At 33.7% G+C, this 72089-nt stretch overlaps 5 protein-coding genes across 6 annotated transcripts; 4 read left to right on the top strand and 1 right to left on the bottom strand.

Moving 5' to 3' along the window:
- Window positions 1–10382: 10382 nt before the first annotated feature.
- On the top strand, window positions 10383–16405 carry LOC142627250 (protein GAMETOPHYTE DEFECTIVE 1). 2 transcript variants are annotated; one of them, XM_075801066.1, is made up of 6 exons: window positions 10383–10860; window positions 10947–11024; window positions 11125–11205; window positions 13882–14036; window positions 14126–15246; window positions 16142–16405. In XM_075801066.1, the coding sequence occupies exons 1-6, from the start codon at window positions 10447–10449 to the stop codon at window positions 16264–16266; spliced, it is 1974 nt and encodes a 657-aa protein (XP_075657181.1). In that variant the 5' UTR covers window positions 10383–10446; the 3' UTR covers window positions 16267–16405. The 2 variants fall into 2 exon arrangements, with proteins under 2 accessions (XP_075657181.1, XP_075657182.1); XM_075801067.1 differs by having other exon boundaries at window positions 10383–10864; window positions 10951–11024.
- A 12332-nt stretch (window positions 16406–28737) lies between these two features.
- Window positions 28738–36190, top strand: LOC142628015 (putative protein S-acyltransferase 22). The gene is made up of 9 exons (XM_075801945.1): window positions 28738–29268; window positions 29383–29496; window positions 31753–32154; window positions 32482–32550; window positions 32636–32707; window positions 33395–33523; window positions 33714–33794; window positions 34129–34317; window positions 35022–36190. The coding sequence occupies exons 1-9, from the start codon at window positions 29227–29229 to the stop codon at window positions 35811–35813; spliced, it is 1890 nt and encodes a 629-aa protein (XP_075658060.1). The 5' UTR covers window positions 28738–29226; the 3' UTR covers window positions 35814–36190.
- A 7062-nt stretch (window positions 36191–43252) lies between these two features.
- LOC142629376 (uncharacterized) lies at window positions 43253–44608 on the bottom strand. The gene has a single exon (XM_075803355.1). The coding sequence runs from the start codon at window positions 44415–44417 to the stop codon at window positions 43434–43436; it is 984 nt and encodes a 327-aa protein (XP_075659470.1). The 5' UTR covers window positions 44418–44608; the 3' UTR covers window positions 43253–43433.
- An 8400-nt stretch (window positions 44609–53008) lies between these two features.
- Window positions 53009–54617, top strand: LOC142627116 (uncharacterized). The gene is made up of 2 exons (XM_075800916.1): window positions 53009–53240; window positions 53359–54617. Exon 2 carries the CDS (start codon window positions 53450–53452, stop codon window positions 54539–54541), a length of 1092 nt encoding a protein of 363 aa, XP_075657031.1. The 5' UTR covers window positions 53009–53240; window positions 53359–53449; the 3' UTR covers window positions 54542–54617.
- Window positions 54618–59812: 5195 nt separating this feature from the next.
- On the top strand, window positions 59813–63745 carry LOC142627381 (uncharacterized). Its single transcript, XM_075801226.1, has 7 exons — window positions 59813–59951; window positions 60558–60656; window positions 61054–61083; window positions 61433–61534; window positions 62261–62368; window positions 62993–63047; window positions 63557–63745. The coding sequence occupies exons 2-7, from the start codon at window positions 60565–60567 to the stop codon at window positions 63623–63625; spliced, it is 456 nt and encodes a 151-aa protein (XP_075657341.1). The 5' UTR covers window positions 59813–59951; window positions 60558–60564; the 3' UTR covers window positions 63626–63745.
- Window positions 63746–72089: the final 8344 nt, after the last annotated feature.

Raw genomic sequence — 72089 nt, 5'->3', positions numbered from 1 at the left:
CACCTCGTTCCCTATCCTTTTTTTTTCTTTTTCTTTTTTCTGGGTTCATTTGGTCTCAATCATGTGAGTTGTTTGTGATTGTGTTAGGATTTGTGTTTGTGTTTGTGATTTTGAATGGAAAAATTATAAATCTGAATTTGTGTTTGTGTTTGTGATTTTGAATGGGAAAATTATAAATTTGAATTTTTTTTTTGTTTGTGTTTGTGTTAGGATTTATGTTTGTTTTTATGATTTTGAAAGGGAAAATCATAAATCTTTGGTCATTGTTCATCCATGATTTCCTGGTGGTTCTTTTTATTGTTCAATTTCATTCTTTGAGTTTCTCTGCTGATCCTTAAATCTTTATTATTTTTCAAAAAATTTTGTATGTCAGTATTTCATTCTTTGATTTCTTTGATTTTCTCTACCTAAGTATACTCCTGCTAGTATTAAATTAAAAAAAAAATGTTTGCCCAGATTCAAGCCTTGAATCTGGGCAAACACATTCTCAAAAATAATGAATCTAGGCAAACATTTTTTTTTTTAAAATTATTGGGCCACGGTATGGGCTTCAGGCAATTTTTTTTTTTTTTGGGATTAGGCCACAGTTTGGGCCTAAATTGTGGCATAGCTAGCGGGGCTTGCGAGTGCCCGACGGGCTTGATTTGGGGTTAAGAAAAAAAAAATCTGTTTAATAAATAGGTCGAGTCCGGGTTTTCGGGGTAGATCTGCAGGTTGGGTCCGGGTATGAAAAAACCTAGCTCGTTGCCATTCCTACCCTTCAAAGCTTCCTGCACCTTCTCCAACTTCACAGCTATCTCCATCTTTTCCTTGAATGCCCTCACAAACTCCTTCCCCATAGTCCTACTCATCCAAAGTTTCAAACCTCAATCTCTTGGCTTAAAAATGCAATCATTTTCTATTTTATCAATAGGCTAACCATGGGTGGAGGAATTTCTTTATGATGTGCACTAGAAAGCTACCTTGCTAAGGTGTGTATATAGGCTAGCTTGAATCCACAAAGTGATAATTTCTAGTGCACATTGATAAAATAAAGCACACATGATGGTTAATTAGTCTAGCTAGTGAATTTCTAGTATCAAAAAGAAAGCATACACGGTGCTCTATGTGGTGGAATACAAACTAAATTTTTAGTTTTTAGTAGTAAACCTCGAATCCACAAGGTAATCTAGAATCCATTGGCAAAAGAATTAGAAAAAGTTTGAATTTTTATTAATAATAATCTCTATTGTCATTGGAGGCTACAATGCGTTTATATAGTAAAAGTAAAACCTACAGCGGTTAGGAAAACCTTCAAAACCCTAATTTGACTACACAACATTAAAAACAAGAAAATAATAACCTAAACCTAAAATAACGAAAATTACATAAAAATCTAAAATTAATATGTTGCAAAAATTAAATAGTAGATTTTGTCCAACATCATTTAATTGCTAATTAAGACTAGAGGATGGAAAGGACGGTCAATTCTGTTTAGCATTTATCAATATCAGTTGCTCAGTTTGACCTCAATCCGACCTCAAAAACCTTAAACTTCTTCCTTTTACATTTTTTTATCAGTCTGGTCCGAGTTTGATAACCATAATGAAGTGGTTGACAATAACTGATATTGCTAAATGCTAAACAGAACCGACAACCATAGTAGTAGCATCCAACTTCGTCGGCCGCAGTTTAAAACCGACTACATTGTCGATACCCTCAACAACAACAACAACAACAACAACAACATGAAACGAGGTCGTTTAGACCCAACAAAACAAATGTAAAAATACCTCAACAACATCAACAACAACATGAAACGAGGTCGTTTATGTTAGCATAACCAATAAAGATAAAATCAAGTTTGTTAGAGATGATAATTAGGCTACGATTGTGGCCAACACCATATTGCGGTCCATACCAATAGATTAGTATTACACTAGATAGGTGTAATCATGATTGTAAAGTGTATCTTTATCTTTTCCTTTTACTTGTAATTATCACATTCTTTAATGATATTTATCACTTGTATGTTGATACTTCTATAAATACAAGCATGGACAGCTAATATGTTCAAGCTGCCATTTTCCACAAACATAGTTTCTTTCATGGTATCAGAGCTACGACTCAGTAGCACTATTGATCCTTCAATGGCCTCATCATCATCCTCTATTTCATTTCAATCATTCAATGCACCCAACCTTACTCCACTTGTTTCAATCAAACTTGACAGCTTGAATAATCTGTTATGGATATCTCTGTTCCTTCCAATCCTTCAAAGTCATGATCTCATGGGAATTGAAGATGGCACAGACCCATGTCCACCAAAGTTTCACCTAGATGAAAAAGGAAAAGAGACTACAACAATCAACCCAGATTTTGTTATCTGGCAAAAGAAAGACCATTATTTGTTGAGCTGGTTAAATGCCACCTTGACTGAGAATGTATTATCTTTTGTCTATGGACTCAAAACCTCTCAAAAAGTGTGGAATTTTTTTGCTTCTCGGTTTGCATCCCATTCGAGATCACCAGTAGCACATCTGAAGAAACAACTTCAGTCCTTACATCAAGGGACCAAAACCTGTGTATAGTTCGTGCAATCTACCAAATCTTGGTCTGATCAATTGGCCATGGCTGGTAAACAAGCTGATGACGATGACTTAATATCTTATATAAATAGTGGTTTAAATCCTGATTTTCATCCATTTATTACTTCATATTCCTTTGAAATGAGGGATAAGCCACTAACATTTGATGAATTTCAGACTAAATTATTAAACTATGAGATGCTGATAAAATCTAACCAAACTTCAACTGATACAAATGTTGGAAGCTTTGCTTTGTATTCTCAGAAACCTAAGAACAACTCCAACAAGAAAACAAGTACAATGGCTCAAACAAGAACAATCATTAGTTCTCACAATAGTAGAACAACTTGCAGTCTAATCAACAGAAAAATTCCTTTCAATCCAATCAACAAGGGTCTTTACCTGGTGGGTTCTCATCCAACAATAGACCTTCATGTCAAACTTGTGGCAAGCATGGACATCAAGCCTTGGATTGCTTCCACAAGATGAACTTCTCCTATCAAGGTTATCATCCACTAGCCCAGTTAGTAGCAATGGCTGCAAGGAGTCATGCAAATGGTGATCAAACCTGGTATGTTGACAGTGGAGCTAACAACCACATAACTAGTGATCTCAGCAACCTCAAAGTCAGTGAACCTTACCAAGGTGACAATGATGTAACAGTAGGCAATGGCACAGGTCTGTATATCTCACACGTTGGTTTCTCTACGTTTCAAACAACTTCAAACTCAAATTTTAAATTATTCAACATTCTTCATTGCCCAAAGGCTGCCACTAATCTTTTATCCATCCAAAGATTTTGTAAGGATAATAACTGCTGGTTTAAGCTAATAGCTGATAATTTTGTGGTGAAGGACAATCTCAAGGGGCAGACGCTTTTGCAAGGTTCAAGTAGAGATAGGTTGTATCCAATTCAACTTCTTCCACTCTCCAAAAATAAGGCTCAAAGGCTCACTGCTTTCATCAATGTTTTTGCAGACTCCTCAATGTGGCATCATCGCTTGGGTCATCCATCTTCTCAAGTTCTTCAGCTTTTAAAATCTAAATATCAACTTCCTATTAGAGGAAATGTTGATCATAGGTCAGTTTGTAAGTCCTGTCAGTTAGGCAAATGCAAAAGTCTTCCATTTTCATTGTCATTTAGAGTCTCAACTAGTCCTCTTGAAATAATCCACTCTGACTTGTAGTGTTTACCTGTACCTTCAGTTGGAGGTTGCAAATTTTATTTGATTCTAAAAGATGATTATTCTCTATTTTCTTGGATATATCCATTGCAATTCAAATCTGAAGTTTACAATTACTTTGTGCAATTCAAATGCCTAGCTGAAAATAGGTTTACTTGTAAAATCAAATGCTTGCAATCTGACAATGGTGGAGAATACTTATCCAATCAGTTCAAACACTTCCTTGCCACTAATGGTATTCAACATAGGCTAACATGTCCATATACCTCTCAACAAAATGGAGTAGCCGAGAGGAAACATAGACATGTTGTTGAAACAGGGCTTTCTTTGCTTGCAAAATCTCATCTTCCAAATACTTGTTGGGTTGAAGCCTTTAGCACTACAATTTATCTTACAAACCGACTACCTACAAGTGTCTTGGATAGCAAATCTCCTTATCAAGTCCTCTTGAATAAAGAACTAGATTTCTGTTCTCTTAAAGTCTTTGGATGGGCTTGCTACCCCTTACTTAGACCTTATAATGATCATAAGTTAATGTTTAGGTCAAAAAGATGCATATTCTTAGGATATAGTTCTAATCATCGAGGGTATAGATGCTTAGATTTAGTTGCTAATCGTGTTTACATAAGTCGAAATGTTGTATTTGATGAGTTCAAATTTCCAACACTTGGTACTACATATTCTCTATTTGAGCCATTTGTAAAGAAGTCTACACCAAAGAGCCATGATCCTTCTCTCACAATAGCAACTGTGGCTGCACCAAGGTTTACTTCCTCTACTCTCTCTTTATCTCATGCTCTTGTTAATAATGTTGCATTTATAGATCATTTACTATCACACTCACACAACACTTTACCAACATATGAATCTCCTTCAATCCCACTGCATCATAATCAACCAGAAATCTCAGAATCTCCATCTTCAGACATTCTGCCAGAAAATCAATTACCAGTATTCCCTTCCACTTCAATTAATAATCAACCTGAACCTCCAATTCCTCTACCTATTCTACAGCCCTTTCATTCAATGGTTACCAGATCCAAAACCAACTCTCTCAAGCCAAAGACATTTCCAGATTACAAAATCTATTACTTAACCAAGCATCCATTGTGTGCCTTATACAGCCAAGCTATACCTATTGAACCATCATCATTTTCCCAAGCTGTAAAGTTCACCGAGTGGCAGCAAGCAATGCAAGATAAGTTCACAGCACTCAAGCTTAATGATACTTGGCATCTATGTCCAAGACCACATAATCGAAATGTGATAAAAAGAAAAACAAGTGGGTTTACAAAGTAAATGAGAAAGCTGATGGGTTTGTTGATAGATTTAAGGCAAGATTGGTTGCAAAGGGGTTTCAACAACAAGATGGTTTAGATTACTCTGAGACTTTTAGTCCAGTAATCAAACCAACAACTATAAGGATTATTATAGCACTTGATGTTCACTTTGGTTGGCCACTTAGGCAATTAGACGTATCAAATGCATTTCTACATGGAACTTTGGAGGAAGAAGTCTTTATGGAGCAACCACTTGGCTTCATTGACTCGCATCATCCTACTCATGTTTGCAAGCTTAAGAAAGCCATATATGGTCTAAAGCAAGCACCTAAGGCCTAGTTCCATAGATTGTCACAATCTTTAGTTGCACTTGGTTTCACAAAGTCTCGAGAGGACTATTCTCTATTTACCTTTCATACCTCTCATGCTCATACATTTGTTTTAATATATGTGGATGACATTATTGTGACAGGGACACATCCTACATTAATTCTTAAGCTTATCTCCTATTTGAAGAGAGACTTTGCTATGAAAGACTTAGGGCCACTGCATTATCTTTGGGTATCAAACTAAGACGAGATGATCAAGGAGTCTACTTGTCCCAAGCTAAGTACATTGCAGATGTACTTCACAAGGCAAAAATGGTTGGGGGCTAAGCCTTGTTCCACACCTCTCTCTTCAAGCACAAAACTGTCTCAATTTTATGGAGACCCTCTAGACGATATTACAGACAAATTGTGGGATCTTTGCAATATTGTGTGCTCACCAGACCAGAGATTGTGTTTACAGTAAATCAATTATGTCAAGATCTACACTCCCCAGCTATAGCTCATTGGTCGGCAGTCAAAAGGGTTCTTGGGTATCTTAAGGGTACTCTCCATCATGGTTTATACTATGGGAAGATCTCACTTCAACTACATGATTTTAGCGATTCAGATTGGGCTGAGAGTGTTGATGATTATCGATCAACAACGGGATATGTTTTTTTTGTTAGACCTTGTCTTATTTCTTAGTGTGCCAAAAAGCAACCTGTTGTGTCCAAGTCAAGCACTAAATCCTAGTATTAGGCTACAGCCTTTGCAACTTCAGAACTTTATTGGATTTGCACGCTTCTTCGTGAGCTTCATATATTACTTTCTGCTGCGTCTACTTTATGGTGTGACAATTTAGGTGCCTTGTCTTTGGCAGCAAATCCGGTGTTCCATGCTAGAATTAAGCATATTGAAGTTGATTATCACTTCATTAGAGAGAAGGTGCTTAATAAGGATATTCAGCTTCGATTCATTTCAATACATGCACAGCTTGCAGACATCTTTACAAAAAGCTTAACATCTGATAGATTTGAATTTCTTTGATCCAAGCTTCGGTTCTCAACACTTCCCTTCAGCTTGAGGGGGGATGTTAGCATAACCAGTAAAGATAAAATCAAGTTTGTTAAAGATGATAATCAGGTTAAGATTGTAGCCAACACCAGATTATGGTCCATTCTAGCAGATTAGTATTATACTAGATAGGTGTAATCATGATTGTAAAGTTTATCTTTATCTTTTCCTTTTACTTGTAATTATCACATTATTTAGTGATATTTATCACTTGTATATTGATACTTCTATAAATACAAGCATGGACAACTAATATGTTCAAGCTACTATTTTCCACAAACATAGTTTCTTTCAGTTTAGACCCAACAGAACAAGTGTACAACCACCTCAACAACATCAACAACAACAACATTTAGACACAACTTAACAAGTGTAAAACCACCTCAATTTATTCGTAAAGCCCTAAACCCTCCGTGTCTGTGTCTCTTCACAATCTCAATTTCTGTGACCTTGGGTTTCTTCGACCTGAACATACCATACCACGACTCTTCACAATCCAACAAAACCACACACACAAAGCTTGTAGTCAAAGCCATGGAGCTATGCTACACTGGGATCGTTTACAACCATACGATCAAAGGCGTAATGTCCGATCGCTTACATGTTGACTGCTTTTAAAGCTTTGTTTCTCACCAAAAATTAAAATTAAATTGAGTGCTTGTAGTGATATTTGAAGATGATGAGTGTTTTTAGTACTTAAAGTTTAAAAAATAAACAGTATTGGGCCTTCTATCTACTTTCGTTAATTTTCTAGTGTTTGTGTCTAACGAAACAATAATGTGACATTTTTTTAATGATGTATAATTTTTTTTAGTATTAAAATAAACAACTTAAGCATTCACCTCATCCAAATCCTCCATAGCACATTAGCACCCTTCAAAGCCTCTTGCACCTTCTCCAACTTCACAGCTATCTCCATCTCCTCCTTGAATGCCCTCACAAACTCCTTCCCCACAGTCTTACTCATCCAAACCTCAATCTCTTAGCTTAAAAATGCAATCATTTTATATTTTATCACTAGGCTAACCAGGGGTGGTGGAATTTGAATTTCTTTATGATGTTCACAAGAAAAGCTACCTTGCTAAGGTGTGTATGTAGGCTAGCTTGAATCCACAAAGTGATAATTTCTAGTGCACATTGATAAATGAAAGCACAGACGATGGTTAATTAGTCTAGCTAGTGAATTTCTAGTACCAAAAGAAAGCACACATGATGCTCTATTTGATGGAATAGAAACTAAATTGTTAGTTTCTAGTAGTAAACCTTGAATTCACAAGAGATTCATTGAATCCACAAGGTAATCTAGAATCCACTAGAAAAAGAAATAGAAAGAGTCTGAATTTTTTTTAATAATAATATCTATTGCTATTGGAGGCTACAATGCGTTTAAATGGTAAAAATAAAACCTATAGTAGTAAGGAAAACCTTCAAAATCCTAATTTGACTAAACAACCTTAAAAACAAGGAAATAATAACCCTAATTCTAAAGTAACAAAAATTACAAAAGAATATTAAAATTAATAAATTACAAAAATTATATAATAGATTTTGTCCTATATCATTTAATTGCTAATTAAGATGAGGATAGAGAGGATGATCAGTTCTATTTAGCCTTTAGTAATATAAGTTCCTCGGTTTGACTCCAATCTGACCTCAAAAATCCTAAACTCCTCCCTTTTATAGTTCTCTGATCAGTTTGGTTTGAGTTTGATAACCATAATAGAGAGGTCAACAATTAAAATCAACCACATTGTTGGTACCTTTATTCGAAAATTGGTATTAATAGTTCATGATTTATTTACACTCTATTGTTTCACTGGAAAATCTTTTGTACAGATAGTTTTCCACATTTTCCAGTGTTTGGTAGCACAACAAAAAACTGGCCAATGGAAAATAATTTTTAGTCAACGGAAAACCTTAACAAAAATAAGGCTTATTTTCTATAGATTTTTTTCCCAAAAAAAAAATTGAAAAACAATCTCCCTCTCACTGATTGCATCTCCTATAAATATTATATTCTTTTGTAGCTGCGGAAAACATAATTTTTTGGCGCCTTCTCTCTCTCACAGTAAGCTCGCTCACTTTCTCTCTCTTCTCTTTGCTTATTTCTCTAATCATATATTCTTTGCTTTGAATTTCAAGCTTTATTTTTTTTTCTCTAAGAAATTTTCGATTTGATGGATTCTAGGTAGAAATTACTTCTTTTAACACATAAAAATGAAAAATAATTAAATAAATAAATAAGGATGAGACCCATTGCTTTTTATACGCTATGTATGCAAGGGTAGCTTAATGTATTTGGGGGCCTAAAGTGAAAACTAAAATTGAGGCCACTTATATATTTAAATATGATTTTTTTATAAAAACATTAAATATTACTTAAACCTTAGGTTATGTTTTGTAACAATTTTTGTTTTCTATTTTCAAGTTTTTGTTTTCTATTTTCAAAAACTTGTTTTTTGAAATATAAAAAAAAAAAACAATTTTCTTGTATTTTTGAAATAAAAAACATGTTTGGTTAGTTGAAATTTAAAAAATAGTTTTTTGAAAAAAAAATAAAAAATACTAAAAGATGTTGTTATTAAGATTTAAACTTTAATGCTAACTCATTAAATGAGATAGATTCATTAAATTAAATGCGTATTTTCATTAACTTTTGAAAATTAGAAACTGAAAACAATCTTTCGCATATTTTTAGTTTCCTTCATAAATTGAGATTTGAAAACAGTTTTTGTTTTCTATTCATTTTAGGTTGCCAAATAAGTTTATTAGTTTCAGAAATAGAAATTTATTTTTGAAAACAGAAAATAAGGAGAAAAAAAAGTGATCAAACATACCCTTATTGTCTTATTTTAGATGCAAAAATTACTACTAATTAATATGAACGTCGCAGATTTTCTTTTACAAAGTCTATACACAAAAAAATTGAAAAAACTTTTTACACTTATTGATGTGGTGGATTGACAATGGGAAGTAAAAAAATGATGTTAGTAATGGATTTAGATAAGAACTAGTAAAAATTTGTCAACTCAACCTGTGAAAAATGTTGTGAATTTTTTTGTGTATTGTTTTTTTTTTTTTAATTATTTGAGAAGTGCTATATTCACAGTATTTTCATAACAAATCCTAGGTGTTAAGTTGTTGCTGATTCTAATTTGAATTCATCATTGAAATTGAGTAACATCACTGTTAGTTTTAAAAAAAACTTTTTACACTTACTGATGTGGTGGATTGACAATGGTAAGTAAAAAAATGATGTTAGTAATGGATTTAGATAAGAACTAGTAAAAATTTGTCAACTCAACCTGTGAAAAATGTTGTGAATTTTTTTGTGTATTGTTTTTTTTATATTAATTATTTGAGAAGTGCTATATTCACAATATTTTCACAACAAATCTTAGGTGTTAAGTTGTTGCTGATTCTAATTTGAATTCATCATTGAAATTAAGAAACATCACTGTTAATTTCTTCAAAATCTTCTCTCCTCCCCCGTTATGTGTTTTAAATACTTAGTATTCTCAAAAAATAAATAAATAAAAGTAACATGAATGATGAAAGAGAAACCCAAACAAATGTAATTGTGTAACCCAGGCGAAAGTGGCCCCTGCCACTATTTAGCAAAATAATTAACAACTTACCACTGTTCTGGACATATGTAAGAATCTACCACTTTTTTGAAACTCGAATTTGCCGTGAAACTCGTTCTAAAATATTGAATTCTTTGAAAAAATATACTCTGAAGATTTTTTAAAATTTTTTATGATGCTTGAGTTTATAGAACTTTGAGTACAACAAAAAAAATTTCAAAATTTTTTCATGATGCTTGAGTTCCATAAAATCGATTACTATCAAAAACTCGATTTTGCCAAATTCAAATACCCAAAAAGTAGCGGTAGATTGCAACATAACTTAAAAAAGTAAAAAAAGCTATAGGGCTATTTTCACCGTTTATCATTTACAAACCTCAATCTATTCGTAAAACCCTAAACCCTCTCTGTCTGTGACACTGTCTCCGAGTCTCAGTTCTGTAACCATGGGTTTCTTCGACCTGAATATACCGTACCTCGATTCTTCACAATCCAACAAAACCACGCGCACAAAGCTCGTAGTCAAAGCCATGGAGCTAGGCTACACTGGGATCGCTTACAACCGTACGATCAAAGGCGTGATGTCCGATCACGACCGTTGCTCCATCTCTCCCCTCACTCTCTCCTCTCTCCTCAACCTCGTACCTTCTCTCTCTCTCTCCGTCAACCTCCACCGCGACCTCCTCGGCGTCCCACGCGCCACCCCTTTCCGCCAGTACACGCGCCTCACCATTGTCGCCGAAAACCACTCCCAGAGCCTAGCTCTCAACTCCGGTAACCCTGTTTTGAAAACCTACGACTTGGTCGCTGTCAAGCCCTTGGACCAGACCGTGTTCGATGATGCTTGTGATAAATCCGAGGCGAGTGAGTTCGTGGTTTCCCTAAAGTTTTGATCTTTGTGTTTTGTTTTGAGGTTTGGTTTTTAATGTTTGTGTTGTTTTTTTAGGTAGATATAATTGCGATTGATTTTTCGGAGAGGTTGCCTTTTCGATTGAAGCAGGCTAAGGTTAAAGCTGCCATTGAGGTTTGTTTGTTTGTTTGTTCTTCAATGATTTGAATTTTTGTTTTCTCTGTTTATTGGTTTTGTTCATAAGAAATTTTTTGTGGGCTTTTTGGGTTTCCAGCGTGGAGTTTATTTTGAGATCACGTATTCGAATCTTATCGCGGATGTACAAACAAGGAGGCAAATGATATCCAATGCTAAGGTGAGAATTGCTAAATTTCTCTGTTGATAATTTGGTGGGACATTTTGTTTGGGCTTGAATGTGGGGTTGGTTCCTAATGTTTAGTGCATGACCGAGTTTAGTCTCTGAAGTTCAAAGCTTTAAACTTCAGTCCCGATACTAAAAACTCACATGTCATCACTATGTAGGGGCCAAAAGTGATCACTTTAAGCTTATTAGAGGCTAAAATTGATCACTTTAAGTTTATTGGGACTAAAATCGATTACTTTAAGTTTTGTAAGTGCTAAAAGTGATTACTTTAAGTTTTGTAGGGACTAAAAGCAATCACTTTAAGTATGTTAGGGACTTGAAGCAATCACTTTAAGTATGTTAGCGATTTGAAGCAATCACTTTAAGTCTTTAAGTTTGTTAGGACTAGAAACGATCACCGTAAACTTTAAGAACTAAAATCAATCATAAGTTGAAGTTTAAGGACAATGGTGTATTTTTGCCTTTTGTATATCTCATTGTTATTTGATGCATAATAACTTTTTCATCATTGAAGAGGAAATAAGAGAGAGAGAGAGAGAGAGAATTGCCATACATTGAAATTCATTTTGTATGTCTCCTTCTTACGACAATACTTGATTTCTGCAAAGGACCACCCCATACGTTCTTCCTAAATTTTGTGTTTCATATTTGATCGCCTTTGAGGAAACTTGATGGCCCCTCACATTGTTATGGCACTCATTTTCCATTGTGGGAACATAGAAATCCTAATTGCTTTCTTCACTCTTTGCAAGTAGACCTTGTTTTCATCTCTTTCAATAATAAGAGAGGTCTTATATTAGTTTAGTTTTGTATTTCCAGAATTTTTTCTGTTAGTTTTCATATTTATTTTACATGAAAATGTTAGTAAGCATCTGTCTCAAAAAAGAGAAGGGTTTTTTTTGGGGAAAGGGTGGGGTGTAATTAAATGGATATAAGGTTGAAACAATACTTTCTTGATATATTTGTTATTGAACTAGTTTGGCATGTTTCTGATTAGGGGCCATAGTGTGTGTTTTACGATAAAATTTGAGTTAGTTATATGTGGGTGCACAGTAGCTTTGAATAAAAACATTATAGTTGAACACATATAGACAAATTCACAGCTAGGCACGATATGTTATATTATAAAGAGTGTGATTTGCGAAGCGCAAAGAAATATTTTTTTGCAAAGAAACATACAATTCTTGCTGAGATTTAGAATAGTAATAGCATGAGGCTGAAGGTCCTCAAATATAAATTCATTTCTATAAGTCCGTGTCGTGCAAAGGGTGGCTACACAAGTGTTTTTGATTTGGATAATGTCTTATTTGGCCCTAGAAATTTTGTTTAATTAGCTGGTGATCCAAGAGCAGATCAAAGGACTTTCAAGGAACTCAAGCTATTCTTTTTGATATCAATAAAACTTATTGATTTCAAATACAGATATTGAGAGATCTATTCCGGACCTCAAGCTATTCTTTTTTAGAACTTTATTGGATTGGTTGTTTGCTTTGCAAAAACAATCATTCCCCACTTTTATTGATTTCCTAGATTCTTGCAATTTCTGTATTTGATTTGTTGACCCCTTGTACACTCCCTATGTACTAGGGTATTCCTTTTTTATATCAATAAAACTTATTACTTAAAAAAAAAAAGGTACTTTCAAGGAACTCAGCAGGCAGAGTGAAATCTGAGCCGAACCATGCTGCCCTGGCCACTTCACAGCCAAGGAAAAGATGATCAATGAACTCTTCATCTTTCAAGCATATGGATATAACTATATACCTCTTTGCCAATTCACGTAACTGGAAGGCTATTAATTAAAACTTATAGTTTCCTAATGAAAATAATTAATTTGAAGGGAAGTTTGAGTTTCCAGAGCAAGTGCCAAATACAGTTACGTGCTCCATTCATAAGCTGGTTTGTAGCAGCAGATGAATTACAGCTGTTATGACATTGCCAATGTGCTTTCTTCACTTGAAAAGATCCTGACTTGGAGTGCGGCCCAAATTAATCTATCAGGATTTCCAATTTTAGAAATGGTTTAACTAAGAATCTTTTTAGCCACCGCCTGACCTGAGGTGCATTAAACCTCCTGATCAAAGCTGAATTACACCTGGCCAAATATTGGTCTATCAGATTGCTTGCTCTTGAAATATTGATTGGGTCAGATCTAGTAGCTTGTGGCTTCAACTTTGGCCAATAATGGTTATTTGGAATAGGTTTCTCATATCCAATTTTTCATATCGCATCTAGTTCCTAAATGACAGAATTCTCCTCCATGCCCACAAGGCATTATAAAGCAGCTTGCAATTGAAGGGAGAAGAGTGTTTTATATATTTTTGTGCCAAGATATAGCAAGCAGAGAGGGTAGGATTTTGAACCACGGGACAGATCTAGTAGCTTAAGGCTTTGTCTCTCCTGTTATATGCAGTTAAGACATGTCTGGTATTTTAGTAGACTTTTATGTTTTGTAGTAAATGATGCAATAGCTTCCAAAGTCAATACCTTGTAAATTAATCATGTTGGAAAATTCTTCATGATTTAATGGTTCCAAGACCTGTGGATGAATTTCTAACATCTAAATGTACCTTTTTCTTATAAACATTATGTGTTGATTTATTCTTGTATCTAAGTTATTTATGGATCTGCCAATTAATTAAGTTGGACTACTGGTCATATTTTCAGATGCTGGTGGATTGGACTCGAGGAAAAAATCTCATTTTCTCAAGTGCTGCCCCTTCTGTAAATGAACTTAGAGGGCCGTATGATGTTGCAAATTTGTCATCATTGCTTGGGCTCTCTATGGAACGAGCTAAAGCAGCTATTTCCAAAAATTGTAGGTATGAACACTTTTTGAAACCTCACAGCATCCAGTGACTCTTGGATGATGTTTATAAATGTCAGAAAATCTTTTCACCAATGTTTGCAGGACTCTTATAGCCAATGCTTTAAGGAAAAAACAATTTTTCAAGGATGCAATCAGAGTTGAAGCAATACCTTCAGGTGTACAATTAGATTTCAACAAACCTTTGGATAGCGAATGGTTTAAATGGGATCCCATCTCTAGCGGTGAAGGTGATTTGCTATTAGAGGACATGGTGAAGTCTTTTTCTGCCTCCAGTAAAGTATCAAAAACCGTTAAAGCCATTGATTTTGCTTCAGTTATTGACAGCATGCCATCACATGGTTTTCAAGTGAAGCCTTTGATATCTCAAACTGAGGCTGTACCCCAACCTCCAGATAATGGAAAAATCTCTTTGTCTGCTCCTGAAATAGTTGATGTACCTGCCACAGGTTGTGGACTACCTGAACAGCTTGGCAGTCTTGATCTTTCAAAATCAGATCAAAATTTAGCGTATGATACTCCATTAATATATCAAGCCTCTGGCTGTGAAAATTCTCAAAACTTATACCCACCAGGTGATACTGCAGAAGCTTTGACAAACTCTGAGGAAGTTAAAACTCCTACAACCTCCAACAAAGTAGAAAAGCATAATTCAAATGGGTCAGATGTTAATCTTCCCTTGGATGTAGCAGAAAAGCATGATTTGAAATTACAAAAATGTTTCTCTAGTTGTGAATCACAGATTGCTCTACCAAATGAAAATGTAATATTTCATGTATTGACTCGTGACTTGGAGTTAGATGTTCCTTGTAATGTTGATGCTAAACGAGAAACTTTGACACTGTCCGAGGATATTGGTCTTCCTGCTACTACAAATGAAGAGCCCAAGAGTACAAAAAGTTTGGATGAAGTATTAGGTATTTCAATGGAGGTAGATATGACAAATCAGGAAAATACATGTTTGGCCTTAAATGATCTGCCTTTGCCAGAGCATTTTTCGGAGGGAGAACAATTTAGGGAGCCAGGGAATGACGTGGCTATACTTGCTGATCCCATTCCAATTCCAGAGTCTCAAATTGAGATGACAATTGTAGATGATTCCTCAGTTGCAAATCATGTGTCAACAGAGGTCACAATGGAAGAGCAAACACATGGAGAAGCGGATACCAGTGTTCATGATCCAATTAGCAGTCAATCTATATCAGGTAACACTTTTAATTAGCGTTTAGTATTGACCACATACCACCCATATTTATACTTAGTTTTGCATTATGGTAATTTTATGAATAGAAAACATATTTAAACGATGCTGTTCTTAGATTTAATCCATTCTGAACTATTTTCTTTCATTCTTTTTCTTTTAAACAAAACTCTAGAGGCATCTAGTCTTTGGGAGATTTACTAATCTGCTAGCGTAGCCATGGACAGTGATGATATTGTGCACTAGTATGTATATTGTGCACTAGTATGTAAAACTTTCTTGTATATTGTGACAGCTGTGAATTTTGGCGTTAACTTTTTGAAAGAATTTTACTGAAGACTGTCATGGGCCATCATTGCTGTTCTTAGATTTATTTCATTCTGCCTTATAATTAAACTTTTAATTCTACCAACTTTGAAGCTTGTATTAGGCTTTTTAAGTAACAGGTAGTAGATCCGTTTTTTAAGAATGAGACCTGTGTGCACAGCTTCAATTTGGCATGAATTGAGCTTGTATTGTAAGCTGTACTGGTTTTTGTTTCTTTAGGTTTTTCAGGTCTTTTAATTTAATTATTTTTTTGCTCGTAGGATGTCATTGCCAAGAGGCTTATAGCTTAGTGGCATTGCCTAGTCTCCTTTGTAAGGAGAATCAGGATTTGAATATCCACTTCCCCCACTTGTTGTAATAATTGAATTATCAAATTTTTTTTAGATTGTCATGGTCCTTGTTTGACTGAGTCTCATTATTGGGGTGGTTTCTTGATGCTTGTATAAAATGCATAATCTAGCTCTCTTTTGGTTTTTTTTTTTTTTGGTTTTGGGGTGGTGGGGAGAGCGGAAGGGTTTGTAAATCTAGCCATATCAATAATTAATTTACTGATGAACTCTTACTGAGTGCAGGAAAATCAAGACCAAAACCGAGAATATCTCACCAAGCAGCTTTATTTCCTTTCAAGCGTTTGTTGACTCCTGTAACTTTCAAGAAAAGAACTAAGAGAATGAAAAGCAGGGCTCAGATGCCATAACTGTGCAATGTTTTTTTTTTTTCTCTAGTTATAATTGTTGATCGGCAGGCATATGTAAAATAGTTGAGTGTTGTTTGGTACCAACGTTTTCTAGCCATCATTGTTAACCATTCATGCTAATGTTGGTAAATTTTGTCAACAACCTTTTATCGATATCCAATTTTTGATACTGGAAACAGTTTTGGGCATCATTTCATTAGAAAGCAGATGAAAGTAGTGAAATTTCTCCAAAATCTGCCATTGTTCTGGATTCGGTCAAGACTCAAAGTTGGTTTGTGTATCACTCTGCACTCTATCGTTAGTTGGGCTGTTAACTTGAATGAAAAGCATGTCACGTGTGACTCACATGACCTCTACACATGTGACACCACATGAAAAGACCAAATTACTTGGAATGCCACGTAACTTGTTTAGTTAATTCTCCTAAAAAAGAAGAAATTTTACAATGATCTATGCTGCTGCTTCTTCTTCTTCTTTTAAAATTTAAATGGCATAAGAAGCATGTGTGGGAGTCTTGGCAGTTTTTTTTTATTCATTTTAAATGTCATTTGGGAAATACCTGGGCTTGCAGTTTCAATACACTTTGAAGCAATGTTTTTTCTGTTGCACTTTGTGACTTAATTTTGGGACAAAATTTATATACAGTACCTTAAGTATTGTTCTTTAAGTTTTCCTTTTAAGATTCTGTCATGTGGTTATTTAACTAAAAAATACACTTTCATCCCATGAAAAAAAAATCACATTGCAAAATCTTAAAAGATAACTCTAAGAAACAGCACATAAGTACTGTACTCAAGTCTTGCCCTTAATTTAATTGATTGAGATTACATGCATGGGAATCAAATATTCTTGGGCCTAAAAAGCTGCTTTTTTGTTGGGCCATTTGGGAGGTATTGTTCCTTTCAATACAAAAGTCACTTTTTTCCTGACCAAAAAAAGTGTTTCTAAATTTTGTTGTCTACAAGAAGCAAGAATGATCTGCTTTAGCCCATGCCTGTGATATAAGTGAGGTTTCAGATTGGTCTGCCCATTCTTCTATGATCTTTAGGCTTTTGAAATGAGTAATTGGCATTAGAAAAAATCACTTGCAAATGCTGAGGAATTCACAAATGTTTTTGAGGTGACTGAGTTTGGCTCCAAAATCATCTATATGTATTTGTATTCTTTACTCATTTGAACCCACCGAAAAAAGAAATACAGTGTAAACTTCCATATTGCTAAAAAAAATGAAACAGAAAAATAAATTAGGTATTAAATGCAGCATGAGGCACTGTGTAAGCAAAGCTATAAGAAATGCTGGGGACCGTGGGGCACTTGAGAGTTTTAGGTATAATTAAATGCATCACATGTTTGTGTAAAGCAACATAATGAATGGCACCCACCCATTCCTTCTTTTATATTTCCCATCATGTAAAAAAGTAAAGAGTGACCCAGGGCTTTTAATTTCTGATGACCCCACTGCACTACTTAATTAATGAGTGAGACTCTGTAGGAGAGAGAGAGAGAGAGAGAGAAACACAGAGCAATTACAAATGGTAATGAAACAGTACAATTGTACAATTCTAAATCGTAACATGTTTTCTACGTTGTAGTAAATATGTGCATGATTATGGTTTGAACTATATACACCTAATTGATTTGCTCTTTTACTCAATGTTTATAGTGGGTCAATCAAACTACAAAATTATATAGTGTTATAAGCCCCTCCAAACACATCCTGTGCATGCTCAGAAAAATGGAAAAGAAAATTGAAGATAATCATTTGATTCATTGCAAGTTAGCAAAGATTTAGAGTTATTTGTGGGAAGTTAATTAATAAATAAATAAAATCTAGCAAGTGTAAGAGATTAATATATTATTTTGCTTTCTGAATTTTAGAATTGTATTATTTTACTATTTTAGCATTATTGTTTAACTTCTTGTGATCTTGAAAAAAATATTCATTTTGGGTAGCATATTTTACTTAGAAATAATTTTTCAAAAAATACGATGCTAAAAAGTTATACATAAGCAAATCAATATTCAATATTATATATATAAAAGGAGAGATTTTATGTTGGAGAGTATGAGATTGTGTCATGATGCATCCCTTAAAATTGCTTTATTTAGGATTTTTATTTCAACAAAGTTTGTATTTATATCAAAGTATTAGTTCATTGAATTAGACAATATTGTAAATGCATATATTAATTATCTATAGTTGTGCATTAATTATTTATATTAAATGAATTTATAAGATTATTTGTATAAACTCTATATATATTCAATAATTTTTAGTTGGAATAATAATAATAATAATAATAATAATAATAATAATAATAATAATATGACATTCTTCGTTATGTTTAATTGCTTTAACAACAATTGACACAAAATTCATAAAAAATTAAATATTTGTAAATTCATCAAAATTAATCTTAACTATTAAATTTTCCTAATTCCTTTCAGTGACATGTGATATATATTATATATTCTATGTAATTAGAAAAATTACTAATAGAATAAATATTTTATTTTATTATAATAATTATTTTACATAATAAAATTTTAATATTGCTATCCTAAATTTATATGAGAAACAATTGGTTTTTCTTTTAATGTGAGAAACAATTTATTTGAAATATAGTATTCTTGCTCAAATTTAGTTGCTTTTGCAACAATTGAAGCAAATTCCAAGAAAAAATAGAAAAATAAATAAATTCAGTAACACACAATCATGAATGTAAAAAAAGAAAAGAAAAGAATGATATTTGCATTTTTGAGTAGGTTCGAAACATGTCTATCAACATTAGTCACTATATCATACAATTTTCAATTTGTAAATACACACACACATATATATATATAGTATGATCATATCACTACACTACTAAATCTTTTTATTTTGTTTACAAAATAACTAAAGATTACAATTTTTTATAAGAAAAATTATTGATTTTTATTTCATATATTAATAGTTGAGAGTGGGGAATTTGAACATAGATGTTTCCATTGAAAACACTATGATGTGCCAATTAGTTAAACTACAAGATTAACTACAAAATTCTTTGCAAAAATGATTAAAATATTGGAGAAAATTAATAACAAGTTGCACTATACATCGACAAGAACTCAGCTAGTAAGAAAAATAGGCCAAGAATCTTGGCAAAATTAGGTGAATTTCAAATAGAACAAAATATGTGTTATATAAGTATTATAGAGATTTTTTTTTCTTAGAGAACTACATTTTATGAAAAAAATTTTATGGCTTAGTCAATATATGGCCCTTCGACCTCCATCATTGTTGGTGAAAAATGTATGGAATTCTATCACTTAACCTTCATTTTGCAACCAAATAAAAAAATCTGACTGGTTTTTAATTTTACCTAGTTATAACTTATATGAACTAAACGATAAAGGAGTTTATATATATATATATATATTAAATATTCGTTTTTTAGTATGACTAAGATTTTATTTTATAATTTAATAATTATAATAGGGAATGAGGATTTAAGTAGTAGATGTCAAGAAAATCCTAAAAGGTGTCACTAAAACGAACTACAAGCCTCTTGGCGAAATTCAATCTCATGTGTCTTGTATCTTTCTTTGATAAAATATCTATATGATCAGTTGTATAAAATAATATATGACTAATCTTGAAACTAACCAATATTTTGAAACTAGTTATTGATTATTATGTCTGTGATGTAACTTTATTGATCAAGTTCAATGTATTAACTATACTTGATTGACTGCTATTTGCATTCGTACATCCTTGACTCATGTGTTTATGTTTTGTTATGAAAAAAACTAAACCCAACCCAATCTACCTAGCTATAGTCAACACCAAACCAAAACCTAGTGGGAGCAGCTAAACCCCCAAAATGCAACATAGCACGCAACACAACTTGACTAAAAAACTCTAAAAGTTTGCGGTCAAGTCTCCAACACATGCATTATTTGCATTGTTGTTACTAAGCAAGGGAATTCTTAGACCACATTCCTCTTGAAAATTGAAAGTGATTCCCATTTGAGAAAAACTCACAAAGACTTGTTTGGTAAAAGCCGGTAACAACTCGGTTTAGCTTCCGTCTAGTGCACGACATAGACACAACGCGTGTATCATCACGTATCAAAATCGTATTTTGTCTAGTGCATAAAGTCTTGCATATAGAATAAAGATTCTAAAGTGGGAAAAAAAAAAATCTTTTTCGTTTTCCTATTACTCCTATTGACATATACTGCATGTTTTTCACTTTTAGATCAACCAATTGTCAGTTACGAAATTAATCGAAAATAGACGTAAAAGTTTAAAAGTTGTAATCTCACTTTCGGTTTCACTTTCACATCCAAGAACTAATAACATTAATTTTGTATGTTAAATGTTGTACTAGAAATTGGATAGACTCAATGATTTGTGGCTTCCTTGTTCTTCAGTCTTTCTTTTTTTTCTTTCTTTTCTCCCAATTAAAGCAACTTGTTTAAATTATGAGCCTTTTGGTCATGTTGACTTTTGCGTTAGAATCATATCCTCCTCTTTTTCTAACTCTGGGTCCACCTTATCAGATTATATGGGTGTGATCCAAATTTAGATTAGGTATAAATGAAAAAAAAAAAAGAAAGTAAAAATATAAAGCAAATTATCAATAGAAACAATTTTAGAAATCAATCAATCAAGTTTTTGATCCCTCAAGTTTGACACGAAGAAGAAAAAAGAGCCCAAACTATATATATGGACATGTTAACAATGATCACAAAAAGGACTTCTTACAATACAGCAAAATGTGTAAGAATTTAATGAATACAGACAAACAGTAAAAGTAAAATGTTGGGTTTTGAGTATGTCCTTTAGACATCACGAGCAAAATTGAACATTATTTACAACCCATAGTCCAGGCAATTCTTTCATCCGTTTAGGAAGAAGGGTCAAACCAGAGTGTCGGTGTATGCAGTCCATCCGTCTTATATGCACTAAGTCTAAGTTATTATAGTGAGAAATTTTATGAGAGTGGTCTCATGATGCTAGTAAGAGATTTCAAACTCAGAATTTTATAAATATTATGAGACTTTAGGAACCACTAAATCAACCTCTTGAAATTAGAATTTAGGGTTCTAAATTTCTAATGTAACATTTGGTGCTGACAAAAACTTAATTAGTCTTAAACTTCGAGTTTATGGTAAACATTTACTCATCATGGTTTAGGCTTAAAACTCTTTATTTTCTATCTCACATCATATTGGGGCACAAGCTCAACAAAAGCAATATGTATCAGGGTTCACTATTGAATATCACCACAACATATTATTGAGATATCAAAATATTAACTGAATCACATTCAACTTATTTTAAAAAGTCAAGAGTTTTATAATTTAATGACATTAACTTATCTCATTTATAAGAAGTACTATTATTCAAATTCTCTCTCTCTCCACTAGTTGTAAGAATTTTACTTAAAAAATATACATAAAAACAGTCTTGAGAAAACAGAAGTCTAGTTAAAGGAGGCTCAATTCTTACACTTTATTCAAAGTTCTTCGGGTACATACTACAACCCAAAATAGATATATGTATACTTGTAGGTCCATTTTTTAGTTTAATACGTGGTGTGTTTCCTAGAGCACAAATGTAGCATTAGGATTTAAGAATATATAGTTTATGGCATGTTCGGATTAAGGGATGGGAAAGAAAGTAAAGGAAAGTATAGAAGAGTTGGTCAAACCTTCTCTTTGTTCCCCTTAATCCAGATAGACCATTAGCGAATTTGTTCGATCTTATTTACGAGAACAAACTTAAAATTGGAATCCCCATACATTGGAATAAGAAAATTAACACAGCATTAGATAGAAAAATTGGTGTTTATATAAAACAATATTTTCTAAGAAGAAGCAATGTGTCATTGGGTGAATGTGTCACTGGCGGACAAGGGTATTGAGTATAGGTCACGGGTATCAATATTGTGCCGCCAAAGAGTCATAAAAGCAAAGGGAAAAGAAAGAGGGTGTTCACGGGTCTAATCTCTTTTCTCTAATGTTTGGTGCGAAAGTGATATATTATAAACTAACCTTTATAACAAGACAGCCCAAAAAACAAAACATTAAAACTATATAATATAGCTTTACAATTTCTAGCTTCATTTTTAAGACACTAAACAAATATATATATATATATATATCAAATTTTAAGTTTTTTTTTTTTTTTTTTTTTGTGTGTGTGATAAAACTAAAATTTTCTTTCTGGTCCCGAATCTCGGTTGTTCAAAGTTCAAAACCTAACGCAAATCAAAGAATTGGTTATTGTTGAAATTTGATACTACTTCTTCAACCACCCATATTTTATTCATCCCAATGTGTTTTCTTCTCTTCTGTTCCATTATGCAAACGTAATATTCCTCCTCTACTTATTTATTTAATTTGCAAAAGTAACAATTTTTTAAGCAATACGGATTGATTGTGACTTTATCCTTAATACTATAGCATTCATATTTCAAATGGTGCTTATTGTTTATGAGAACAAACTTTAGTTTCAAACACTTATCTGACCGCCATAGAGAAATTTGAACCTTGAAGTGTACACTGAGTTACAAGGCTCACAGCGTTTGTTAGGTTATTTAATTTAGTTTTGCACTAACGCCTTAGTTGTGCTTGAGTTTAAATCAATCCTCCCAGACCTTCCATCTAGCTCATTTTTAATGTTTTCAATATATAAAGTTAGAGTGAAGGGATTTGAACTCTGATATATATTTATGTTAAAAACAGTAAGAAGTATCAAGTAATTGAACTACGTACAATACTCTTAGTAGTTTAGTTTTTTCAATTAAACTCAATTTTCAGGATCTAAGTCTTTTAATGAGCATAAGTGAAACTTGTTTTGTTTATTTTGTAATGGATAATCCATGTTTATAGGTAATTTGTTGGGTTTTGTAGAGCCTAGTTTATGTTTGATCCAGTTGATGACCCGACCCAAATAATGTTGCGTGGTTTTTAATGGGAAATTTTCTAAATGTTTTAATGAGCATAAGTGAATTCTGTGGGTAGGATGTAGAAAATGCAGTTTTTGTGACTAGGGTTTTTTTTTTTTTTTGTAGTCGGTTTTGAGAGAGAAAAAGGAATTGTAGCCGCACTATGTATTTTTTCCCTGATAATAGTGAAATCTCTGCAACTCCGTGGACGTAGGCAAATTGCCGAACCACGTAAATACTGTCTTGTGCATATGATTATTTTCTTTGGCGTGTGATTTCTCTATTTTTTGTTTCTCACAGGTTTAGAAATTCGTGGAAATTTCCTACATAACTTACTATAATAGTTATTTAATTACTGTATATTAAGTTTTTCAATTAAATTCAAACACTTAATAATAATATTAATGAATTATAGACAGTACAGAGAACTTAATGTATTCTTCATAAAATTTTACATTATTTTATGTAAAATGATACAAAATGTATTTGTTTGAAGTGCTGTCTTATGTAATGTATGCACTTAACTCGCATGCTGGCAAACACATGGGCATAGGTCCTATAGGAAAGTGACATTGCAATTTCTACGTAAAATCATGAAGTTTATTTGAAATTTGAGGCATCGATCCTCTAAACTATTAGCTTCCAATGTGAACTCCATTACTTTCTCAATTTTGTCTCTTAATTTCCACGAGCCCATGGATTGAGATCGTAGAAAAAATAAATAAATAAAAGAATAAAAATGTAACAGTGTGAAAAATTAGAGACAATGATTCTTGTTGTCTATTCACATTATGTCTATGGAAATATGCAAAGTGAAAAAAAATTTCACCTTTTTTTTTTTTTTTTCATTTTCTTAAATCATGAGACTATTACTTGCATTTGAAGATAACAAACGTGTGTTTTGGAGAGAGTGATTTGAAATTTTTTAACAGTAAGAGAAAGACATAATCAATATAATTGACTCAATAGATTTATGAGCCGATTGCTCAATTTTTAAATTTAATGAGTTATTAGTCATTACAATAACCTAATAGTCTATGACTATGATAGGAAGAAAAAAAATACAGTCTATATCATAGCAAAAAGTGGGTTAGGGAGTTAGGGTTTTTCTTCTCTCTAACTTGTCAATAAATAAATTTAAAGAATCTTTATGTGGGGCTTCCTCATTTAATGTATCTTGAAAAATTAAAGGTAAGAGATTCGATTGGATAATTCTAACTTTTATTTATATAATAAAGGTAAAATGAAATTGTATGACTTTTTGTTAATTCATTGTCACATAAATACACACATGTATAATAGGTTTTGAAACACTTGATGTTTATGCCAGAATTATTACTCTTTTATCATCATGCAAAAATATCATTGTGTTTCTTTTTTAGTGTAGTGTAGTGTACATGGGATTAAATAAGCTTATTTAATGACCATAAATGCCACATTGGTATGTAGTTTTTGAAATTTCACATTTTTGAAAATTATAATTATAATATGTATTAATTAGGTTTTTTAATTTTGAAAAGCTTTAAAATTACTAAATTATTAAATATCAGTTAAAAATAATTAGGACTTTGTTGTGCTATTAGTCTAAAACAACTCAATATTAAACAAATTATATTTAAATTATGTTTAGCATTCTCTAAATAAGCATATATTTTTGTATCCCATAATTTTCAGTAACTTATTTGCATATTGTTATCCAAAAATATAGTTATTATGCTAAATGTGTGACAAAAAACTAAAAATAGTTGAGTTAAAATTAATAATAAAAACTAAGACAAAAATTAAAAAGTTCTGGCAAATGGACATTAAAATATGATGAAATGCGCTTTCATCATTTAAGTTTATAATTGCTTTTAAATAATATGATAACTATGCAATTTTGCAATTTATATCTCCGAGTATTACAATAATTTGATGTGCCACTTTTGTTAACATCCATTATAATCTTACCATTAATTTACCTGTGGATGACATTGTTTTAAGGCAAATTAATGACGAATATAACCAAAGTGCATTCACATTTTTGTAAATAATGTAGATTACAAGTTTTGAAAGTCAATGGACCGATTTAGAAGTGATAGTAGACATAGATAGTGGAAAGTTCATTTACTTTTAATTTTTTTTTTATTATTTGATTTGAATGTTTAAGAGATTGCAAGTTTATATATTACACTGCTTAAATAATAAATACCCATTCTTAGTTAATTTATTTGGCTATTAGACAAGATAGTTAAGTAGCACAAGATTTAAATAAAAAATAAACTATCATAATTATACATAAACAGAGTCAAAAGCTTAATTAAAAAAAATTAGAGAGATAGTTATTTGTTCATGAAGTGAAATCCCTTGTAGGAACATGTACCGCAAATACACTTTGGGGTTAGAAACCCCTAAAAGCAAATCTTGTAAATTTTTGTTATGGTACAATTAATTCCTACTCATATGGCATTATCATACATGTTGACACTCTATTGTACATAAGCTTCGTGCTCTTGCTAAGAATCGCAGACTCCTGCATTGTTCTTTCTATGTAATTCGTTTCTCAAATGATCACCACTTCAAAACCAACCCATTGGTCACTTTAATAGTTTCTTGTCAGTATGCATAATTGAAAGACGTCTTTATGTTTTCAATGATACTCATACGTGAGAGTTCATGTTGTTTGACTCGAAGACATTTTAAGGACATTCAATGGAGAGGTTTGGAAAAACAATAGAATTTTCTTTTAATAGTTCTCTCCATTATTGTAATGTCCTTCATTTATGGAAGTAGGTTAAAGACTTAAAGTTATGTTTTTATATGGGAGGGGATTACGGTTGCAGTGGTTACAATATTTCCCTTACAAGATAAAATCATAACCTTCTAAAAATGGTTTCACTCGGGTGATAAAACTGACAAAACTTTATGTATGATTTTCAATTTTGCTTGAGGGAGCTATTCAAATCTTGCACAATGAACAAGATAAAGAGGCTACATTTCTCCTTTTTAAGGATAAAGATGATTTAGAGATGCTTAAATTTAATTATTTATTGAGGTGACATTAACAAATTAATCCTTATTTTTTTTAATAAAATAATTAATCATTGCAAAAATATATTATGAGATATGTTCTGAGTTGTGACACTTGGATTTATTCAATTAAAAAAATATACATGTAGATAATCATAATCCTCATGCACATGGCAAGAAAGGTAGCTGCCACGTGTAAAAAGAAACTATCTACTACAGCAAACAAAGTTGTACACCAACATGATTTGGATAAGTTCTAACCTTGTGATCCTATCATCAATCACACAAACAAGTGTACTTTCCTCCAAGATCAACGGTTGTACGAATATATAGGGTCAACGTGACTAGAAAAAAGAGTAGTAGTAGGGTTGGAATGCGTGAGATAATAGGAGCATATATACTGAAAGGCTTTTGAGGAACAAGACACTGAGAGATCCAAAGTTATTTAATGCAGTTTATCTACTCTGTCAGACCCTCTACGTAATCTGTACTATAGTGTGTGTATATATATATATATATATATATATATATATATATTTTTTTTTTACTTTTACTTTATATATAAAAAAATACTCTTACTTCAATAAGTTATTTACTTGTTTTTTGCTGAAGAAAAAGTACCCAAATGGCCAAATCCCACATGTTTTTCTGTCAAATAGTATTCTGTTGAAGTGTTAAATTATGTGTAAATTATTAAATTTTTTCTAAAATAATAATAAGCTGTTAATGTGAGATATATGTCAAATTGGAAGCAAATTTTCATATAAAATAGCACCATGCAAAAGCTTGTATACAATAATAATATTAACACAGATAATACTACTAATGGGATTTTTGTGTATTTTTTTTCTTAGTTATTTTAAAAGCGAGAAAGTCTGTGGATCTCGAAGAGAATCTCAGTAGGGTGAATTCAGACAAAAGGTACACTTTTGGCTCAAGATATATGAAATCAAATGGTTGAAATGTGCGAGTCATTTTTTATTTTCACTGTCTCATCAAGTCCAATATCTGACAAGAAAATGCCAAATGCAATTTCACAATGTTTAAGAAACGAATTCTTGCTTGGAATGGTCCCTACTACACACCATTCTTATAAATTTGTACCCAATCTATTCTCTCTGTTGTGTCACTCTCCCTCAATAATTTGTTGGGAGGGAATCCACATTGTCGTAGATTAAACTCTCATAATCTTTGGCACATTTGTTTGATCATTCTCTTTCTGTTCACCTAATTGGTTTACTTCAAAAAGTTTCTTCTACAAAGTAGCTAATCTAATCAGAAGTATTGGTGAGATTTACTTTCCCCATTTCCAGTAAGCTGTCACCCCATGTATAGTAACTCTTGTAATAATTTAAATGAAAGTGGTACTATTACTCTATTAGACATTAAATATTAAAGTGAAAATAATATTATTTCTATTATAACTCGCCACATTAACAATTGTGGTAAATTTTGTGATTTTGTTAGTCTTCTTTGTTAATGACCTCTATGTCAAATGATTTTTCTTTTAGTATTTTTAATAGAAATATTTAAAGTTTAAATTCAAATTCATCTTTTTTTTTTTTTGGCTTAGAATTATGTTATTAACTAGAATTGATTTCTCATTAATGCAGTTACCAATTCAAATACAAGACTACATAATGTGCAATAATAGAAGAAGATGTGTCTATAAGCACCCAAAAAAAGAAAAGGAGAAGAAGAAGAAGAGGAAGACCCATTAGGCATATAATTGGCCAAACAATTTTGCAAGTTTGGTTAAAGAGTCACCCTTAAAATAGTTGCCCTTTTAAGCAATTGATCAAAAAGCCAATAGCTCTTTGCCCTTGTAAAACAATCAGGGTGCAACCAAGCATTTATCCATACAAAGGAGAGATAAAAAGTTGTGACTAAAAACCTGTATCAACCTATGCAAATGGTCACATATAGGCATGGATTCAGAGACCATCTAAAAATTTCAGCTTCTTCTAGGTATCAACTACCCATTTAGATATTTTAACATTTAATATAGTAGGTATTTGTCCAATACTTCCAAAGGAGGTTTTGGCTCAAAAAGCATGCTTCATCAAGTGATGATAGCTACTGGAGCTTAAAAGGAGAAATGGCACTGGTGTGAGGGGTCATAAATTCACAATTGCCTCCAATTGTTCCTCACTCACTCACTCACTGTGTTATTCCTTTCCACATAAGAAAAGAGAGTATTCAATTGCAAAGCTTATAAACAAACCGCACTAGTAGCCTAGGCTTGTCATTTCTTGTGTTAATACTTTCCCCCCATATACAAATACAAAGGATAAGAAGCAAGCAAAGCAAAGAGAGACAGAGAGAGAGAGAGCAATTTCAAAAAGGTTTTAAAGAAGGGTTGTTGGCAATTAACAAAAGCAGGACCAAACAACTGTCTGTTACACTGGCCTGTGACACATGATTTGCCAAGGGAAAAAGGTATCGCTAGAAACAAGAAAAAAGTAAAAGGAGGTTTGCCCAAGTAATTATAGGCATGAAAAGAAAACCAGACCAATATCTCTCTCTTCCCTCCTCTCTTCTCTCTCTATTACATTCACAGATCTCTGCCCAAGTGAAAAGTTTGTAAGAAACAAGAAAAACCAAAACCCAGTTCCAATCTTTCTTTGTTTTATATTTTTCACCTTCCATGTCGTGAGGCTATGATTGAGTGAACCAGACAAAGTTTCCTTACTGTCCCATTTCTCACTTACACCCACTAGCTACCCCTCCATTTAGTCATATCTATCTCCAAGCTCCAAGCTTTTTCTCTCTTTTGATGCCTTTTCTCCCACATTTTCCTCTTGCTTTAATTAGTGATTAGACCCCAAGGAAAATGCCCTTGTAAACCATTCCTTGGTTGGTTTCTTCAGTGACTCCTCTTTCCTGGAAACATGAGGGAAAGTGTCAGAAAATAAGTACAACCAAACCAGAAAAAAGAGATACCCACCAAGTTACCATCTTTATTGCATTCATTTCTGGTTTCTTCAGCCTTCAGACTTCAGAGAGTAAAATGAGGAAGAATGGATGGCAACTTCCTTACCACCCTCTTCAGGTTCAGTTTAAAAATTGTTCCTTTGTTTCTTTCTAAGTGGTGAGCATTTTGTTGTTGTTGTTGTTGTTATTGTTCAAAGTTTCATTTTTTGAGTGTTTTTTACTCTTTGTGAAGGTGGTGGCTGTTGCTGTATTTTTGGCATTGGGGTTTGCTTTCTATGTGTTCTTTGCTCCTTTTGTTGGGAAGAAACTGTTTCAGTATATTGTGATGGGACTCTACACTCCTCTTGTAAGCCCTCTCTCTTTCTATGAGTACTTTTTTTTTGGGGTCGGTTGAAGAACTGAGATCTATTCTTTCTCTGCTGTTGGTTTTCCATTCATGTTTGGTTGTAAGATTTATTTTTTGTTTTCCCAAGTGGGTTCCTTTTACTTTCTGGGGTTTGTTATTATCAAAATATATTCTTTGTTGTTGGTCCCTTAAAAGTGTAAATTATTAGCTCTCACTTAGTTGGTAATAGCAAATGCCTTGCTTTGTCTATGAGTTTCTTTCCGTACCTTTTAAGAGCTTATTGAAGTCCATCACTCAAACAACTCTTGAATTCTTGATTGTATTGATTGTGGATTTGGAAATTTAGGTACCAATCAACTGTTCTGATTACTTTTTTCTTTGCTTGAGATGGCACTCTGTTTTTCATGTGCTTGAGAATCCTGACTAACATGTTAATTTAGTGTTACTGTTGTAATCTGAGTGGTAAACTATTTAGAATGAACCATATATTGCACAGTCAAAGCTATAAGGAAGTTAATAAGTTTTTATTATTGGATCATTGGATAAGATGATAATAGGCCCTTGAATACAGACTTTCATAATTTGATATGCAATCCAGTGGTTCCAAATGGTATTTTTCATTTGTTATGATCAACTGCTTAGTGATTAGGTATTATGCACCTTCTCTTCAAACAAGCACGCACCCTGGTCATTAACTGTCCCCATTATTTCAGTTTGGTCTGAACCACTCTAGTAAATTGTTGGTACTTCTTACGAAATGGGTGTCAAAATAATTCTTTGAAGCCTAAATATCAGTAATCCACGAGTTGTGCAGTTTGGATGCTAATTGATGTCGCAAGTTCTTTTAATTTCTGCATATTGTTGATAGTTAATATTAGTAGGTAATGTAAAAAAGGTGGTTTAAAAATTCTTTGAAATCTTAATATCAGCAATCCAAGTGTTGTATAATTTGGATGCTAATTGGTGAAGCAACTTATTTTTAAGTTCTGTATCTTATTTTATGCATGTTTTTATAACAAGATACAAGTATGGTAGTAGCCTGTTATTTACATATTTTAGGTTTCTCTATGGTGATGCATAATTCTTTTAATTAAACATCCCTCACTGTTTCTTTGTGTGGGAATTAGTACACACTCATGTGCCGTAGTTGCAAACTTGCACATGGTTAAATTTTTAGTGAAATGGAAGATCTCTGATGGTTGATTCCTTAAACAATTTCCAAGGCAAAGCAAATCAAAATGGTTGTCACAAACGTCTGCCACATTTATGGTAGGAGTGCATTGTATTGTAAGCTACTTATTTTTGGTGATTATTTATAATAGGGTAAATTAACTTTAGTACCGAACTATATTACAAAACATATAAGAAAGGTCATAGCCAGTGTACAAAGTTCTCACCTTTGTGGTGTTCTGGAGAGGTGGTTCATAGGCAGCCTTACGGTTAATTTTTGGATAGGCTGATTTCTGGACAAAAATATTATCGCCCTAAAATTGGAATCATACATAAATTCCTGGAGCTCTCCTTTTCAGGATTATAGTCCATATAACAATAAATTGTTAATTGTAGCTGCAGTCTCTTGCTAGAAAGCGTTTTCTTTACAACCTAAAAGAAGGAAGCTGTTTCTTCTTTACTGCAAGATTCCATGCCAGCATTAAACATTGTGACAGTCATTGCAAAGATTCAATGTCCATTCTATTCCTTTTTTTTTTTTAAAGAAAAGAAAAGAACAGGAAAAAAAAAAAAAAAGCTGTAGAGACTAAATAATTATGTTCCCCCAAATTTTGGATAAATGAATGTTTAGTAAGAAACAAGCTAAGAAGTGATAAGTTATCACTTGACAGATATGTCATCTATCCATATTAACTTAGTTAATTGCCACAGCCCTATACAATGGCCGAGTTACTAATTTTGAGAAGGTAAATTTCTGTGACTTAATTTTTTTGTGGAGTAAATGTAATTTTTTCTTGAACTTTTTTTTTGAAATCGTAATTACTGCTAGGTTGTCTATCTACCACAAGTACAAATCATAAGTGAAAAGTAATTAAGTTTCAGAATGGTGAATTCTAAAATGCATTTGGATATCATTATGTGCTTGGTATTTCTAAGCGTAAATATGCAGGTTTATTTGTCAGAAGTTTGACTAAATATGACTTAGTGAGATAAGTGTTGTTGCCAGAAGTTGTGTTCTTATTTTACATTTATATTATTAGATACTCTCAAGTCTCAATGGAATTAAATAACGTCTTTCATTTTTAGATCACATGTGTCTTCGGCCTATATGTTTGGTGTGCGGCAGCCGATCCTGCGGACCCAGGAGTTTTTAGGTCCAAAAAATATCTAAATATTCCAGACCATGAAAAGCATTCACAACCGAAGGATTCTAAATTGGGCGGGGAATCAACTTCTTCCATACTTGATGCTAATACCACAACAGTTGGGGGAAAAGCTATGGATAAGGATGCAGTAGGCAAAGATGCAACTATGAAAGAACAAACTGCTGAAATTGAGAAGAATGTATCATCAAAGAATTCATCTTGTCTCCTATTGGTCTGCTCTCCTTGTGCTTTAATCTGCAACAGCTGTGGTTCAAGTGAGGAGTCTTCTGAACAACAAATGAGTGAAGAAGGCATGTTCTATTGCAGTTTGTGTGAAGTTGAGGTGAGTGACAGAAGCTTACACTTCCATTCATAAATATGTTAAGACGCTGATCTAGAATGTAAATGTGAAAGGTCTAGCTGAATAGATCTTGACAATTATCATTTCAATGAAATAGCATGTACCAGTCAGGCATGCCATTTTTGGTTTTCACCATGTAAACCTCCTACTTTAGAAAGTGACATGTTGAGTGATCATTCCACACTAGACATGTTATCTAGCTCACATGGCTTGCATTCATCTGATTAGTGCTTTAAAGGTTTTTTTTTATTTGACTTTTCATTCAATAGTCTATGAAGTTTATGAATTCAAATTGTTCTTCTGATTTAGGTTTTCAAATACAGCAAGCACTGTCGAGTTTGTGATAAATGTGTAGACCGTTTTGATCATCATTGCAGGGTATGGCGAATCTCAAGTTGTGAAAATTTATTTTCCTTGTTCATTGATAATTCTTCTAATTCCCTTTTAATCTTGACTTTTGTAGTGGCTTAACAACTGTATAGGCAAAAAGAACTACCGGCAATTTTTCACCCTCATGGTTACTTCTCTCCTCTTGGTAAGCATGAGATTCCATACTTTGCCTTAGCTCTTTCTTCTGTCTCACATTATTATCAACATGCTATCTTCATAGATTCTGATGAACCTTAACCAGCCCCTTCAGATTTAATTCACACCAGGTCATTTAGGTTCTAGATTTCTCTGTATCCTCACTTCTATCCTTGTGCAAGCATCCTTGATCCTCCATATTGTGCTCAATAGAATGAATAAATTTCAGTCTGCATCCTGACACGCTTTGTTGCCTATCATTTTGTGATTAATTAATTATCCTTGCACAAAAAATTTAGAAGTCCCTATTTAGGAAAAAGAACTTTACAGCTGCGAAAATCTCGTACTTTCTAGAGGTCATTGCTCACTCAATGAGTCCCTTGATAGCCATATGGCTTCCTTAACCGTTTGCACAATGGTCTTTGGATCAATCATTGAATTCTTGAACCATTGCTTATGTCATGTACAATGGTTTCCTTAACCGTTTGCACAATGGTCTTTGGATCAATCATTGAATTCTTGAACCATTGCTTATGTCATGTATCTATTCCTTTCTGAATTTGCTGCTACAAGTCCCACAAGCTACATGCCAGAACCTGAAGATCACCCCAGAGTAAGCATTTTATTTTCAAGTCATTTTCATTTTAATTGATTATTGACAGGTATATACATGGTTCCCTTGGGCTTGAGATTGCAGCTTATTCTACAATGGACGACTGGAATCGTTGTGCTTATCTGCTGTTTTCTTGAGAGGAAGCGGTTTTCTGCGGATATATCTACCAAGTTAGGAAGCAGTTTCTCTTTGGTGCCCTTCATTATTGTAGTGGTGAGTGTTCTGTGAACTTTTCTATGTTTTTAACTGTTTAGGTCTTTCTATTTCTGTCTTGATTCAACTTTTTCTTTGGTGCCTTTTTAAATTATTTTTCTTTCATTGCAATTTTTGTTGGCTTTAAAGAGTTATTGGGGGACACAAAATTAATTCGTTAGTTTGTGTCTATTGTGTATTGTTTTCATAGGCATTGTGCACCATTTTGGCTATGATTGCTACCCTACCACTAGCTCAGCTATTCTTCTTTCACATCCTCCTCATAAAGAAGGTAAGATTGTGACCAGTCTAACATATCATCATGAGGTGTTATTATTTCAAAAGTAGCCCTATCTTTTATTTATTTATTTGGACTGGATTTTTCTTTTAGTGGTATAAGGGATTGGCATTTAATATTTCTCATTTGTTTTTCTTCTTGTTTAATGTGAAAAAGAATAAGGAGGTTTTTTTGGGGGGGGGGGGGTGGCATATGGGTTTAACTTTCTGGATACACAATTTATTTATTGACTAGCATTTGTTATTTTTGTCATGCATTTTGTTATTGTACATGAATCAAACAAAAAAAAGCTAATGAGCCATTAACATAATTCCTGTGTCTGACACAGGGAATCAGTACATATGATTACATCATAGCTCTGAGGGAACAGGAGCAAGAGCAACAAGGAATCGGAGTACAGCAAAGCCCCCAAATGTCTCCTGCCAGCTCACTCACTGGATTAAGCAGTGCAAGCTCGTTTACAACTTTCCACCGTGGTGCATGGTGCACGCCTCCACGCTTGTTTCTTGAAGATCAGGTAATTTTGACCAATCTACACTTCCTTTATTGGAGATACTAGTTGTAGCTGATCTGCTAATACATTAGTAGTTCAAACACAAAAAATGGCTTGTCCTCACTAGTGACAAACTTTTCTCTTGTATTTCTTTGGTTTCCTACTGCCTAGCATGCTCTCTAACTTGAAAAATAGAAGCAAAACAGTTTGGGCTGGTTACAACAATCTAACTTGCTAAAACGTGCATATAGTTTTACATCAACAGTTTTGGTATTTAGAAGCCTCAGATGGATTAAGTTATTCAATGTGGATTTCTTTTGAATGAGAAACTTTGTTTGTTAGGACGGTCATTGCGAATTAGTTAAGGTTTCCTGATTATTTTTCATTGGAGAAAAAAGGAATATCAAGGAGCCTTTTTTAGTGGACAGAAAAACAGCTATAGCTTGTTTGAATGGAATGTAATAACAACATAATTTCCCTTCAAATTCTGGTAAAAAAAATGGTAAGACATATAGAGTTATATGTGATCCCTGAAGTCCCTTAATCTTCTAGAATAATGTGAAGTTAAGCATCATGCACTTTGTGACTTGTCTCATATATTGGGTATGCAGCACTCTAATTGGAAACACATTGATGATCACAATGACTATGAGAATATGATTTTATGATGCGCTTAAATCATATGGTTCTGTTTGTTGATGCTACTGTATTTAATGTATTTCTTGCAGTTTGATGTAGTTCCTCCAGAAACTGGATCTGTAAGTTCATTAGGGAAAAGGGTTGGGGGAGAGGAACTAATTAAGAAAAAAAATCCTGGAGCAGTAAAGATCAGTCCATGGACATTAGCTCGATTAAATGCAGAAGAGGTTTCAAAGGCTGCTGCAGAGGCAAGAAAAAAATCCAGAATTTTGCAGCCCGTAATAAGACGAGATGCCCCTTTTGGTCTAGAACCTGACAGTAGCTTTGGCAGCAGTGGTCGCCGGATGGTCCCAAGGCCTGACAATAATAGAAGGCGAGCTAATAAGCGGGTGCGCCTCCCAGCTGACCTGCCTGTGGAGCCCCTGCCAACAGTTTCAGCTAAAGCACTTGACAAAGGTTTCAGTGAGACATCAACTAGTTTGGCCCCTCTTCAGCTTGAAGCGCGTAGTGCTTTCCAAACAAGCCGAGCAATGTCAAGCTCTGCTGGGATTGTTGCTTCTTCACCTGAGAGCAGTTTAGACTCACCTGATATTCACCCATTCCGGGTCTCTTCCTCAGGTGCTGAAGAGGCGAGGCAGCTCACAGGTCTGTCGGCTGCTGCTGCTGCTGCTGCTGCAGTTGCTCAGAGAGGACTCCCACTGTCAAGGTCAACTAGTGATGGGTATGAAGCTTCTGGTGGAGAAGATAGTGACAGGGTGCCTTCTAGAATTATTCAAAGGTCAACAAACTGGAGTAACCTCCTCTTTGGCACAGATCATGATGAGAGGGTTATTAGACTGAATGCTTCATCTTCTAGCCAGGCTAACAATAGAAAGCTTTGACCAATTGTGAATTGATGAAGTTTGATTCATTTTGATCCGTTAAAGGGAATAGTTCAACATTCTTTCATTTGTTAGCCAAGATGTTTCAGGCACCAAGTGACCGTCGTCTGGTATGCCAAATTGAACTGGTGGGATCCCCAAAACTGGGCTTAATGCAGAAGACATGTATGAGGCTCTAGTTGTACAGAAAGTTTAGAATTTGGGTCGCACCAAGATGCATATATTTTATTCTCTGCATGAGCTTCATTGAAGCCTGTGGTGGGCTTCAGAATTGACAACTTGGTAATTTTTGCTTTGGTACTGCATATGATACTGGATTTGTCATCCCTGCGTGGTTTTTATTAGAAATGAATTCCTCATGGATGGCTTCTGTTCAAGTTATTTGTTACTTTCAACTTTTAATTGTAGTCCATTGTCTTCCATCATGATCAAAGTCCATGCTGGGCCAAATCAAAGTTCGACTAATTAAATGTTGTGAAACTTTTGTGCTACTATCTCTTGTTGAATCTGTTGGCAACGATGGATTAGTTTTAGTAAAACAAGAGATGTAATGTTCAAGAGCACCGAGACGAGTGCTGACTCCATATGCATGTGTACTAACTACAAGCACAGCATAGAAGCATATAACCAGCAATTACAAAGCTCATGCAGAGAGCCTATTACTAGAATGACTACTTTTTTTAATGGGAAACTATAATGAATTATTAGAAACCAAAATATGTAGTAGAGGAAATGGCAATCACTATAACCTCATAAAGATCGAGTTTTCAGTTTGAATAACTGTAACAAGATGAAGCCGGTAAGTAATAAACTCATTGGCATTCTCATATGCAACCCCTTCATGCACAGCCTGGCAAATGCATGTATGTATAAGAAACGGTTCACAAATGAACTGGAAGTATCAGCATAATGTGAGGGGTGAAGTCACTATAGCTTGCAGAACAGATGCCCCCGACTTCTCCAACCATCGCTGTTTAAGTAGGATTCAAACTCAGAAAATTTTAAGCTTCTATTAAAGAAAAAAGAGCTAATAGGTCTTGTAGGATTCTCAAGAATTTTTAGACTTCTTCTAGAAGCAAACAATGAAACTTAAAATGATAACAGGTTCATCCCGTCATTTCCTAATTAAACAAAAGTGTTGGTTCTGGAATCAAAATAGTAATAATTATCTTATGCATCCAATATATTTATCATCTCAATGTCACAACATGTGAGTTTCATACAGTTGTAAGTCTCACATATGAAAAAAAATGATGCATATACCTGATCCACAATATACCTTTCAAAGCACTTTTAATGTGCGCTTTAGTTTTTGAATGTGTCATTCTCCCAAAATAGGGTGTAATTAGTAAGAAGAACCAAAAACCTCATAACCTCAAATTTTGTGATAAGGTTTTCTAAGCTTGAACAATGATAATGTAATTCCAGAGTCCTAAATAGCGCTTTAGTAGTTTCTCACACAACACAATAACCTCATTTTTGTGTTGCTTTAGTCTCATTATAAACGATAATGTATTTTCTATCATTCTTTGCATTTTCTTTAACCAAAAACATGATAATATTTTCAATTTCCGTTTCTCCAAATAAACGACCTCATTTCTCTTTGTCATTTGTAACCATGTCTGATTTATTACAATTGAGACAGGCCAAATTTGAATTTCATTCCTTTTAGAAAAATAAAAATTTTACTGCATTGATAGGTTTTGAATTCTCAATCTCATCCTTTACTATTAAAAAAGTAAGAAGTGTCATTTTAGTTACAACTCATTGATCATGTTTCATGGTTAAGCAATGGAGACATTGAATTCACCATCCAATCAGAAATCATGGTAGATTCATAGCTCATAGATGAGAATGGATCCAAAAATCAAGCCCATATTATTCTTCTTTATATTTTTGGCTGGCATGGTTTATGTCCATACCCCAAGAGTAAAGATGAAGCTCAATTTCTTCATGGTGTAGCGGTAAAGAGAGGGGCACCCACAATCTCCCATTTGTTTTTTGCCGATGACAACATTATATTCAGTAGGACAACAAGGGAAGAATGCAATCAGGTAGCTGAAGTGTTAAGAGTTTACGAAATAGAGTCGGGCCAAAAATTGAACAAGGAGAAAACAACCCTTTTTTTTAGTAGAAACACACCGAGGGAAGTCCAAGAAGCTGTAAAGGCAGTCTTTGGGGGCACAAATAATTCAGCAACATGAAAGATACCTTGGTCTACCCTCGCTTGTGGGGAGGGAAAGCGAAATGCTTTTAATCGTATAAAGGACCAAGTGGGAAGAAAAATTGTCGGATGGAAAGGTAAGCTCCTATCAAACGCTGACAAAGAAATCCTCATTAAGGCAGTAGCACAAGCCACCCCCACATACACGATGAGTTGTTTCAAACTCCCGGAATCTCTATGCTCAGAGTTGAATTCTATGGTGGGAAGATTTTGGTGGGGGCAGAAATCAAATGACCGAAGGATGGCTTGGATGTCATGGGAAAAATTATGCCTACCAAAAGCAGAGGGTGGATTGGGGTTCAGAAGTTTGAAGGCTTTCAACCTCGCTCTACTTGCGAAACAAGGCCAGCAGATTATGCAGAAAGAAGACTCCTTGCTACACAAAGTTTAGAAGGCAAAGTATTTTGCAAAAACCTCCTTTATGGAAGCAAAGCTGGGGAAAAGTCCATCTTACATTTGGCGAAGCATTTTGGTAGCCCGAGGGGTCATAGACGAAGGAACAAGGTGGATTATTGGCAATGGCAGGGACGTGGATCTGTGTAGGGACAGATGGGTGCTAGGCACAGGCTCAAGTAAGGTGATCAGCCCGAGGGTGAGAGTTTGGGAAGGCGATAAGCGGGTTTCAAGGCTCTTAAACGAGGACCAAGGGATGTGGAACACAGAGATGGTACGAGAATTGTTCCTTCCCTTGGAGGCAGACATCATTCTGGGCATTCCCATCAGCCCAATGGCACCAAAGGATGAACTGGTATAGTTCATGACCCCTAATGGATTTTTCTCAGTTAATAGTGCCAATAAAGTGGCAGTTAAGTTGCTGCACAAAAGCAAAACAGAAGATGGACACCCAGGAAGCTCGGACAACTCCAAACTTCAAACTTTGTGGAAATCCATTTGGGGTATGAAATGCCCGAAGAAGATTAGACACTTCACATGGCGAGTGTGGAGAAATATTCTTACCACAAAAACCAGCTTGGCACAACGAAAAGTAATCACAGAGGAGGAATGTGGGGAAAAGGAGACATCGAGACACATTCTGTGGGGCTGTAGAACCGCGAAGGCAGCTTGGGAGGAGCTAAAGATCAGGCTGCACAATGTCAGGTATTGCCCAAAGCAATTTATGGATGTGTTATGGCTATTACAGGAAGAGAAGGGTGGGTATGATTGGGAGCTGATTGCCACGACTGCGTGGAGCTTATGGAACAACAGAAACAAGGCCAGGCATGGAGGTCAGAGGAAGCAGGGAAGGATCATTACAGCAAATGCAAGTCGCTATGTTGAAGAATTTCGGGTAAACTTGCCTAGCAGCCCCCCAAAACCCCTCCAATTCATAGAGGGTGGATTGCCCCACCTGAGGGATGGCAGTGCCGGCTCTATATGTGAAGCAATTGATGCCGCCGCCTAAAGCCCCAAGTAGAAAAAAAGCCCCCAAATTATAATCAATAGGGTTTTTTAAAAAAAATATTATAATAGTATTAATTAAGTTCAAATATCAGCCAATAAATAAAATAATATTTTTTTATCAAATAAAAAACAAGAAAAAAAAAGTTACGTCCACAATATTTTTCACAACACTTTTAAAATAAATCCTAAGAGATAGGTTGTTACAAGATATTATTGATGATAAAAAATTAATTTTAGTGATAAGTTCAAATTAGAACCAGTAACAAATTAATACTTAGGATTTGTTATGAAAATATTATGAATATAGCACTTCTAAAAAAAATAGCAATACAAAAAAAAAAAAATCACATTTTTCACAAGTTGAGTTGACAAACTTTTACTAGTTTTTATCTAAGTTCACCACTAACATCGTTTTTTTACTTACTATCACTATCAAATTATCAATCTGCCACATCAACAGGTGTGAAAAGTTTTGTCAAATTTTTTGTCTATAAACTTTCACAAAAAAAAAATCTACATGATTTATGTTAATTAGTAGTAATTTTGCATAAAAAACAAGATAATAGAATTTAAGTAATATTTAAAATTTTAAAATTATATTTAAATATATAAAAAGCCTCAATTTCAGTTTTTGCCTTAGGCCCAAATACATTAAGCCGCCCCTGAGGGATGGTATAAGGTGAACGTGGATGGGGCCACCTTCAAAGAATCTAGGAACTGTGGAGTTGGCGTGGTAATTAGAAATGAGAAAGGCCAACTGATGGGTGCAATGAGGAAGAAAATTCACTACCCCTTGGGTGAGTTGGTGGTGGAAGCCAAAGCGCTTAAGGAAGGTATTATGCTAGCATGTGACCTACGACTCAAAAACATCATCCTCGAGGGTGACTCTCTAGCTCTCATACAAGCAATCAAAGGAGCTTCTCCCCCAGCCACGATTATTCAGAGGATCATCGAAGGCTCAAGGTGGTTTTTAATGAGGTTCAGTGGGTGGAAGGCTGTCCATGTTAGGCGTAGCAGCAATACTGCTGCACATTTTTTGGCTAGGAGTGCTTATGAGAGTACTGAAAGCTAAGTGAATTTCTTATCAAAAAAAGAAGAAAAAAAAGAAGATGAAGCTCAATTTAAAGGTCTACATCAATGGTTACCTCCTAGCCAGGTCGAAGAGGTAGCCTAACTTGGAGACACCCAAGCCCTATCCAATGAGAATCATGAGATAAATATAAAAGGAATCAGTGACAAGGTGCCCCTTAGATGAAGCTGACATCAAATCCCCTTAAAAAGAATGAAAAACATTAGCCTATAATTTATGTCAACATTATTATCTAACATTGTAAAACAGATACAGAATTCTGATTTCAAACTCTAAGTTTGAGTACCAAACAGCTAATTCTTTTTTTGGTAATTCTCAATCCATACTAAAGCTAAATTTCATCAAGCTTGTGAACAACTCGTGGGCAATCTTCAATTGCAGCTGCTCAATGCCTTAAAATTGTAGAGAGTATGAGGAGTGATCAAATAGCTTAATGATTTAGTCTGGTGTAATTTAGGTAATGTAACAACATTCAGCTTATCTCATCAGAGTATGTAAGAAAGTCTAGCACCCCCCAAGTCAGAATGAAGGCATGGTTTAATTAACAAAGCTCAGAAAGACAAGACTAAAGCCTGCAATACTAAGTCTTATATCAATGTTAGAATCAACAGTGTTGAATCTATAAAATACTTACTTTCTGCTGCATGCCTAAGCAAGATAAATATTATAGATTACTACGTCTTATATCAATGGTAGCCAAGAGCCTTGTAGCTCAACTGGCAACTCTTGGCATTTCCAACGAATATGTCCAGGATTTGAGTCCCTCCTCCCCCATTGTATCTATTGAATTATCAAAATAAAAATAAGAAAAAGAATGGTAATCTTCTTAAGCCAATAGAAAATGCAGGGCCAATGCTTACCCTTAAATTCATAGAATTTTGATGTTTGTGCTGCCACATGTAAATTAGAATCATCTTTTTTTTTTTTTTCTTACTCTTTTTTTTTTTTTTTCTGAAGACTAATTAAATTCACAAATTTACATGACACCAACTTCTTTTTCCATCACTTTCAGAATGTGGAAATAATCCCAGCAACCTATTCTTTATCTGTAATTTTAGCTCCGTCAAGCACAATTGAGTTGATGGCTTATAGTTCAAGACTGCAGAGCAATATGGAGTCGAGGACCACATGCAATAAAATAAAAATAAATAAAAAAGTTGGAACAATGAGCCACAAACAGAAAAATATAGACAATGAACCAAATATTCCTTCTCTTTTCTACAAAAGAACAAATAACTTCATCTATTCTGCCTCCACCTAATTATCAAGCCATTCCTTGACAGTACCCATACCAAACTGCAAAACTCCTTCACTCTAAGTTAGCCCATAAATCATTCCCAAGGCTCATGTGAGGCAAGACCTCATGAATGATGTTTAGCTACTTACCACAAAGGAAAAGAAGGCTGTTTAGCTAAACCTGATTCCAAATCATCTGAATGACAATCCTAGAAAAAACCCATTCAACCAATATGATAGTGGAAGACAACATATTGATCAATTAAATTAATATTGCTATTGCTAGTAACTAGAAGTTAATGGTAAATTACTCATCCATTTTTACTTATAACCAAAAAAGAAAAGAAAAAAAAAGAGTTGCTAACTCATTTTCTCCATACTAATTCAGCATTCTGCATAGAATTATCAACAAAAAGATATGACTGTACACACACACAATGTGTGGTCTAGGTTTGAGATGTGGTATTGTAAATCATAACTGCCACTTGTGTGTGTGGGTAGTTTTGTTTATATATACTTAGTTCTTTAAATATATAAAAGATGCATAAGCACTTTCAAAATCAAGAAAACACCACATATTTAGTAGCAATGATTAAGAGCTGAATGCATATTTGTACACTAAACATAACTGCTTCCCCACCACAAAATCATCCTCAGGGTTTCTCAAACCATGCTTAGGGTCTCTCCTGATACAAAGAATGTCTGGATCATCTGGCTTGAACTTCCTAAAGTTACTCTCTCAAGGATTCCATGCTTCCAACACTTCATTGAGTTGGAGAATAAAATGATATGCGTGGAAGCACAAAACTGTAAAAATTATGATTTTTTTTTGTGTCTACGTGCTCAAGCTTGTCAAAAGCCAATGCGGCTCTGAACAATCTTTGCTATTTTGAAACACTAACTTACGTACAACTTAAGAATTTATTTTTTCTTATCTGGTTCTTTATTTACTTATCTACTTTGAACTTTATTTTGAAGCCAGTATTGTTTGGACAGGGTCCTACAAAAATGTGCAATTACTGAAACCCTTTATCTTTAATTGTCAGTTTCATCTCACTATTTCCTATATTCTTTCCAGCAGGCAGCAGAGGACAATGCCAGGCATTCTTTATGTGAGGGCTTAAGCCGATGCTAAATGTTCATTTCAGTGCTTCATCTGCGGGCTAATATAGGATTATATAATACAAAATACCATCTACACATATGTAAGTCAACCAACCGTGTTACTCTGAAAGGGTCAAAAGGTCTTTTATGGATTCAATCAGTAAATTAAACACTTTTGGTTAAAGCAGTGATTATTACTTCATCAGGAGAGATCACAATAATTACAAACTAAATTGAACTAAAATCTCATTTCAATCCTTAAATGCAGTTACTTTAAGCAAGTATTATGAAAGACGATGGAAAGAAAGTGGGACCCAACTCAAATCCCGCTTCAAACACAATCAAGCCATTAATTTTCCATAGAAATGCAACACACCATAATACGAAACAAAATTGAACAACACTTTTTTCCAACAAATAACCCCAAATTTAGAGAAAGGTATTGACAAATTTCATAATTTTCCCAATTATTCACATGTCTTTGATGCTATATATACACAAAGTTTCATAAACTAGAAACAACTGCAGCAAGGAGAAAAGACACCCTGACTAACCTCATTCTAAATCAACCTACGACAACTGAAATAACATGAGGGACTTTCCCATCATCAAAGGGCAAGCTAACATACTCCCTTGCAAACTCCTCAGCTATCTCCACAGCTAACTCTCCATGAAGAGCCTTGCAATACATATACAGCACAGTGTTTGCCGCAGCACTATAAAGCAACAAAAGCATAAGCAAAGTTGAAGTCACAACAATCTGCACAACAAAACCCCAACTTTTCCACCCTTCACTGTCTCCAATATCCAATTCAGAAACAGCACCACAAGTCCACACCAAAATCCCACCAAAAACCCCAAAAAACAAAAACAAAGAAAGCCCCAACTTTCTCATCCCTCTCATCAAACTCGCACTCCTCCTCAACGGTTCAAAGCCCCAACTTGATTCCACCACCACAACCACACACGCCAAAGTCCAATTCACTTGCAAATACACCAACGCCAAAACCAACAAAACCCCACCAAAAATCAAAAAATAATTTGAGTAAAGCTCAAAATTTTTCGTCACCAACAACAGGAACCCCCCAAAAGCAACAACAGTCATAGAAAACACGACCTGGGTTATGACCACCGTGACGAAAAGAGGCAAGAATGAAAGGAAAACGGACTTGATAGCCGAGATGAGCTTGACGGGTCGGCCATAGAAGCCATGGAAGACACTGAAAGTGATGGAACCAATGGCTAAGATAGAGAAAGCCAAAACGAAAAGAGAGTAGAGGATTGAGAGGAACTGGGTGTCAGAGAAAATGGGTTGGTCCTCTTCTTGGTGATGAAAACTGAGGAAACTGCGGAGGAGGACTTTGGTGTTGTCAGGAGGTGGGTGAGTGATGAGGTTGAGAAGGGTTGGGTAGACAACGAGTGAGAAAGAGAGAGGGAGGAGGAAGAGGACACAGAGAGCGAGGAAATGGCGAGAGTGAGCGTTGAGGATGCGCTTTGATTCGGAGAGAATGGAAAAGAGGCTTAGGTTCGGTGACAAGGGGGTTGCCATGGCAGTAGAATTGAATTGAATCGTTTGTGTTTGATGAAATGTCAGAGAGAGATATATAATAACGAAGAAGATGGGGAATAATAAAGTACTAGTCGTGGCTTGTGGCGGTGGACCTAGTTGTGAGTCTTTGGCTTGGCGTTTTTTTGTTTCTCTCTTGTTTTTTTAATTGATGTCAGATTTTATTGGGTTGCGAAAGCGAAAACGAAAACGGCACGAATGTATAATATAATATTTTGAGTTGGATATGGACATATTTCTTTTTCCAAAACTAGGCTAGTGTTGTAAAAAAAAAAAAAAAAATTATTTACTTCCCATGGAATGTATTATCGTGCAAAAACTCTACTATTATATAATTTTCACAAATTTTTATCACAATTGTGATGTAAATTGTAAATTGTGATGTAACAAGGAGTGATTGGTGAAAAAATGATGGATTTATGTACAAGTGATAGTTAATTACTTACAATTTGTCACGTCAGAATTGTAGCAAAAAAGTTATAAAATAATTTACGGTCATATAATGTCTACAAGTCCAATTCCAATCTAAGCTTGACAATTGTCATGTTTCTAAAAAAAAAAAAATCTAAGCTTGACATATATCAATTAACAACCACCACAAAAAAAAAAAAAAAAAAAAAATATATGTATGTATGTATATATATATATATATATATATATATAGTTGACCTAAATTTAGAGTATAGTTAAAAAGGTATTTTAAATAAAATTGAAGTATATTTAATTTAAAATCTAAAAACAGTTTACACCCAATTATAGGTTAAGCTTAGATTCGAATCAAGTATGATTAGATTCCAATTATCGATATGTATCGAGTAATTGACTAATGATAGGCTTTGAATTGATGATCAGGCTAGATGGTTAGGTGGGTAAAGAAATAGATAAGGAGGGTGGAAGGGGAAAATTTTATCTTATGAGACTGTCTCAAAAAATACATTTTCATGAGAGGACACATGTCAAAAAAATAAATGATGAAATCTTATGTACTAATTACCTAACGAGATGTCAAGAAGATGAGGAAAAAAAAAATTCAGTTCAAGGATTCAATTCCACCATCTTGACACCTGTCTAAAGTTTTTTCAATTTTCAACTCTATGGTATGATTCCACCCAATCCAATAGTTGAAAGTTAAAACCATCCAAAATTGATCGGATCAGATGTTTTCATTGATTGGGATCAGATTTTTAACACTCTTATATGGTTAAAGATCTTTTGTTAATCAGGGGCACGGCAAGGTGGCGATTGACATGACAATGAACTGAAATTTGTATTCATAAGTAAAATAATTTGATAGGATCAATTGGACCACATTGACATAATTGCATATTAAATCAATGCAAGTGAGTGACGTTTCATGGTGATTCAAATAAGGTTAAAGCTTTACTATAACTCGGGTTGGAGGAAATTCAATAATGGCAGTGCCCATTACTATATATCTATGTGTAAAAAGAGAATAGAGAAAAACTGTGTTGATTGATGTATATATATTGAATTATTTGATTTGAAGAAAAGCTTTACTCTTTGAGTAATGCATACTTATCCGACAAACATGAGAAAAACAACCTCGTTTTGTAAGATACAAACAACCTTCACGAGTTAAGGAGGCAGTTTTGGGAAGTTTTGGGAAGTTTCAATGTGTGTCTTGACTCTTGACAATAATGGTAAAAATATTTGAGGCGCAAATATTTGGACTGTAGTGTGAAACTTTTGGTTGGTGTGTGGGAATTGTGTGTGCAGTGTGCCTCATTTTGAACATTCATATTTGTTCGTAATTTTTATTTTTTTTTAATATAAGAATTTACTTCTTTTTATATATATATATATATATATATATATATATATATATATTTGCTTTTCATATACAAAAATTACCATTCACTTTCTTTTTTCATCTTTGAGATACATAAAAAAAAGAATAAACAAATAAATGCAAAATGAATAGTATCTGTGTAAATTTACACAATTACTAGTAAACTTGTAAGTTTATATAGTTATACATGGATTGATGTTGATTATTTTTAAATAAAACTGTGTAAATTCTATACTTTCTTTTTTCTATAATACACATTGACATAAATGATTTTCATCAGTGGCGGAGCCACACATAGGAGTGGCCCCCCAAAAATTTTAAAAATTATTTTATAGTATATATATTATTTATATTTTAAAAAATGTAGCATGTAAAAATTGAATTTGGCCCCCCTAAATTTTGAGTCATTTCAATGGTGCTCTTTAAAAAAAAGAAAATTATATTAAAATCATATAATTTAAGAAGTTTAACAAATTAAACTATGTAGAAAATGATAAATTTTTGTACATGTCTAATAGAAGAAATACATGACTTTTATATATTCATTAAAATTTAGAAGATGATAAATTCTCTTAGTAAATTAATTTTGTGTGTGTATATGTAGAGATTTGTTTTAACTAAAATATTAGCATCATAACTTGGCCTCCCAAATTAAAATTTCTGGCTCCACTCCTGATTTTAATGGACACTTAAGGTAGGCTAGAGTTATGATTGAGTATATGGGTTAGGCATTGGACTTGTAAATGATTGATGTTAGAGCATTACCATCCAGTTTCGGAGAGAATGGTAAAGAGGCTTAGGTCCGGAGACGAGAGGGTTGCCATGGTAGTAGAATTGAATTGAATCGTTTGTGTTTGATGAAATGTCAGAGAGAGACAATATCGAAGAAGATGAAGAAGGAGAAAGTACTAGTCGTAACTTGTGGTGGTGGAATGGGAATGTAGTTCTCTTTGGATTGGCTTTTTGTTTCTCTTTTTTTTTTAATTGATGTCAGATTGTCGTTTATTGGGTTGCGAAAACGGCACGGATGTATAATACCTTGAGTTGGATATGGACATATTTGTTTTTCCAAAACTAGGCTAGTGTTGTACAAAAAAAGAAAATTATTTACTTTCCATGCAATGTATTAACGTGTAATGCCCGCAACGTACTTCCTTCCAAGTCCAATTCCAATCTAAGATTGACATGTTTCAAAAAAATAAAAATCTAAGCTTGACAAATATCAATTAACGACCACCACAATATATATATATATATATATATATATATATATATATATATGGCTAAAATGCAAAACCAGGCCTCTATATTTCTTCAGATTTTATTTCAGTCCTTTAATTTTGCTTTCATTCATTTCAATCTCTAAGTTTCAGACTTATTCAATTAAGGCATTTCCGTTAACTTTTGTTAAAATTTTTTGAAAAAAAATCTAGAAAATATTTTTCAATCATTAATTGAATTTTTTTAATTTAAAAAATTTGAAGAAAAATTTATAAAATTAAAAAATTAACTACATCATATAACAAAAGTTGATAGAAAAGCCTTAATTGAATAAACTTGAAAGTTAGAGGACTGGAATGAACAAAAACAAAGTTAGAGGACTGAAATGAAATCTGAAGAAACTTAAAGAGTTAATTTTGTATTTTACTCTTAACATATATGTATTTTTAACAATTTATATATAATTGACCTAAATTTAGAGTATAATTAAAAGACATTTTAAATAAAATTGAAGTATATTTAAAATCTATAAACAGTTTACACCCAATTATAGGATAGGCATATATTCGAATCAAGTATGGTTAGATTTTAAGTATCGATATGTATCGAGTAATTGACTGATGATAGGCTTTGAATTGATAATTGGGCTAGAAAGGTAGGTAGGTAAACAAATAAATAAAGAGAGTAGAAGGGGAAGATTTTATCTTATAAGACCGTCTCAAAAAATACCTTCTCGTGGGAGGATACGTGTAAAAAACATAAATGATAAAATCTTATGAACTTAATGAGATGTAAAGAAGATGAGGGGAAAAGATGTTGGATTGAAGATCAATTCCACCATCTTGACATCAGCCTAAAGTTTCTCCAAGTTTTTTCAATTTTATGCTCTGATTCCACCCAATCCACTAGTTGAAACCACCCAAAATTGATCTAATGAGATGGTTTCATTGGTTGGGATCAGATTTTTAGCACTCATTAATAGCTGGAGAGAGACATTTAAAGATATTTAGTTAATCATAGACAAGTTGGCGATTGACTTGACAATGATCGAGCTGAAATTTTTATTGATTAGTCAAATAATTTGATAGGATCAATTTGACCACATTGTCGTAATTGCATATTAAATCAATGCAAGTGAGTGACGTTACATCTTAAACGGTGATTCAAATGAGGAAAAGCTTTACTATAACTCGGGTTGGAGAAAGTTCAATAATGGCAGTTCACCTTACTATATATCTTTGTGTAAAAAGAGAACAGAGAAAAACTGTGTTGATTGATGTATGTATATATTGAATTATTTGATTTGATGAAAAGCTTTATTCTTTGAGTAATGCATACTTGTCCGACAAACATGAGAAAAACAACCTCGTTTTGTAATATACAAACAAGCTTCACGAGTTTAAGAGGCAGTTTCTGGACATGGTACAGGATGAGGATTCATATGTGGTGTTTTGCGAAGTTCCAATGTGTGTCTTGACTCTTGACAATAATGGTAAAAATATTTGAGAGGAAGCAAATATTTGGACTTTTGAGTGTGAACTTTTTGGTTGGTGTGGGGGAATTGTTATAGAAAGTGGGAGAAATTACACTTTACAATTACAAATTATGTTTCATATTACACTTTATACTATAAAATTTTTAAATGCACATTTTAAACCTTAAACTATAATATTTATGACACTTTACACCTCGACATTAAGTTTCTTATTAATTTTGATGGAAAAAATGGCACCACATAAAAAAACCTAATTGCCCCTCTTCTTAATCATTTTTTTTAAAAAAATGAGAAATTACACTTTACTACCCTAAACTATACTCATGATTATGCTTTGCACCCTAAACTTTAAATTTTTATTCAAGTTAACAGAAAATTTAATGGCGGGGTGCAAAGTGTAATAAGGATTATAATTTGAGGTGCAAAATGTGCATTCGAAAATTTTAGAGTGCAAAGTATAATATGAGGTATAGTTTAGGGTTGTAAAGTGTAATTTTCCACTAGAAAGTGTGACCCTTTTTTTTTTTTGAGAAATAAACACACACATATAAGGATAAAGAAATGAGTTCTAATACCAAAACACATCACAACTCCACTCAAAAGCCAAATTCTATTTTTTCTTGTGTGTGCAATGTGCATCATTAACTTTTTCACGGACACTAAGTAACTGTTTGGATTTAGCTGAAACACTCACTTACGTTTGCGTCCAGCGTTTTTTGTGGGTCCCGTGCACTGTTCACGGGCCCCGCAAACTACTTTTTTCAACAAAAAAAAAAATTTTAAAACTGAATCTCACGGTACTATTTACACATTTAAAAATTATTTTACTACAATATTTTTAGTTTTCAATAATAAGTGGTATTTAAATACACCCTAAATAGGCTAGAGTTATGAGTGAGTATGGGTCAGGCATTGGGCTTGTGTAAATGATTGATGGTACTTATTAGGCATCATCTCGAATTTTTCCTTGGACCAAACTTAAGTATTGCAAATTAACATTATTTGAGGTGCCCAGTTTTTATTGATTGTTGACCATGGATAAAAGTACTGGGCCCAAGCTTGTCTAGATTCGGAACAAAATCATAGAAGCCCCAGCAACCATTACTTTTTTAATGATATGCCTCTTCTGTTCTTTCTTTCTTTCATTTTTTTTTTTTTTTGGGGCAAAGTAAGTAAAGGTTTGTTTGGTTGTGTTGTTTAAACAATATAACATGTATTTTTACAACATTTAAACAATGTTATTAGAATAATATTACCAAACGGGCCTTAAGTAACTCTTAACATTCATCGTACCCTTAACGAGTTTTTTGTTCATTCTGTTTGATCTCAGATTGTAAAATTATTTTTTCTCCCATGTTTGGCTAATTTTTCCGAGGGAATACCTCCTTGTAATTATGTTTTATTTTTTAGCATTAGAATTATGCCAATTTCATATATATATAAAACTTATGCCTAATATCTCAACAAGGTGAATTCAATGAACGTAGTCATCACCCAAGACCAAAGCTGCTTTTTGAAAGTTATTAATATTGTTCAAAGTTTCCCAATTGTCATTGAGTATTAAAGATTTTAATTGAAAGTGGAGTTTGGATTCAGCGTATTTTAGCTTGTGTCTACGTCTGATTTTTGTCAGTGGGTCCCGTGCATTGTTAATGGGACCTACAAACCTCTTTTTTCAACAAAATTTTCATTAAAACTGGGTCTCACAACACTATTCACATATTTAAAAATTATTTTACTACAGTGTTTTCAATTTTTCAGTTTTTAACAATAAGCAGTATCCAAACAGACCTTAAGTATAATAAAATCTTTACCTCAATTAATAAAATATTTAATGATTGAATAAATAATTAATTATCAAAGTCATCACCACCATGCACTCTTGGTGTGATGATCATTTCACAAGTATTGAGTTTTTGTAGGATGGGGTGTCAAGGGTTGGGGTTCAGGTCTCCAAAATGGAGTTTCACTAACATATTAATTTAAATTAGACTAAAGTAGAATTTTTATATTGTATCATTTTATTTTTTTATCAAAGCCATCATTGCATATAAAAGGGCTTAACTATTTGCAAGGTCCCTATAAGTGTGAACTCTAAAGCCAACCTCTGGACCTGTTCTCTCTTTCCTCCTTCAGTCTCCTCTAGAAATGCTTTATGCTTAGTTTGTTGGTCACTTTGGTTCTTACTTCTTACCTAGTTAATAGTTGAATATACCGATTAAACGCATCAACTATGGATCTATCTAACAAACTAACTAGATTAATAGCAGATATTCTTTTTCGTTATTTTATTATTTGAAATCATTTCTTCTCAAAAAAAAAAAAAAACCTACGGATCTATTTAGCAAACTAACTAGATTAATCAAATATATTCTTTTTCGTTATTTTATTATGTGAAATCATTATCTTTAACCACCTAGTTTCTCAACAACAACAAAAAATCTTTAACATCTCATTAATTTTTATATATAAAATAAATAAATATTTCGTAAAAATTATTCTAAAAATTTAATTGTCATTAAGGGAAATTACATTGTTTGTCTTACATTGATGAATTCAGGTCCTAAATTTTGCTCAAATAGCCATAAAAACAAAAGCAAAAAAGCCTAGCCACTCAAGAAACTTGTTTGTTTTTTTATAGCAAAAAGCCACCAAAAAAAAAAATTGTTTACATTGACCAGTCGGTGCAGGCTGGTCATTTGATTCATTTCCCACTCCACCGACTTCTCCCAAAAAAAAAAGCACTTTACCGACAATCAAAACTAGGGACATTTGTGCCTTAATTCTTTAAAGCCAATCACGTAATTTACGTAAACATCTCAATTTTCATAATCAATTCAAGCAATTCAGCCTACCCTTTGACCTGGTTTTATATGTCCAAATCAATTGCATCACTTATATTTTATTATATGGTTTTATTCTCTTAAAGATACCAGAAATTTTTTAAAGAAGATGTTTTAATTTTTATATTTTAAAACCATAAATAGGGGAATAATGTTTTTGATGATGTCCTTTCGATTCAATCCCTTTTTTTTATAAAGTTTTTTATTCCTGTTTTGTGTATTTTAAAAAAAAAAGTATTTGGTGATCAACAAACATTTCCTAGCATCTTTTCTTTACTTGGGGTTCTTTTCTTTCTTATCACTTTTTGGTTTTTGTTTTTGTTTTTGCTAAAATGCTACTACTTATGTATTTCTTCACAATGAAACCTTTTTATTTGCATACCTGTATTACTTTTGGTGTTTGAATAATTTTCTTAAGGTATATTTCCCATCAAACATATATCTTGCAGTATTCTTACTTCACTAAATATACTAATAATAGCTCTAAAAAAAAATTAATATACTAATCTAGAAACCGTAATGACTAGTTTAGTAGAAGGATTTTTGTTTTTGTTTTCAAAACAATACCAAAACCTATTTCAAAACATTGAATTTGAAACTAGTTTTCAGACAATAATTTTTACATTATACATGTTTGACTCTCACTATTAAGAACAATTTTCAAAATATTGAAGAAAAAAAAAATGTTTGGGATAACATTTTAACTTTTGAGATTGTTTAAAAAAAAAGTACAAAAAGAAACGTGTAGATTTACATTTTATATTTTTTGATAATGATAAACTTCAGATTTGAGTTGTGATAAAGATAAATTTCTTAATTTACGAGATAAAAAAAATTTGGACAAATCTGTGAGATCTACTATTTTTTATTTATTACAACTATGGCATTAAAAATATTTTCAAAAACATCATTTTAGTTGTTTTCAAAATCTTGATTTTTTTTTAATGGGAAGAAGAGGAAACAATTTCTTAAAAATTGTATAACACCAATCAAACAATAGATTCAAGTGTAAGACCCACTATTTTCTAGCAATTCCACAGATCTAACTACCTTCTAATTTTTTTTTTTTTTTTAATAAGTACCCTCTATAAAATCCAACAAATTACAAAACTAATAAACTTCCATTCTCATAATTAGAAGCCCCTAATATTCAAGTACTCAACCCATTTAACATTTATACATATAAACCATTCAAACCAACTCCACAAATCTCATTTCCAAACAATAACACCGAATAAGAAAATCACACTCATTCAGACACGCTTCGCACAAATCCTTTTCTTCCAAACTCTCTTTATCTCTCACACACTCATTCACACATTTTATCAAACACATCACACCCACCTCGATTTTGCGCCATTAGAGCTGTCCTCACCACCGTTCTCCTTCATTCTTCACAACCATGCCTTCCCACGTGACCTTCCCTCCATTTTCAGGTACTGTACCTTTATGGCTTTATCAATTGCTTGACATTCTAATAAGATCTGGTTCCTTTTCATATATGTGTATATTTTGTGTGCATTGAATTTACTTGCATTCTTTGATCATTTTCAGTTAAAGAGCTAGCTCTTTCAGCTATTTTGGATCTTGGGTATTAGTTAGAAACTTAAGAATTGCTTCAGTTTGTTTGAAATTTCAAATTTTGATGGAAATGGAGGCTTCCAGTGCAACAGCATCTCCTAGAAATAGGTTGGATCATGTGAAAAAAGATGGATCCGAAGAGACCCATTTGCAAAACTTAGACTTGGAATCTGCTACCAATTTTTCTGGGACTAATTCCCAGTTCCAATCAATGAATGCCTTAGAGATTTTGAGAGAATCTGTTAGGATTCTTCGGTACAATTTGCATGGGTTTATGATTATTGCCGTGTTGCTCATTTGCCCGGTGAGTGCTGTGCTATTAACGAATGTGTTAGTGGATGAATCTATTGTGAAGAGATTGACTGTTAGGCTTTTGTTGGTGGCTAAGTCCAGTGGACTCCCTCTTAGGCCTCTTGTCAAACAGTCGTGCCAGCATTTCGCTGGGATGATGGTTTCCTCAGCATTCTGCCTCCCTTTGTACATCACATTGTCATTGTTATCTAAAGCTGCGGTGGTTTATTCTGTAGATTGTACTTATTCAAAGAAAAAATTTGACGTGTCCAAGTTTTATGTGATCATTGTCCAGATATGGAGGCGGATTGTTTCAACGTATATGTGGGTGTGTATGTTGGTAGTTGGTTGTGTCACATTGTTATGTGTTCTACTTATTGCGGTATGCACTGCATTTGCTGTAATTGGGCTTTCGCCAGATCTGATTGTGTATGCTGCATTGGTGCTGGCAATTTTTTTATCGGTCGTTTTTGCCAATGCAATCGTTATTTGCAACATTGCTATTGTGATCTCAGTGTTGGAGGATGTTTCCGGACCGCAGGCATTGCTGCGGTCTAGTATGTTGATTAAGGGCCAAACGCAAGTGGGTCTTTTCATATTTCTGGGATCAACAATTGGGATGGCGTTTATTGAGGGATTGTTTCAGCATAGAGTGAAGACGCTGAGCTATGGAAATGGGTCTTCAAGGATATGGGAAGGGCCTCTTTTGGTGATCATGTATTCATTTGTGGTGCTTATTGATTCTATGATGACTGCAGTTTTCTACTTCTGTTGTAGATATTCCAATTTGGATACTTCGGATGTTGAAGGCCAGTCAATACTAGAAACAATGGCTGTTTCTGCTGAAAGGATAGGCATTGAATGAGAAGACTGTAAATTTGATTTGTTATCAAACATTTTTTATTAAATAACATGAAGATGGGAGCAGCTAGAGAAAATTAGGATCTTGTTGCCTCTTTCATTATTTCACCATAAAAAAAAATCATTGTATTAGTATGTCAGTATATCTTCACAAAATTTCAGCCAAAAAAAAAAAAAAAAACTTCACAAAAGAATATATTGCAAGAGGTAGCCCCAAATGGCACTCAATTCTTTGATGGATATTTGACTAGAGTACTTCTTGATGATCACAAGCCACAGGTATATAGCTTGTATACGATTGCAGTATTGGTGGAAGTACTTCTTGATGATATCAGAAAGCTTCTAATTGCAGTATTGGTGGAAGTATATTGCTTGTATACGATTCATTATTGGCTGTGATATAATGCTTATACTTTTTGTCATTCATAGATGATTACAAAATTATCTTCAAATCGATTTTAACTACAATTATAGAATTTAGTAGATTTTCTTTGAGTACTGAATAACCTAGTTGTGAAAAAAAAAAAATAGCTTCGGATAATCATTGGTTCCTGGGGATGAATTTTTAAACTTCAAATAATTGAGAATTATTTGATCTTTTTATGTTGATCGTGTTAGTGGAAAACTAAGGCTTGTTTGAAAGCTAAGAAATATAAGTTTTATTTTAGAATCGTACAGACATATGATATCATTTGTTTTGTGCCTTTGATGAAAATCTTAACATTGTTTGGGTGGTCTCGTACTTGGGGTTTTACACAATGTATTTCCATTTTTGATTTTGTGCATTCTATCTTTGTTTGATTTGTTTGTATTTGTTTCTAGTACATTCTGTTCATCATCGTGAACGTGACATACTTTTTTTAATGAAGATATCTATTACCTATATTAAAAAAAAAAAAAAATCTTTACATTGGAATTGTTATCATGTCTGAGTCTTGTGAATAATCATAAATAGTTTAGAGTAATGCTCATACCATGTTCTTATCCAAAAAAAAAAGAGGTAATGCTCATACCATGTTGTTAACTAGTGTTATGGTATATTACTTGCCAAGCGATGGTCTAAGGTTTTGAGTATGGTAACTTATATTTCTGTCCTAGAGTCTGGATCAGAACCATATGTTTACATAAGATCTACCATAATTAGTTTGTTGAGTACTAATAGCCGACTCCAAAGTTTTGCAACTAAGGATGGGTTGTTATTGCTGTTGTCTGGAGCATTGAACAGTCATTGTGGGCATCTACTGGTGAAATAACTGGATGGTTTCTTTAGCTTTAATTGTCTGTGTGTGTTAGTTGATTAAATTGTGTTCTTTTTATCAAAAGATGCTCAGAATCTCCTGCAAAAACTTGGAATAGAGGAGGTATCAGAAGCAATCCTACTAACATGTAGGAACACTATTTGTATGTATTTTTCTTGGTACTCTGTTAGGAAAACTGAGATCTCCCTGTACAGGTCCGTTCAGACATTGGACCTAGTGTTCCTACAAGATGAGGGTTACAACTTACAACAAAGGCATTTCATGCACTGAGAATGGCTAGATTTAAACATAGTGATACAAATATTTTCACAAACGGTAGATGTAGCATATTGTGATTGATAGAGAGTAAAAATAATGTTAGTAGTGGTATCTTGTGCATCCATCACATGCATAACATATGGATACTACAATTGTGTGTGAGAGAGCAATTATTATTGTGGTGGGTTCATTTGAAAAATTATGTTGCAAAGTTGGGCCAAAAGAAATAGTCTATTTATTGGAGATGGAGACAAATCATGTTGAAGTTGGATCAAGAAATGGTGAAGGAAGTGGTGAACACATGGGGCTGTCGTGGTTTGTTCTTGGAGCTGCGTTGTAATTGTCTGCTTAATTTTGAACAAAGCCATTAAGCTTGAGTAGTTATCACTAGTTTAAGCATACCATACAAATAATTTTAGAATGGCACCATGACCAAAACAATAACTCATATAAAAGGAGGAAAAAAAAAAGTGGTTTGATGGCTTGGGTAGCAAACCATTAAGACTAGAAAGAAAATGAGAATACATACCGGTGAAAATAGCTAAATAACACATTTTTGCAAACTATGTTGCAATCTACCATTGTTTCTGAAATAGGTAGGAATTTACCACTATTTGAATACTTGAGTTTGGCGAAATCGAATTTTCCATGGTACATGGAAAAATTTTGAAAATTTTTTAGAGTATATTTTTTCAAATAACTCAAATTTTTGGAACTCAAGTTTCACGGCAAACTCGAGTTTCACAAACTTAAGTTTCAAAAAAATGGTAAATCCTTACATATTTTCAAAATAGTAGTAGTTTGCTAATTTTTTTGTTAAATAGTGATAGCAGCCATTTTCGCCTATATATACCTCTAGAATCTAATATGTAAATATTTCACATTGTAATTCATGCTGTCATGATCCAAAGAGTTATTGCTCATGGTGAAGCTTGCTACTAGAGCAAGGCCCATGGAATCTACGTTCTAAATGACATGGCAGCTAATCCAAGAGCCCAAGAGAAAGGAAAAATATTGTTCTTTTTTATTTTTCATTAGTTTTTTTTTTTTAACCCAAATGGAAGTTACTCTCTTTTTGTAACCCACCCCGACCAATGTTTATGTTAAATGGGAGTACATGCCATAAAATAAGGTTAGCTTAGCTGGCCAAGTTATGCCCAATAATGAATGACCCGATTGACAATTTGACCAACATTTGTCAAATTCTATTAGAATTTGTTATAGTCTAGAACATAATCCCAAGCCACAAGACGTACTACTCATTCTCGATCATGTCAACTTAATGAATATGATTATAAGGAGCTATTAATGAATTGAGATTTGAATGATTGGATTTAATATTTAGGCAAATGTATAGTTACGTTGAGTAAAGAGGCGAGGATGGAGTTTATAGCTGTAATTTTAAGCTATCTTTCGAATCATGTGAACTTAATCTCATATCATAAGAATTAAGAATAAGTGTGGATTTAGAAGCACTCATTGCTATCTTAAATTTAAGGGATAAATTGTTGAGTCCCAAACAAGAAGAAGTTCTATACGTTCTTGAGCATGCCAACTTACAAAAATGATTATAAGAAGTTTATCAAGGAATTAAGATTTTAAATGAGTGATTTTTTTAATCAAATGTGTAATTATGTTGAGTATAGAGAAGATGGAGATTTTATGACTTATAATTGTAATTTCAAGCTATTGTTTAAATCGTGTGAGCTTAGTCTCATTGTTAAAGAATAATAATAAGTGAGAGTTTAGAAACTCTCATTTTTTATTATTATTTGAAAGTTCAAAAAGCGTGTAAAACACCTTTGAACGTTTAGACCCCTAAATTACAAATTACCAATTCAAGCTTAATAACAAACAATTTACGTGCGGAAAATGTAAATAAGCTAAAACAGAATTGATAACATAATCTAAACCAAATAAAATCACATCCACAGCAGAAATTAAATGGTAAAGATTAAGGGAAGAGAGATGCAAACACAAGGACAACACAACGATGTGTTATCAAAGAGGAAATCAAAGGCCTCAACATAAAACCTCTCTGCCACCCTCCAAGCAGTCAATAATCCACTAAAGAATGTAGTTAGGATACATGGACAACAGAAGACCCTCCAAGCCTAATCTACCTAGTGTACCTAAGTCCTCTAAGCTCCTACTCTAACGAGGTTGCGCCGAACCTATGTTTTCTTTACCTTACCGGATCCCGCTATAGCCCATAGCATCAACCAATAATGAAATTGGTCCTTTCCTAACTGCTTCCCAAAGCACCAAACAACATTCTCACAGATATGGGTATGGTGAGAAAATGTTTTGGTAATATACCTCTCAAGGATGTAACAATGGAGAGGAAGAGAGTAGAGGTATTTGAAGAGTCTCTATGTGAAGATTGTAGATGAGTCAATCTTATTTTTCTCTAGGGGTTCTCACTCAAAATTCCCTCTGGAAACTCTTTACATTTCGTGGGTATAAGGGGTATTTATACTGGAGTGAGAATGGAATGCGAAGAGTCAGGTTTTTTAAAACAGAGCTGGTTGGCGACTTGGCCTCGTGATTTGACTGAGTCGCGAGTTCAAGCAGTGAATAAATAGAATGGCCAGACTGGACTTTATGTCCTATAATGCTCCAGCTGGCGTGACTGTTCATCTTCTCTGCATGCTTCACTTGTATGCATCATCTGGCGGCTTGCAAGCCATGAGCTACTCGCAAGATCCAGCTGCGAGTCCTTGTTTCACTGCACAGTCTTGAGCATTTCTTCACACTTTCTCACACACTACCCTTACATGAATCCCACCTAAAAATATGGTTCTAAGTGCTGAATTACAAACAAATTGGCACAAAATAAAGCCAACAAAGTGGTTGATAAATTTCAACCTTACATTATCTTTTTATTATTATTTTTAAATTCATTTTATTACTATCTTAAAATAAAAGGAAAATTTTTTTTGAGTTGCATTCTCTATTTGAATTTTATTTTTCCATTCTAATAATTACACCATAATTAGAAAAATATATACTACTAATCCATATAAATAAATCCTATAATCTAAGATTGGAAACAAATTAAAATTATACCATAAAAAAAAGTCAAAATACAAAACTTACATTCTAAGTTTCACTATTTTCTTTCTAAAAAAAAAAAAGTTTCACTACTTACCACCGAACACTTTTAGTGCAATACTCACTCCACAAGTATAAATGTTTGTAGGCGTTGAGAGCAAGAGTTGAGATTCAAGTCTCCAAGAGAGAGTTTTACACACATATACACTTAGGGTGTGTTTGGATACTGCTTATTTAACGAAAATTGAAAATTTATTACTGAAAACACTATAGCAAAATAATTTTTAAATGTATAAATAGTACTGTGGGACCCAAATTTATCTGAAAATCTATAAAAAAAAATGAGTTTGGTGGTACGTGAACAGTACCCATAAGACCCACTAAAAAAGTGATGAATGTGCGGATTGGGCAAAATGCCCCATCCAAACGCATGCTTAGATTATTCTATCTTATTTATAAAAAAAAAAAAAGCTTCACTACTTTCCATTTCAGTTCTCAAAATTTCAAAACTTCTCAATTTAGTTTCGTTCATTAATTATTAAGTACTCTCGAAATATTAAAAAATTTTCATCCATTAAGACCCCAAATTGACTGATTTTAAATATTAAATATTGATTTTATTATTTATTTAATGAAAACAAGTTAATTGAAAAAAAAAAAAAAACCCAGAAATTTAAAAAAGAAAAGAAAACCCATACGATGTCGTCTCTCCCTCGTGAAGAACACAAAAAAGAACACATCCCAAACCCGATAACTGAGAGAAAGAGAAAGAGATTGAGCTGCGAGATTTTCTTCTTGTGCTAGTGCAAATCTTTGTCTCCCCAAAGTCGCAGCCTGGTTCAGGTGAGCTCTCTCATCTTCCACACACTTTTTTTGCACTTTTTCGTTTGGAATGGATTGTGTTTTTTTCACGCACGTCTGAATATGTGGGAATACAAAAGCCTTGCACTTTAAGTGTTCGATAAAATGTCTAAAAGAAATTTTGAGTTGGGTTGGAATTATATAAGTCGCTAATGCTCTGTATGGTTGGTTGCTGGGGGAAATTTAGTAGAAGAATAGGAATGGAAACTGCAAGAGGCAGTTTGTAAGTAAACTCAAGAATTGAAAGTAATTTGCAGATAAACAAGCTAGTTCCTAAAAATACTTGTAATGCTCTTGTTTTTTGTGATTTTTTAAAGAATTAAGGATGCCCATTTGCAATTTATTATGGGTACTTATAATAAGCTCGAATTTTAACTTCCAAGTATGCGAACATAAATTAGGTCCATCTGTTTAGTGTTGGGTTGTGTTTGATGAGATGTGCTTCAAGTGGGCTTTCATAATAGCGGTTGAAAGAAATACTTTGAAATATTTGCATACTTTGGTCAGAGACACTGAAAGGCTAGTTTGTGTGTGTGGGGTGTTTAGAGGCTTCTTGGGGAGCTCTAATTTGACTTGAATATGTGACAGGATTGAAATGGACAGGTTCCAGCAAGAGAAACTACAGAGATATGAGGAATTCGTTGATAAACGCTTGAAACCAGATCTTGTTCATGCTATTGCTGAGCGGTTTGTGTTTTGTTCTCCCGTGTATTTTGCTTATTCCAGCTGAAGTGCCACCTGCACCCTAGTTACAGTAAAACAGTGCTGTTTGGTTGGTGTTGAGACATGTTTAAATGGACAAACTATAAATTTCAGAATACATGAGACTTTCTTATAGGAGATTCTATCTTTTTTTCTGGGCAGTATATATGCTTTTAATTTGAGTCCTGAATTGAAACTTGACATTCTGACTCTATCACTTGAGTTGGTCTTATTTGATTTATAATGGTTTCAAATTCCTACTTCATATTGTTTGGGTAGCATTTTGTCAATACGTACGCTGTGACATGAGAACTGGGGTGAAGCACTGAACTTTAGCAATAACACGTGTAATTTCACTTCTTTTTTTGTTTTTATTTTGCAGGGACAAGGTCTTTGAACAACAAAAAACTTTGTATCCTTTTCATTTTCCTTCAATATGTGTGTGTGTGTGTGTGTGAGACATGTATTACATAACTTATGCCTACTTGGATTAAATGGATTATCTCATCCTCCACCCATTCTTTAAGGTGGAAGGAGACACCATTTGATCGAAGGACCATAGACTCTTTTGATCACATTTCTTGAGAAACATAGATTGCTTCCTATTTCCTTTTGACAAGCTTAGGGTTTACTTCAGAATCATAATCTTTGTATTTGTGTGGGACCAATTCATCTGGGAATAAAATTTCTACTTTAAGCATTGGACCCCATTTATTGATGCTTGTTTATATCTGCGTTTACTTGACTCTATGTGCTTATAGCTCAGATTTACGAAAGAACATAGAGAATCTAGAGAAAAATAGTGTAACCAGTCTTAGGACATTGGTCAATCTTGGTTCTGAAGTGCACATGCAAGCTGATGTGTAAGTCTCTAAAATCTCTTCTTTTCTGATGCTTAATGCCAGTGCTTTGATGCTTAAACATGTGCTCATGTATGGTGCATGCAATTTTATCCTCCGTGTAAATTTATTTGTCTACTTTTGTTTAGTTATGGTTCTATCTAGAGTTCACCTGTTGACCATGATGCCCTAGTTAACTACTAGTTTCCCATGTTTCTCTTTGGAGCTAATTATCACTATCATGGATTACATGGAAAAAGCATTTACATGTTTTGCAGGGATGGATCACTGAGATGTAGCTTGGGGTCCTGAATTGAGTGAATTATATATATATATATATATATATATATATATATATATATATATATATATATATATATATATATATATCTGTGTGTGTGGGTGTGTGTTAAATGTTTGGAGGGCAGACAAATTTTTAAAATGGCAGTCTCTGTTTTGTTGTCCATGATCTCCTACTGCAAATAAAAAAGTTAGTTTTATTTTATTTTATATTTTGGGAAGAAAAGAGGGGGGAAGAAGGGAGGGGAAGGTTAGTGTCTGCCCTGATAGTATGAGCTTTACATGTTTTTGTGTGACTCTGAACTGAGCTTTGGCTGTGGCCGATTTGATTGAGATAGTTGGTTTTCTAGTTATGTTTTCTACTGTTTAATGTCTGACAGCAGGCTCTGTTTCCTTTTTTGGTCCTTTTTTTTTTATTGTGGGGGGTGTTGGTTTTCTGCATTTTTACAGGCCAGATACACAGCACATATTTGTGGATATTGGACTAGGATTCCACGTGGAGTTCACCTGGTCTGAGGCTTTAAATTTTATATCACAAAGGGAAGAAAGGTTGGCAAGGTATACATTATTTCTGTTATAAGAAGTTGTGTCATTTGTATGTTGTTTACTCGTATAAAGTATTTATGTGTTTCATTGTTACTCTTTCTCATAGGATAACTAATTTTAGAAGTGACTTATACCAAAAAAAAAAAAATTGGAAGTGATTCATGCACTGCTGGAAATCTATTTGGCTAAAGTATATATCATTTGCTACTATAAGTAACAGTTTAAACCTACTATTGAAATGCTCTTCTCAAAGCATGTTTTTCTATTTTTGTTATGGAAAATTTCTTTCCCATATATCAAGTTTCCTTAACCACTACTAAGTTTGATCCTAACACATGCTGCTGAAAAATTACTGAATGCTTTTTAAAGATGTGAAATCTTGCACAGGTTGCTATATCTGAATATAAAAATCATTTAAATCATCAGTAGAATGTGATGTTTACAATCTTCACCAATACCAGTTGTCTGTACTTATCCAAATATCACCATGTCATTAATTACACCAGCTTCTCCTTTCCTGTCTGTTCATCTGCCTTGACATGTGTGTGTGTTTTGTTAATAGTTTGGTAGGTATATTTAAGCTTCTCTATTATTTTGAGTAAAAAACTTAATGCAATACTTGATTCTACTATGCAGGCAAATAGAGGAATATACTCGACTAATTGCATCTATTAAAGCCCAGATAAAGCTGGTATGTTTTCTTCATATTTGCTTTTTTTCTTCTTCTAATATTTCTTGAAGAGTCGGAATGCTGCTTAAGGATCTTCCTGTCAGTCCTTAAGCCAGGACATTTTGCTTCTGTGTTCCCTCTGTTTCCTATAAACTATAAATAAAGAGGGTGCAATGTTGTTCATATTTTATTTTATTTTTTTAATTTTTACAAGAAGTAAGAGAAGGGGATTCAACTCCTGGTTTTTCTTATAAATGAGATAAGGCAATGCCACTGAGATACAAGGCTCTTGGTGTTGTTTCAAATTTTGTTAGGTACAAGTAGAAGATAACAAATATAGAAGCCAAGATTGAATTTTAAGATAAAATGTGAACCAAGGATAAAAGTGTTAATGATTTTTTGAATTTAGATTCTTTATGATGAAGACACATTTATGATGACAAGTTCACTTCTTTTGTTTCAAATGTATGAACAAGTCTTTTCATTTTTCTGGGCTCTAAAAACAGATTTTCTCATTTTATTGCATCCAGGTTTATGAAGGGATTCGGGAGTTACTTCAACTTCCAGCAGAGAGATCTGTACAAGGTCCTGTATTTTAACATTCGACTTACTTGTCTTACATGACTTACACTGCCTTAAGAAGAAAGGAAAAAATTGAAGAAACTGAAAACAAAGATTTATTTCAATGCAAAATATTACATCTGCAGTTTACACGGTTCTTTTTTGGTGCCACTGGAAGCCTGGAACCTTTTTTTTTTTTTTTTTTTGGTACCGACAACTCTTAAATGAACTATATATATATATATATATATATTATAGTTCTTCTAGGATTATACAATTAGCCTCAACTTTTGTTATAACTATGTTCTTCTAGGATTACACAATTAACCTCAACTTTTGTTATAACTAGCCGCGAACCCGCGTAATAATTATTTTAGAGTGATTTTATTATTATTATTTTTTTCAATTTAAACTAATTTAATAAAGAATAATATATTTGATAATCATATTTTTATATATTATAGGAACAATCATAAATGTAATATAGGAATAACCATAAATCATAAATATAAATTTTGTTGTACTAAAATGAAAACAATACAATTTTTCTCAGAAATTCAAAAGGCACGCTAAGTTGCTAACGAAAATATTCATTTTTTAATAAATATAAAATTTGAAAATTATTCTTTTAGTTTTAAACAAACTTTCTCAAACCTTATTTTTTTTGTCTACAATCCAAAACACCAAAAAAATGTAGCTAAGAAAATAAATAAAACTTAACAATGATTAATTTGACTAATTAGGAAAAAAATTTGTTGTAATTTCATCCACCCAAAACATATTATCAAATAAAAAATTATTAGCAAAATCTAAGAGTTAAATTTCTATACATGCATTGTTATAAAATAATAATAATAATTAAAATAAATTTGCAAAAGTTAAACTTTGTCACCCATCCGATTATTTTTGTTTGGTTAACCTTTGCTTTTCTCTAAATAAATGACATTATAGTATACTTCTAATACAACTATTACTAGTATTGTGTCTATCACAAAGGATTAAAGAATAAACAAAAATTAGTAAAGTCTCATAGTTTAACATATAAATTGAGCACTATAAAAAATCATGTTATATAATAGAAGAAATATCAATTTACAATAAATACCAAATTATCCAAATCATGCTATGTAAGAGAATAATATTATATTTTTATAACGCAATAGGATAACAATTAACAATCAAAGAGAACTAAAATAAATAAATAAATAAATAAAAAACAAAATCACATTAACTCAAAGTAGAGTTTTAAAAAATATAAAAAATTATCAACCCAAAGTAGATATGCAAGAAAAAAAATAACAAATCCACCAAAAATTTGTGAGAGAGAGAGAGAGAGAGAGAGAGAGAGAGAGAGAGAGAGAGAGAGAAACAACCTTTTTATTGCGAGGGAAAACTATGCATAGAATGGAAGAAATAACGACAAATTTATAGTAAGAGGATGTGAGTAAGAAAAGATAAAAATAAAGGAATATGAAGGGAAATATGAATGATATTAATTTAGATGGGAGTGGAGAGAAAAAGGTAAGGAAGGGCGAAAGATTGGAGAAGTAGTGGGGAGATGAAAAGATAAGGGAGAGAGAAAGGTTAGAGAAGTATAAATATTAATAAAATAAATATAAAAAACAATTATAGGAAAATTTGAAAAAAAGAAATAATAATGACGTAGATGCTGATGTGGCTCAACTGGAGCGTAGCAACAATAGATGCTACGCTTCAGTTTTTAGAAATATATATAGACTTGTTGAGGTTGTCAATTATGATTGGTGGACAATCACTCACATATACATGCCCATAATTTTTTTTATTTCTCTATAACTCAATCAACTACATCCAAGTTCAAAAGTGTGTCAATATAGGGAATAAAACTGTTTTAAAACCTCTTTGGGTATTCAGGTGCATGTTATTCTTCCTTACATCAAATTTAAATTTAGAAATACAGGTTGGAAGAATTTCTTATCTTTAGAGCGATCGGTCGCAAGTTTGAAAGTCATGGTAATTAGCCTCTCTGAAAAAATTGGGGGTGTGTGGGGATAATTTGATAGTTAAAATAATAGGAAAGGTGGATTTGAACCCTATTCTCCTAATAAAAGAGATGGGGTCATTCTCAAAAAAGAAAAAAGAAAAAGATGGGGTTATGATATTGAGTTACAAAGTTTTTGGCAAAGACAGAAATGAGTTGAATCACACGTTAAATACGGAGTTTCAAACTGATCTTGCCAAGCCCAATAGCGAGCAATGCCAAGCAAGTTGAATTTTTAGGGGTGCCAACCCAATCTTGATAAGGCTAAGATGAGAGGAAATTTATAATAGCAAGCCTAAGTTGAATTTGGCCCATCTTTATATAATGTGTGGGAACTCGTAAAATAAAATTTTCCTTGTACCAGAGTTGATGGAGAAAGCTATCATGAGAAGACTTTTCTTTTTAAAGCTGCCTTAGAATTGGATTTTCCAGCGTGTTAGACCTACACGAAACCTATTCTAAAAAATTTCCAATAATAATTTTAGTAACGTGCTTGATCTTAGAAATTTAATCATGTGTTATTTCATAATTTCACATTCTCTTTATAGTTAACCATATTTTTTTGTTGACATCGGACAAGAGAGAGTGGATTGGCATTGAGATGAATTTGTTTGCAGTAGGGGTGTCCACAGGTCAAATTGAGTCGGGTTTGTGCTCAACCCGTACCCATCCCAATTAGATCAGGTGGAGGAAAATTCAACCCGTCATCAACAAATAAGGAACGCCAGTTTGGCCAGATCAAGCTTTTCACGGGTGGTAGTTGGATTGATTGACACTAGCTAAAGGCAGGGAGAGGGAAAAAAATGCTCAAAATTGCATAGTATAAGTGGAGATCTTACCAAATTTAGTAAGATCTTGCTAGATTCAGTGGAGATTGTTAGGAATTTAACCTAATTCTAGAACTTGTGAGAAATGAAAATGTAGAAAGATGCATAAACAACAATCACAACACAAAGATTTATGTGATTCGGCAATATGCTTATATTCACGGAGTTGTAGCGATTTTCTCTTTGTCGGAGAGAATAATATAAGGGCGGCAATATAGTAAATTTGATACACTAAACTTTAATTTTGAAGTGACAAATATATACCCAACAGACCAAAGCTTTTTTGATGAGATCTTGCTAGATCTTGTTGAGATCTCGTTGGATATGGTAAAAATATCGTTGGATTTGGTTGATCTCTACTAGATTTGGCTTCATTTGTCTGTCGAATCGGGTAGGTCAAATTTTGAAGGAGGAATCTCGCCACTCGATCTACCACTTGAATTTTTATGATGGACTCACCATTGACCATCACAGTCGCTAGTTCGGTCAATTTTAATTTTGGATCCAATCAAATCCCTCAAGTGGGTTGGGTGGGTTTGACAAGTCTGTGGACAACCTTGATTGGCAAACAAAAACCAGGAAGCAAGATAATGATTTGGACGGGTGTTTTGAAATAATTTATGCACTTTATTGAAATTGAAAAGAGCTCTTGGCTACTTGTCTCCACCCCCCCCCCCCTCCTCCCCAAAATAAGAAGAAGAAGTTTTTGATTCTTTAAAAGACACATGTTAACAAAAGTCTTGTTATGTAATAACGTATTCGCATACCAATTACGTGGGATAAATTATATGTAACAAGAGTATTGATAAGATAGTTTTCACGTTATTTTCTTTAAAAATACTTGAAATTCTAATATTGGACAGCAAAAGATATATAATAAAGATTTTAATTGGAAAATAGAATATCATTTAAACATAAATGATTGAATATAAGGACAATGTAGCACCAACTAGGGCTGTCCTTGCCAGGTAAAAAGAGAGAGAGAAAAAGAATTAATAGCCACTTGATTTTATTTTTTGGGTTGTCCTTGCTAGGTAACTTCCATTAAAGGAGGGGGAAAAAAAAGAAAAGAAGTACAGGAGGCCCTCCCTTGCACCAATGTTTCTTGTTGTTATGTACTTATATATCTAGTTAAGAACATAGAAAAAAATTTAAAACATAATGGGATGAATATATGGAAAATGTAGAGACAGCCAAGAGAAACAAACAATGAAAAAGTACCCAGGAAAAATTAAAAAAAGAAGAAGTGAGAGCCCATTGTTAGGTTACTTCCATTAAGAAGAAACAAGAAAAGTACAAAAACCCATCTCCCCCCGCCCCCCACCCCCTCCCCTCCCAAATTGATGTACATAAGCACTTAGTACATATACAAACTAAAATGATTGCTGGCGATGGGACCAAACCATCAGATCATGGTTCAAAGGCTACTGGTAATGTGTACAATTGTACCAATGTTTCCAGTTGTTATTTTAGTACTTGTAGGCCAACCATGCAAAAGTTGGTCCCATCGTTCAGCTTTCTTATTTATTTTTTTTTTATTTAATTTATTTATTAATATTCTCTAGGATATAGCGTTTAAAACGTTAAGACATTTATTTTTAAAAATATTTTTTCGAAAATTAAAATAGATTTGAATATTTTTTTAATTTAAAAAAATTGTTTTTTTCAAAAATAATTAATTATTGTGCACACATTAGCAAAATCCAAATATATATTTGGTTCCTAAAATTTGGGATGGAATATATTTTGGAGTAATATTTAATGTTTGAAAAGACTCTTTTAGGTATTAACAAAATTGTAAACTTATCCAATTAATCATTTTGTAATGTTGTTATAATTTTTCACTACTTAACAAAATTCGAAAAGTTGGTATGTTTACAACTTTTTAAGAATATATGTTTTTTAAATTGAAGTTTTAGAAATTAAAATAGATTTCGACTCAAATTTTAGGTGTGTACTGTATTTTAATGGATTCTTTGTACTTAGCAAGAGCCAAGGACCCAAAAAAAAAAGGTTTATTAGTTGTCTTTTTCATTCCTTTTAACTACATATACTGCACATTGGTCCAAACCATTTGACGAGAAATTAAAAGAGGAAAAAGAGCAACCCTTGATGGGACTTTGGCATATATATATATATATATATATATATATATATATATATATATATATATATATTTGCTTGTGTTTTGTGACCTTGTGTGACTGTGTCTGTGTGTCTTTTTTCCAATAGTAGATAGTGATGATGCCAAAAAAATCACCAGTAAGCTGCACGCACTCCCAAATCGAAATAACACCTACAAAACGAAAAGAGAAGACCTAATAGAGAGCACCGGTGTGGTGCTGGTCAAAAACTCTCCAAAGGTCAAGTTAGAATTTTCTTTCACAACCCTAAAGTGCCAGAGTCGAGTTAATAATACGTACCTTGATTTATGAGGGTTTTAAGGTATTTATAGTAGTGTGGGGTTTTTACTTCCGTGCTTTGTTCATGAAGCCCTTTTCTTATAGAATTAGAACTCTTTCCTTTTACACACCTCCCAGAATTCTTTTCCTTGTAGGAGTCCCTTGATCAAGGCTTAAACGTGTGACGCAAGGATTCTTCTTATGCACGTTTTCGCGGAGACCAAGCAAAGCCACACCAGACTTAGTCGTAAAGTGAAAACCCTAGTCTAATGGAACCAAGGACTAATGTGCTATATCTCTCCGTCCACTGTAAATACGAGCTCCTTGGCTGTTGACCATGAATCTGTCATCCCCGTGTTGTCACATCTAACCACGTGGACCCGTCATGATCATTTTTATTCCTCTTCAAGTGCCCCTTCATTCCTTGAGACCGTCAACTTTCCTCTGCGGTTTCATGGAATGACGGATAATTTTGACGGACAGGCTGGAACGACATCTTAAATGCGTCAGGGACACGTGGTGGGACTCTACTGGTTGTTTGTTAGAATCGATGCGCCCCTTCGTTTACCGCGCCGTTCTCTCTATATATACTGTCCACCGTTTTCATTTTTATACTTTGGAAAATTTTTTCCTGATCAGAGCGCAACTGTCCACATCGTGTGATCCATCGCTTCCAGAATTTGAGATTCGTCGTCCTCTTAGCTCATCCGTCGCATTTCCTTGCCGTCCACCTGTGAGTACCTTCTTTACTAAGTTTAAGTTTCTGTTCTTTATTTCGCATGTTGGTCCGTCGTTGGTACCATTGTTATTAATACCGTTTCGGACCCCATTTCGGTTTGTCTAGTGGAATGGAATATTTCGGTACCGGCCGATTTCGGCGTACCGTTTTAAGGTGTTTCGGGTTCCTAAAAATTAAATTATATATATTCTTGTAAAACATAAAATTGTCAATTCTAATAAATAAATAACTAAATTTCAAATAATACAAATCATTTAGTCTTAACTCTAAAGTCTTAAACATCAATATAACATCTATTAAACATCAATATAACATCTATTTAACATCACACAATAAGAAGATTCACAAGACAATAACTAAACATCAAATAATACAAAACACTATCCCATTGTAACAATTTCAATAATGTTCATCTTGTGTATTCCATTACAATCCTGTATACATGCTTCACAACACATCCTCATAGCAAAAATTTCCCCAGAAACCCATCTCAGAATAAATCCTTTAGAAACTCAAATCCAACATTCTCCACACTTCTATCAAATGCAAAACAATTCGTTCACTTAAAAACCCAATTTGTTTTTTTTTTTTTCAATAGTATTTATCCTAAGTCCTTAAATCTTAAAAGTTAAAACAAATCATAAGAATCTATGACATTTTTTTATTTCAATCCGAGAGAGTGAGGGTAGAGAAAGAATACCTGACTGAACCGCTGAGCTTCAATCCGAGAGAGTGAGAGAAAGAGGGAGTCATGAGAGAGTGAGATTGATGAGGCGATGAGCACAGCACAGAGGCGGTAGTGAGAGAGGGATTTGACAGAGGCGGCAGTGAGAAAGGGATTTGAGAGTGAAAGAATGAAGGAAAAGAATGGGAAGAGAATAGCCGAATAGAAAAGAATCAATAGATTAGGTTTTTAGACTTTAGTCAAGTCCAAAACGGCGTCGTTTGGACTTTGGACCTTTACTCTTTTTTTTTCCATAGGCCAAATCATGTACCGGCCGGAATTCACATCTCGGCCGGAATTGGCCGAAATTTTCCGGAATGGCCGGAATGGACCGAAACTGCCCAAAATCTGGCCCGAGATGGAACGTTGGGTATCCTGGTACCAGTTTGCATACCAGAACGAAAAATTCCGGCCGTTCCGGCCGGAATGGAATGGAATCAATAACAATGGTCGGTACAGATCTAGAGTCTTAGGTTTCCTTTACCCGTCATCTGTAGGTGTCAAATGTCTAGTGAGGCGTCAAGTAGTCAGTCTTATGTCAGTGAGGGAGCGGGCTACAAAGAGGTGTTCCTGTCAGGTCAGGCAGACCAAAACACCTCCAGCGAGGAGAGGGAACCGTCAGCCAGCTCTCCTTCCCATGTGGAAGATGAAGGGCAAGATGAGGACGGGTCAGAATATAACTCGAACGATGACTTAGATGGTATAGATCCACTGATCCAGTCCGTCATAGGCCCTGATGGTTTTAGAGAATTCGTCCTGCTCCCCTTGTGGACGGTGAACGACTTCGTTTCCTCTATCAAGCCAGCGCACTTCAATACACTAAGGCAAAAGTACCAAATACCCATACCCATCCGTCTACCCTTAAAGTCAGAGAGATGTTACTACAACGGTCTTGAAGACGTCGGTGTTTACGAGCTGATGCTAAAAGCTGGCTTGCGCTTTCCTCTGAGTGCCTTACACCGTCGTCTTCTTCAATACCTAGGTTTGGCCGTCACTCAGATCTCACCAAATGCTTGGAGGGTTTTCCTGAGTTTCGAGGTTTTGAACGGTGTAATGTCTGATGGGGCGAGACGGTTAACAGTGGAAGAGTTCTTTCATTGTTACTGTCCGTCTGAGATTACCAAGTCGAAGGGCATGTATAGCTTTGTGCCGAGGAGTCCGGTACTTAGGCTAGTGTCCGAGACCCCAGACTCCAATCATAACTGGAAGAGTCGATACTTCTTCCTTCGAGGAGATAACTAGATAAGTCGTCCACGTGACGATGAACACATGCCAGTAGATAAAACTTGGGGGATAATTCCCCCGTCTAGTATGAGCCCGTCTCATTCTTAACCTTTCACCCCTCTTTTTTATATGGAATTACTCTTAGCCTTTTTTTTTTTTTTTTTTTTTTTTTTTTTTTTTTTTTTTTGCGGCGAGGGACCGTCCACCCATTACAACAGAGCAATTCGGCTTTCTGGAGAAAAATTTTCAAAAAACTAAGTTGTCGGAGAGAACTTAGATAAAACTCGTCACCTTAGACACGCTGCATTGGTATTGTGACGGTCCAGAACCTACGACTGCAGCCCGTCGATACGACGCAGGAGTACGCAAACCTAAGTTTTTAATCCTTCCGTTGTTATTTTAACTTATACCACTACTTTTAAAACGCGTCCTGCAAAGGCGAAGGCGACGGCGGAGGAACTTGACGAGTTAAAACTTTGGGGGATTCGTCATGAAGAAAAATTGAAAATATCTGAGTAGGCTCGTGAGAACTTGGAGAAAGAGGTAGAGTTGCTGAGGGAGATGGT

The sequence above is a fragment of the Castanea sativa genome, chromosome 3, assembly GCF_040712315.1.
Source record: "Castanea sativa cultivar Marrone di Chiusa Pesio chromosome 3, ASM4071231v1".
Lineage (NCBI taxonomy): Eukaryota > Viridiplantae > Streptophyta > Magnoliopsida > Fagales > Fagaceae > Castanea > Castanea sativa.
This window is presented reverse-complemented; position numbering and strand designations above follow the sequence as displayed.

Coding starts and splice junctions, on each gene's coding strand:
- LOC142627250 (XM_075801066.1), top strand. CDS start 10,447: ATGGGTTTCTTCGACCTGAATATACCGTACCTCGATTCTTCACAATCC. Junction 10,861..10,946: donor ATGCTTGTGATAAATCCGAG/GCGAGTGAGTTC, acceptor TTGTTTTTTTAG/GTAGATATAATTGCGATTGA. Junction 15,247..16,141: donor TAGCAGTCAATCTATATCAG/GTAACACTTTTA, acceptor TACTGAGTGCAG/GAAAATCAAGACCAAAACCG.
- LOC142627381 (XM_075801226.1), top strand. CDS start 60,565: ATGGACAGGTTCCAGCAAGAGAAACTACAGAGATATGAGGAATTCGTT. Junction 60,657..61,053: donor GTTCATGCTATTGCTGAGCG/GTTTGTGTTTTG, acceptor TTTATTTTGCAG/GGACAAGGTCTTTGAACAAC. Junction 62,369..62,992: donor AGGGAAGAAAGGTTGGCAAG/GTATACATTATT, acceptor TCTACTATGCAG/GCAAATAGAGGAATATACTC.
- LOC142628015 (XM_075801945.1), top strand. CDS start 29,227: ATGAGGAAGAATGGATGGCAACTTCCTTACCACCCTCTTCAG. Junction 32,551..32,635: donor GTTTTGATCATCATTGCAGG/GTATGGCGAATC, acceptor TGACTTTTGTAG/TGGCTTAACAACTGTATAGG. Junction 32,708..33,394: donor TGGTTACTTCTCTCCTCTTG/GTAAGCATGAGA, acceptor TTGAGATTGCAG/CTTATTCTACAATGGACGAC.
- LOC142627116 (XM_075800916.1), top strand. CDS start 53,450: ATGGAAATGGAGGCTTCCAGTGCAACAGCATCTCCTAGAAATAGGTTG.
- LOC142629376 (XM_075803355.1), bottom strand. CDS start 44,417: ATGGCAACCCCCTTGTCACCGAACCTAAGCCTCTTTTCCATTCTCTCC.